The sequence below is a fragment of the Podarcis bocagei genome, assembly GCF_964188305.1.
Source record: "Podarcis bocagei genome assembly, chromosome: 10".
In the NCBI taxonomy this organism is placed as follows: domain Eukaryota; kingdom Metazoa; phylum Chordata; class Lepidosauria; order Squamata; family Lacertidae; genus Podarcis; species Podarcis bocagei.
This window is the reverse complement of record NC_138135.1, coordinates 23202813-23274901: the sequence shown is the minus strand read 5'-3', so window position 1 is coordinate 23274901 and position 72089 is coordinate 23202813. Positions and strand designations below refer to the sequence as shown.

The following is a 72089-nucleotide window of genomic DNA, read 5'->3' as shown; positions in this document are numbered from 1 at the left end:
TGGCATATTTTGTAATATTTTCTGACAAAAGCATGTTCTTTATTTCCTTCAAAAAGAGGGAGACATAAACACTGTTTTCATCCTTTGTGCTCTTTCCAAGTGGGTACTCTTCAGATGTGGCACACAGATAACATAATAAGATTCCCTCCTTTTTTACTCAAGGACAGAAGCATCTTTAAAGACAATACAATGCCTCAATCACCAGGATTGAAAAGAGCCTCCAGCCGATGTCAGAGAGTGATAGAGTGTGGGGGGGGGGACTTCAAAGGACGTTGCACATGACTAGAAGGTGGACAACAAAGGGTTTAAACCACTTGAGGCTGCAAAACTCCAGGTTCTGTTGCCAGGCTAGGTCACGAATCGGGTCTGACAATCTCCTGCTCTATGAGCCAGAGTCAAAAAATTACTGCCTCTTTCTGTGCTGGCTAGCTGCTCCCTGGAACAATGGCTTGCAGATGCAGGAAATATTATTCAAATCAAGGGTGCTGACAAAGAATCACTGCCCATCTACCACAGAATCCTTGCAAATTGCAGAAGTTCCTGGAAAATATTCAAGGGCAGGTATTCAATTCACATGGGGCACATGTGAATTGTCTGTGGGATCTCCATATTGTCCTCGGTAAATTTATTTAGAAGCATTTAGGAACCGCTTAGTATTTTTTAAGAAATACTGTGTGTGGTATATAAAAACAAACAAATTATTTAAACAAAAACACAACCTAAACCAAATAAAGCAGCATCATAAAAGTGTATACTGTAAAGTTAAATAAACCAGGGATTCAGTGGATTCAAACACATAAAACAGGGTCTGGTTATATGGGTCAGGGAAAACCTGGGCAAAAAGACAAGTCCTGTCTAGGGATGGACAAAGAGCATGATGGGGCAATTAGAGGACAGCTAGTCCAGCGCCAAGAACAGCTTCATGTGAGCATCTTGTTCCAACAAAGTCTTTAAGGGCTAGGTAGCCTCTCCCACCTTCTACCTCTTCAATTTGGAATGGAAGGTTTAAAGGGCCATACTTTTTGGATTGGAGCCTAATGTTCCTCCTCTGTTCTGAGAGTTCCAAGCATTTTGCTTACACTGATAGGTAGACATAGGTTCCTGGCATCAAGTTGGACATTTCTTTGTGGAAGCAGATTTTCTGGGTATAGACTCCTGAGATCCTGACTCAGGGGTCTTATGCTCGAGAGGTCTTGATCAGCAGGACTCACGCCTGACTGTGATGGCCGGGGACTGGGTTGTTCTCTGGTCAAAATTGGAAGCCAGGCTGCAAAGGTCCTGATATCTCCCTCCAGCGCACTCATCTGATGGAGCTGGCAGGCTTCTCTATGCCAGAACTGAGGTTACTGCTCCAGGGAAGTTTTCTGACATCCTGGAGCAGGTATACTCTACATGATATCCTCCATATAGAACTCCCATCAGCAGGCAGCCTGGCCAATGGTCAGTGATGCTTGGAGTTCCAAAATATCTGGAGGGCACCACATTGGCTAGTCTACACTACAGATCGCATCCGGTATTCCTCTGCAGCTTTACAAGTGGGTCAAGGGGTTTTCCAGGAAACATTGTCCACCAGTACTGATCACCTATGTAGAAACATAGAAAGCTGCCTTATATCTGAGCAATTTCTCCATCTAGCCTATTACTGTCTGCACTGATTGGCAGCTGCTCTCCAGGATCTCAGAAAAAGGTCTTTTGTATGTGGCGCTGCCTGGTCCTTTTAACTGGAGATGCTGAGAACTGAACCCGGGACCTTTTGCATGCAAAACATGGGCCCTACCAGCTACAATCCCTCCTCAATACTATTAATTTCTATAGCACCATCAATGTGCAGAATGTTTTCTCACCACTAATGCTGCATGCCACAATTCTGCCAATATTTATACAAGATTGCCCAAGAGATGTATAGCAACAAGTCTACTGTTGCTAGACAGCCTTCAGTAATTAGTTACCCAAAATACATTACCGAACTAAAGGGACTTAGCATAATATTGTTTTCTATTTACACCAAGTAGAGATTTAGTCATTCGCAGTAGCATGTACCGTATATTTACTGTGAAAAGCATCTGAGGGGCATATAAGCCAATGTTTTTTTGTGAATGGCAGTTTGTTCCAGAGCACCCCCTACTAGCTTCTTTATGTAAAGCAATGTGTACCAATACACATAGACCACGATCCAAACACATTTCCTTCAGATCACTGGGTTAAGAGTTAGGCAAATGCAGCACCACCCTTAGTATTTTTACTCTGAAGCAATTCCCTCTAATGTCAGCAGTTTTTTTCTTCTCAGTAACATTGCTCTGTATCATATTTTAGTAGTGTTTAACTTTGGCCGAATTGTGCATTTGAAATATATATGAAATATATATATATATATGAGAATTTGTATAATTGCAAAAGCCTATAAGCAGTTGACAAAAAATATAAAATATACAGTGATACCTCGGGTTACAAATGCTTTGGGTTACAAACACTTCAGGTTACAAACTCCGCTAAACCAGAAGTAGTACCTCAGGTTGAGAACTTTGCCCCAGCATAAGAACAGAAATCGCACGGCGGCGGCAGCGGCAGCAGGAGCACCCATTAGCTAAATTGGTACCTCAGGTTAAGAACGGTTTCAGGTTAATAACGGACCTCCAGAATGAATTAAGTTCGTAACCTGAGGTACATTTAACAGAACTTGTATGCTGTTTAACTGCAAAAGCTTCTGAGCAGTTAACATGAAACATAATACACACACACACACACCCAAAAAAACACACACGCACAAACACACACACCCCTACATAAAATTAAGGTTGAAAGCAAGTTGTTAAAAACAGCAGTTAGAAAGAGCATAGCGTATCAAAATTGGCATTTGAATTCAGCAGCCATGGGAGAGGGCTACCTCTGAGCATCAACAGGCATCTGGGGAGTGGCTGATGAAACCCAGCCAGATGGGCGGGGTATAAATAATTTCTTATCATCATCATCATCAACTCTGGTTGTCCAATGTGAGAAAGAGGATGCCTGACCGGACAGGTCTTTGGTCTCACCTAGCAAGGCTCTTCTTTCATTCTCATGAGAATAAGAATCTTCCCCAAGTTCATCACTGTCTTGAGATTATTTTGCTCTTCATATTCTGCTATTTTACAGTCTGCTGCCTTGATCAGATAATGTTAATGTAAAAAGCAACCATATACAACATGCATGTTGTAGAAAGACTCATTTTCTGAGAATGGTGGTTGGGGCGGAGGAGAGATCTTCACTTGACAAACTTTGTGGTAACAACTTTGAAATGCTGACAATAAGAACAACTTGCATTAAACTTACTGGCCATGATCTGCCACTGAGCGAAGTTACAAATAAACAACTTAAACTTGTGGTTCAAAAACACAAACGTATTAAAGCTCGTGTCCAATAATTACCTGAGTGTTTAGAAAGAGCAGCTCCTCCATTATCTTTCCCATCCCAAAAAGTCCACTTCAAAGGTCCGTAATGAATTGGAAGGGGGGTGATTGCAGTTAATCATAGCATTATCACAATCTGGGTCCAAAGAAAGCAATTATTTCCTGTGTGTGATTTTGAAGGACGCATCAAAGCATTCAGGTTTTAATGAAAAGTGAAATTAGACAATGATGGCTCATTCAGTGTCATGCCAGGTTCCATCTCTTCCTTTGCAGACTGCTGTGGCTGGAGAATGAGAGACTTTGACAAAAACATGCTATATTGGGAAGTGTTGGATTCTGAGCCAGGCTAGCCAGGCAAGATTAGTAAATGCATTTTCCTTTAAACCTGAGGATCTAAAAATATCTTTTCAAGAGGAGCTATCCATGTGGTTCATAGCATCTGAATTGATTCCATAATAAAATTTATTGGTCTTTCAGATGCAACAAGACTCCATTTTCATGCAACTAGACTAACATGACACTTTAAAAAAAAAGTATTTATTTAGTAAATTTATTTACCACCCTTCTTCATAAGATCTCAGGGCAGTTCACAGAATAAATAATAATAACTGTGGGGTGTGGGGAGTATTGTTTTTCTTTGTTAGTATGCTATGCATTTATGCGTTTTTATATTGTAAACTACCCTGTTATCCTTGGAGGAAGGGCAACATAGAAATTTAATAATAATGATGAAGACAAATGCCCTTCCGGAAATTAAGAATGGACAAATATATCCATTTCAGTTTCGCTTATTTTTCACAACATTTTCACATCACAGTTTGCAATATTTCTTAAAACGTTCTCATGAATAATAATTGTTGTTGTTGTTGTTGTTGTTTCTTACTGACCCTTCACCATCAGGTCTCAGAGCAGTTTACTGCAAGTTTAAAATACAATATTACAAACAGTTTAAAATGAATTGCAATAGGGTACAATCATATATAGTGTCAAAGGTGAAAAGGTATGTCTCCCTTGAGTGGGGCCAGATTTTGGTAATATGACACCCTGAGTAAGGAAAAAGGTTGGTGTGCCCCCCCCCGAAAAATATTTATTATTCCACAATAATTCATTTTAGTACAGTTTACCTAAATATAGGTGGTGGTGGTGGTGGTGGTGGTTGCTGCTGCTTGCACTCCTGGCCAATATCATCAACCAGGGCAGTTTCAGATAGCTATTTATAAATGAGCCACGGCTGTTATTGTTTTAAGGAAATAAATATGTGGCACGAATATATTATACAGCATTATTTATTATGCTCATAGAGAGAAAAGCAGGCTGACTTCATTAAAATGTTAAAAATTTTATCAGCCTTAAATAGTTAATCCATGAAAGGTACAAACAGCTCTGTTAAAGACTTTCAATAGGTTACTTCCTGTTGTGAAATATCTTCAGAATCTTTTTTTGCATAGATGGAGTCAATAATAATTATTATTATTTTTAAAAAAACCAGAAGGGAACTAAGAAGACTGGGTAACACTGTGATGTAATGGAGGGCAGAAAAAGACATTAAACATGCACCCCTAATTTCAATACTTAGCTCTGGTAGTAATCAGCCTCTCAGGGGCAAAACTAGGCTTTATATCACTCGGGTCAAATACCCAGTTTGGCACCCCCCCACACGTGCATTTGTGTGTGTGTGTGTGTGTGTGTGTGTGTGTGCGCGCGCACACACACACACACACACACACACACACTCACAGCTTCTGGAGGCTTCACCCAGGGCAAAACAAGCTGACTAGATTCCCCGTCGCTGACAGCACTTTGTTAGCTGATAGGCTACTGAAATCTCCTTAAAGTTTGCATTGGTTCTGAATATGAAGAGGCGGGGAGAACATGTGGAGGCAAGAAAAAGGATAAAGGGTTCTATTCACCAAAGGTATTGCACAACTTTGGGGGGACAACTTTGACTCACACAACGAAAATGCCTTATAACTTTCCAACCTCACACACCCTCTGTGCCCTCCCAAATCTCTTCTGGGGGTTCCTTAACTTTCCAGAGCAGATTTGGGGGGGGGGGTGTGGGGAAAGACAGCATGTTTTGTTGCATGAGTGGGAGCTGCTTTGCTCCCACAAAGATTTTGTTGGATACGACCCAAAATACAGAACAGAAACTTTATGTTACAGACCACCTGCCTGGTGGGCCCCTGTGTCCTTTAATGTGAACCTGGACACAAGGAGACAGCTTTACACTTTGTACGAGTTGTTGTTTTGTCTTAAAGAGTGTCAACACACCTGTGCGTTAAACTGGTTTACAAGGAGATTCTATACAGTACAATACTATACAATACACTTGGCTTCTTTTATCATATAATTCTGGTCTACCATTTGTACTGAGTGCCCTCTGCTGAAATATAAGATGAAGTTTTTAATTATTTAGTGCCCAAAAGTGCAATCCTTACAAAACATATTAAAGTTGATGCTTAAAGGCTGGTTGTTATTTAAAAGATGAAAGTAGTGATCCGGTGACATTTGCAGTTGTTGAAGCAAATTATTATTTTCAAATAACATCTACGTTTTATAAGAATTGTTTCAGTGTCCCCCGTCCTTATTAATCCATTTATACAAATGTAACCTGTGTAACATTTCTATAACTGTAACATCCTTCTTCTAATACACTGGGGGTTCTCTTCCTACATTACTGGGGCTATGTACCAGCTTGTAAACAGGGCAATTACACAGGTCATTGTGGGCCTGGGGTTGCTCTTTTTCCCCAGATAGATTACAGTGAGGTGGCAAAGAACCATGCGGAGAGTCTGTGGTGTTCTATGAAGAGAGCTTTAATGTAGGCACATAGCAATTGAAAGATTGCCATGGTCATACAATCTCCTGGAATATTGATTAGTATAGGTTCTAGGTTCTAGGTACTGTAAGATAGAAAGACGGCATACAAATTTAAAATGATGATGATGATGATGATGATGATGATGATGATGATAGGTTCTAGGATGAAAAGCACCTTTGGCACACACACATACAACTTTGCAGTGTTGCCAAGTTGTGTGGCTTGTGCAGAATTGCAGTGTAATGGGCTCTGATGCTTCCACAAAATATCCAAAGTACCAAAATGAGCAATGTCTTTCCAAACTTCTGGGTAGCTCTGTGAATTGACACCCTTCATGTTACACTTGTCAGTGGTGAGCATAGCTTTCCAAAGCTGAAGCTCATCAAAATGTCCTTGCTGTGAGATAAATTAGCCTCATTTAACTAACATGCTCAATTCTAATTAATGCACAAAGGGGTTAAGACCACAGAGTTAGCTATCCTCCCAGGCTTAGGGAGATCACTCCCCCTCACTTTGGGAGGAAGGGTTACCAAACCCTTTGTTCTTTCTAATTTACCATGTGAGCTCTATCAGTTATACTGCCTGTCTTTTCTTGCTGCTGTATGGGAAAGCACATGAATCGGGCATTTGAAAAGTTCGTAAGTAAACCATTTTTAACTTACCAAAGGTGTGGTCTCTTTCTATGCTAAGAGAAGCGGGCAACTTTCAAAGCAACTCAGAGGATATTTTAAAGCTCTAGCAGCCTTTAAAATTCCATGCTTCGCTTTGTTTCATGTTTTGTGATGTTAAATCTCTGCTGAGGTCCTTTCACCAAAGAGTACTTGCCCCAAACCTGGATCTAGGCATCTAGGGAATTCTCCTTTTATTATACCCAGTATTTTACTTTTACAGAAATTAAACCAACACTTGCGACCTGCCGTGGCAGATAAGAGGCTGCCAACACTTGCCATTCTATCATCAAGAGCAACATCACTTGATACCTCAAGCTCTCAGCCACTGAGCTACAGTTTACACAAGCACAGTTTCACAAAGCCACACTTGGAACACGCTGTTCAATTGCGCATCTCTGCAGCTAATAGCATGCATGTGTTTTACTTTTCAGAATCATCCACCACCCACTATTTAATCCTCACTGCCAGCTACTGATGTAAGCCAGAAGCAGGCATTGGTCAACTCACCGGAGAATTCTTCTCTCAATACAGTCAGGTTCCGACTTTTCATAAAGCAATGCATGATCAGGACAACATGGGGCATTTTTGCTGGTCCCAGGCACCCAGTCCTTCATATCTAAATTGGTGCCTGAAAGTATAAGGGAAAGTATGTAGTAATAAAGCAAAATGTGTAACCTCACACAACATCACTGCTAATCATGAAGCAAGTCCATTGTGGCATCAGCCTTATCTTCTGATTTTCTGGCTTTGCCGAGCATGGGCCAGCATGAGGTAGCCATTACTCTGATCTTAAACTAGCAGGTATAATAATAATAATAATAATAATAATAATAATAATAATAATAATAGAATGTAAACTCAATCCATCTATGTAACATAAAACAAACAGGCTGCCCTTTCTGTTTATTGCAATTATTACCCAGACAATTAGCATGCTCTACAATGCAACATATAAAGTCCAGATGTGAACAGCTGCTTAAATAATTATGCTTGTATTCATCCATAGCTCCAAGCTAATAACAGTAACCCATAAAGCTTCCCATTTGCCCTACAATGAGAAATGCCATGCCTATAAAATCCAGGCTTTGTGTCAGATCTCCTGTGACCACATAATGTTGTGCTGGGAAAGGCACAGTGCAACACAGTGTGCGTCAGAATGGCAATTCAAGCTCCTACTTCCCTCTTGTCAGGAAGGAATGACCTGTGATGCTCAACATGCAGAAAATGAGAGTCCTGTGTCAAGGTGTTCCCTCTCGTCCTGTAATGCTGAAGTGCCATTTCTCCATGTTTCCTGCAAACCAGTGGCAGCCAATATGATATGGAGCAGAAGCAAGTCAGCATAGCATGTGACATATTATCTGTTTTAACTATTTATATCCCCTTCTCCATCCCAGAAGGGCCCAAAGCTGCTTAGAAGAATCAGACCAAACATTGACCCCAAAGAACCTGCACAATCATAAAATCTGTGCAGTCAAAATGACACAGAATATCAAAGACCACCAGAGAGCTTTGTGGTACCTTTAACAAGTGCATTAAAGCATAAGCTTTCATGGAATTCAAACCCACTTCATCAGAAGCATGAAGTGAAACCTTAGTTGGCAGGTATTAAAAAAGAGAGAGACCATTTATTTTGCTGGGATTTGAGTATTATTATTGTTGCTATTGATCTCGTCTGATTTTTATCTGCTTCCTTTATTTGGGCTTGTGTGGACTGTTGTTCATGGTTTAATTTTTAATTTTATATCCTGCCTTGGTATCGTGTTATAATAATAATAATAATAATAATAATAATAATAATAATAATAATAATAATAATTTATTTGTACCCCGCCCATCTGGCTGGGTTTCCCCAGCCACTCTGGGCGGCTTCCATAGAAACCAAAAATACACTAAAATATCACACATTAAAAACTTCCCTGAACAGGGCTGCCTTAAGATGTCTTCTGAATGCCAGGTAGTTATTTATCGCTTTGACATCTGATGGGAGGGCGTTCCACAGGGCGGGCGCCACTACCGAGAAGGCCCTCTGCCTGATTCCCTGTAGCTTTGCTTCTCGCAATGAGGGAACCGCCAGAAGGCCCTCGGCGCTGGACCTCAGCGTCCGGGCAGAACGATGGGGGTGGAGACGCTCCTTCAGGTACACTTGGCCGAGACCGTTTAGGGCTTTAAAAGTCAACACCAGCACTTTGAATTGTGCTCGGAAACGTACTGGGAGCCAATGTAGGTCTTTCAAGACCGGTGTTATGTGGTCTCGGCGGCCGCCCCCAGTCACCAGTCTAGCTGCCGCATTCTGAATTAGTTGTAGTTTCCGAGCCACCTTCAAAGGTAGCCCCACATAGAGCGCATTGCAGTAGTCCAAGCGGGATGTTGAAGGGTGGGTTAAAATATTGTGAATAAGTGAAATAAATAGTGATTAGACTCAAGTTCTTCCATAAGACTCCTAGTCTTCTAAGTATAAGATTTTTTCCTGGAGTTCAATGAAAGCCCATTAATCATTCTACATCAATTATTTATTTCCCTCATTCATAAAAGCATGCATTCCCCAGAGAATGCTTGGTGAACATAAGGAATGTAACATGTAATAAATTAGATTTATCCATTTTAAAGTTCTTATTGATTAAAATGGCTTACCTGATGAACCAGACAGCAGATTTCTGATGATGATGATGATGATTTTAAAAATAATAATAATAATAATAAATTTTATTTATATCCCGCCCTCCCCAGCTAAGCCGGGCTCAGGGCGGCTAACAACAGTCTCTTAATGGGAAGTCCCACCTTCAAATAGGCCTTCCTCACTTTCTCCCATAAAGGAAGAAAGACTGTATTTTTTTCCCGATATCCATGCATGCATGCATAAGCCAAAACCAAAGCACACCTCTTACTTTAGAAAAGTTGTTCTTATTTATATGATTATACATGCCATAGATTAATCAACTAAAACTTAATCAACTTAGAATTTTTTACTTGGGTAGCAATGCTAGCAAAAATAGGTACAAACATGTCCTGAAAGCACAGATCCAACTCTGGTTCCTTATACAGAGCACACTGCAATTTTCCTGAAGGACAAGAAATTATTTATATTTATATCAATATATGGCTGGAGATTTGTTTGCTTTGAATGGCATCCTTCAGTCATAGTCCTGCGGAATCTGCTCTACTGGACCAACCAAGTGAATCCCATTTACTGCACAATCATAGGAACATAGGAAGTTGCCTTATATTGAGTCAGCACTGACTGGCAGGGACTCAATCCCCGGCCTGTCCAGGGAAGACTAGGAAAGGCCATGTACCCCGGACAGTCCCTGCCAGTCAGCGTTGGCAATGCTGAACTAGATGGAAGTTGCACAGTCATAGGAGCTTCCTGAGCTCCTATGACTGTGCAATAAATGGGAAATGAAAAATCCACCTAGCCTGAAATAGGCAGACCTAACTCCCATCGAAAATACAAAAGGGTTGCTCGATGGGAGCAAGCTATATCTACCTGCTACCTTATGCAGGGTGCCTGACTTGGTGCTAGGAGAGATAATTACAAAATAATGTCAATGGACTAGAACAATGTAGCTGTATAATGGTCTCCTGCTGCTCCATAAATGTTGAAGTGCAGTTCATTTATCAAGAGTAAATGTCAAGGCAAAAAAGAAATGATTTTTAAATATATATGCAGTTTTAATCCTTCTGCTTCCAATTTGTCTCTATATCTCTCATACAGAAACCAAAAGGCTTGATTGGGTAATGTAATGGTTTTATCCAACTGATGCAGCAGAAATACTGTTTCCTGCAGCTTATTCATTTACCTCGTTGTGTACTTGTGGTCTAAACCACTGAGCCCCTTAGGCTTGCTGATCAGAAGGTTCAAATCCCCACGACGGGGTGAGCTCCCATTGCTCTGTCCCAGCTCCTGCCAACCTAGCAGCTCGAAAGCACGCCGGTGCAAGTAGATAAATAGGTACCACTGCAGCGGGGAGGTAAACGGCATTTCCGTGCGCTCTGGTTTCCGTCACAGTGTTCCATTGCGCCAGAAGCAGTTTAGTCATGCTGGCCACATGGCCCGGAGAGCTGTCTGTGGACAAACGCCGGCTCCCTCAGCCAGTAAAACAATATGAGTGCCGCAACCCCATAGTCGCTTTTGACTGGACTTAACCATCAAGGGGTTCTTTACATTTACCTTACCCTCCCTTACTTCGAGAGCTCAAGGTAGGTTACAGTGCTGCACAAATATAAAAGAATGCACAAACGTTCCAGTTCTGCGACTGAAAGATTCACAACCAAAATTAGAGTAAACGCTAGGGATTTATTTTTTATGTTTTGTTTTAAGCAGAGCACACATGAGGAAGGGCCATGGTTAATCATTAAGGACATAAGAAGAGCCAGTTGGATCAGGCCAGTGGTCCATTTGATCCAGCCTCCTGTCCTCACAGATGCCCATGTTAAGCCTGAAAGATCTTTCTTTAATAGCTTACCAGTGATCTGTAGGTTTCAGTTTTTTATGTGCTTCTGTTGTATATGTAACTGTTGTCAGCAGCTCTGGTATTTTAATGAAATAGTGGAAGGTAAGCCATCCTGCAAATAAATAAACAATCATTTATAAAGGACAAAATGATGGATACTGCACCTACACTTCCCACACTTAAGCAGTTCATGATTTATTTTTAATCTGTGAATCAACAATTTGGTAGTCAACTGCAGTGATTAATTCAGGCAGCCTAGCCAACCAAATTAACTTGATGCGAGGAAATTAAAATTAACCCATGGAAAACTTTTTACAGGAGGGCAGGGGTGAAAAAGCCAATCAGTTAGAACCCCAAAATTTATACTTACCTCACCCTCCAAAGGAAACCAGCTAACCACACACTCTTATAAAGCAGCTGAAGAGGGTGAGGCATTGTCTCTGTTGAAGGATGCCATGATGGGAAGAGGTACAGCCAAGTTAAAAGAAGCACGTCCACTCCCATTCCTCACTGGATGGCTGTGTGGAGCCTTGCAGCATCACAATATCCCACCCTTGTGCTATGCTATGCTTTTTATTTTATTTTATTTTATTTTATTTTATTTTATTTTATTTTATTTTATTTTATTATTTTATTTTATTTTATTTTATTATTTTATTTTATTTAAAGGGGGCAGACACAAATTTGTCCCAACCTGCATGCACAACAATACATTAAACGCTGTCAAGTAAAATGTATGTATTCATGTGTAAGTCAACTTTCAGTTCAGTATAGCCTCTTGGGCTTGCCGATAGGAAGGTCGGCGGTTTGAATCCCCACGACCGAGTGAGCTCCTGTTGTCCTGTCCCAGCTTCTGCCAACCATAGCAGTTCAAAACATGCCAGTGCAAGTAGATAAATAGGTACCGCTGCGGTGGGAAGGTAAACGGCGTTTCCATGCGCTCCGGCTTTCATCATGGTGTCCCGTTGAGCCAGAAGTGGTTTAGTCATGCTGGCTACATGACCCGGAAAGCTGTCTGTGGACAAATGTCGGCTCCCTCAGCCAGTAAAACGATATGAGCACCACACCCCATAGTCGCCTTTGACTGGACTTAACCATCCAGGGGTCCTTTACCTTTTTTTACAATAAAATGCATTGCAACAATGCAACAAAGCATCGTATAGAATCAAAGCAAACCACCAGCGCATCAGCCAAGAACCAGTAAAATCCATGAATCCACAAAACCCAGCAAGTCATTACAAAGACAACTGCCCAGTTATAAAAGATGCTGGAATCCTTGACCATTTATTTTTAAGTCTTCACTAGGTACCATCAAAAAGACATAATGGTTGGCAGTGGTGGCTTGTGCCTATTGGGACTGGCAGTTGACCCTGCCAATGACAGGCAGAGCCAACTAATGCTAGCTTTGTACCCCTCCTCCTCCATGCCAAGGTCTACAAGGGGAACAATGAGACCAAGGAGGAGGAAGTTGAGTGTCAGAGCCACCTCCAAGGCAAGTAGGAAGGTGGGCAGGTGGGGAGGATGGGTGAGGGCAGATTGAGGTTGATGGGCAGAGCTCCTTCGCTCTTAAGGACCAACTTCCACTGAAGGCTGGTACCAAACAAACTTCTCTGTGAAGGGGGTTCCACAACCAAGGATGTTTCGCTCTCTTTCATTCCCACCTTCCTTTTCGTTGAATTTTTGAAGCCCAGGCTTTCTTCCTCACATTCTAGGGAAGGATTGCACCAACAAGGTATTTTTCTTTGTTTGTTTATAATGTGAAAGCATGTCGAATCACAAGTGTTTCCACTATGAAACAATATATTTCAGAGCACCTCTCGTAATACAAATCTCCCTTCACTCTTCACCTGAGACTTTCCTCCAGGAGCCCCATCTGAGGCAGGTTCAGAGGACTGCAACTTTTCAGTTGTGACTTTCTGTTTGTCGAATGCTGTTCCCCAGTGAGGTCCACCTGGTGCCATCAGTAACATCCTTTTGGTGCCAGGTAACAACTGATGCCTTCTCCCAGGCATTTGACGCATTAGGATGATTTTGCTCTCTGTTGATAGCACGTTTCTGCTGCCAGAGTCTTTGCCGCTGCTTTATTGGGTCTGTTTTACGTATGGCTTTTATAGTACAGCCTTTATCGTAATGTATTCTTTTCTGACTGTTTGCCTTGCTCTGCGCTTTTAAGATTGTATATGTCTCTGGGACACTCCTTATGTGTCGAGTGACTAATAAAATGAAATTATAATGATAATAAATGAAGCAACAGAGGGAGGGGGCAGGGAAGGCAAAGTGAAGAAGAAGGAAAGAGGCAACGTGCATAGCGTGTTGCATTCTATGTGAAGGAACACCTAAAAACGACTTGTGCTGGATGTGCCTGAAGCAATTTACACCATCCTCTCCACCTCCCTTCACTCCTGCTACTCAAGGCAAGAAAACCTCTCAGGAGTGCAAGATAAGGAGTCCAAATGCTAACTAGCTGACTGAACCTCTCACTGCTCAGCAAAGGGGCCCTGGGCTGGGGGGGGGGAGGTGGAGGGAGAATCAATTTAAATTTCAAACCTAAATTATTTTGGCACTGTTACTATCCTGCCATTGCAAACAAAAATGAAAATGGTTGTTCTTGTTGTTGTGTTTAATTCCTTTTTGCCTTCTAGATTTTTTTTTAAACCTGCAGGTAGCCCTGATTCTGGGGATCAGCTCTAATTCACTTCCAACCCCTACAGTTCATATGTGCAAAATAGTTCAGACGGCATGGAGCCACACAGCTAACAGAAACACAGGCGCCGGGTTCCACCCAACATGGAGGGGGGGGGGTATGTGTGTGTGACGTCATGCAGGAGGAGGAGGTCCAACAGGGCTGTCACAGCTGTGGGAAGGCCTGACGGGGCCTGCTGTGGCTGCAGGTAGGCCCTGCAAGCGTTGCTGCGGCCACAGGCCACAAAATGCTGAGGGGGCCCAGCCCTCTCGTTGAAAATTAGGGGCCTTCAACCACTCGGCCACCCCTGGAAAGCACCCCTGCAAGACAATGATGATGGTGATGATTTGCTAAGGTTGCAAGACGTGTTACAACAATTAAAACACAATGTTAGAAGCGGTGCAAAGCAAATTACAATCACAGAAATAAGATTAGACTCGTGAGTTGTTGTTGCTGCCGCTGCCATTAATTGCTATTTAGTGGTTTGTTGTAAGTTATTGCAGTGTTGTTTATAAGGATTGTGTTATTTTATATACTCCTTTTCTCTTATTTGATTTCTGTTGTGCAAAGGGCAGCACCCAAGCCCATCTAAATAAATGAATAAAGCCAACACATTCTCTCCTCCCAAGTCTCTGTCCCCATTTAGCAGCAGAATCAGATCCTGGCAGGTAAATGTATAGGTCAGGTACCTAGTAGGTACAGAGAGAGAATTCCGCTCCATGGGATCTGAACTGTGAGTGAGGTGGTATGAGAGCAAGAATGAAAGGATTGTGGGCTGCATTGCAGGATTATTGTAAGTCACTATTGTTCAGTCTTTCTATGCTGTCTGCAATATAGGGTAACACCCAATACAGTGGTACCTCAGGTTACATACGCTTCAGGTTACAGACTCCGCTAACCCAGAAATAGTGCCTCAGGTTAAGAACTTTGCTTCAGGATGAGAACAGAAATCGTGCTCCAGCAGCACAGCAGCAGCAGGAGGCCCCATTAGCTAAAGTGGTGCTTCAGGTTAAGAACAGTTTCAGGTTAAGTATGGACCTCCGGAACGAATTAAGTACTTAACCCGAGGTACCACTGTACTTGGATTTTCATATACACTGGTTTGTAATTCCCCATGCATGATCAACTGGGGTAGGTTGGCTATATCTGCGGGAAGGCAAAAAAAATTAAACGAATGCTTGTTTAGCAATCTTTTTCAATGGGCTCCTTAATTCCTGAGGCAAGGCTAGGTGTATGAGTGTTTATATATGGCCAGACTTGGAAATATTCACGATCTGCATTTGTGAAGGTCACATTTACATGATGAAAGCCCTACCCTTGGGGGTTTATGTGAGTTTTTAGAACTTGGAAATTCCCAGGCAAGTTAATTACTTGAGTCAGACACTGTGAATTCTATGCCCATATAAAAAAAGGGGGGGGGAGTTTGTCAATTTCAGTAATCTACAATCTCTGCCAACTGTTCATCATCATAGCAACTTTCTTTTTGAATGCCTACTCTGAGGAACACAAGCAAAATAACCTGCTAGCATTTCTGAGTGCAAATTACAAATTGAAAACCATTTTCAGGGGTAAGAGAGCTTGCCTCTGAATACATTCACATATTGCAAACTAGATAAATTTGCATTGGAAGCCTGATTAGAAAGAAAAAAAGAAGGAATTGGAAGCCTTGCTCATTCCAATACAAGCCACGCAGTAGGTCACACATCAATATTCCAGGAGAGAAAGCTAACAAATGACTTTCCATGTGATACACACCCCCAGTCCCTAGCTGGGCATAATGTCAGAGACCAGGCATCAGATTTCTCTTCAACAGGTAAAGGAGGCAAGAGGCCAAAGGGCAAGCCCCAGAAACACTGCTAACCAATGAACCTGTGGGATCAGTGCCCCGCCCCATTCAAGGATGTGGCAGTAACATCTTCAGACTCAGAGGATTCCCCTGGAAAGAGAACAGTCCAGGAGCACCTGAGGCTCCCCTGCTCCATTGCAGCAGGAGATTAACGAAGAAAGTTGGACCCTCTTCATCAAGCAGAAGCTTGCAGCATGGGTGGTGCAAACAGACAGGTTCCACCTGCAGCTGCTGCTACATAAGGGCTCAGTTTCACCTTGGTCCTTGCTGGAGCAACTTCAGAGCTTTTTTCATGAGATCCTCATCTTGCCTCCCCCCCCCCCAGCTGTGCCTCTTCTTGGTGCAGAGCAGGACGCCTTTGTGGGAAGGCTGAAAACTTTGGCATCGATATTTGGGCTGAGCCAAAGCGGTGCTCCCTTCACCGCCCCATTTATAGCATGCAAATGGGTGGGAATAATAATAATGATAGTCATTTTATCATTTGCATGCCGCCCATCAAACTTCAAATGTTTAGTGATTTGGGGGATGAAGTGGAGGGCTTACCATCAGAAATGGTAAAAGAGCTCTCGTTGGTGGCCACCAACCATTAGCTGCCATTGATGATGAGCCAACCAAGAGCATGGCTGCTGGACCAGAAGCCTGTGGAAACTGAGCTAGGAAGCTTATGGACAACTTCCCCCCAAGCCTGTGCCACCTGGTAAATCAAGTACTTTCTGCTTCACCGTGCCTACCCAATGTCATAGGGACCATGTCAGGTCAACAGAACAGAAGACAAGATTTGCCTTTGAGAGGCAAAGCCTGGTCCTTGAAGGATTCACACTTTTCAAGCAAAGGGATTGGAGTTTTAGTAGGATTACCAGGCATGGCCAAACTTGGCCCTCTAGCTGTTTTGGGACTACAATTCCTATCATCCCTGACCACTGGTCCTGTTAGCTAGGGATGATGGGAGTTGTAGTCCCAAAACAGTTGGAGGGCCAAGTTTGGCCATGCCTGGATTAGACGGACTAAAGGGACACATCAGGCTTCAGTTTTCCACTTGCAGCTGTCCATGGCCCTGTCTTGCCTCATGGTGGACTGGAACACAGGCTGGCAGCTACTGTTTTTGCCCCGGAAGCTATCTGGTGATGATGCTGCAATATTCCCAGAAGGCTTTGTGAGACGAGGAAGAGGAGAGCAGCTAGCCAGAAAGGCAGTCCTTGCTGCCCCTTAACCGCACCCCATTCTAAGCATTAATCTAGATTAACATTTGCTCTTATTTTTTTGGTCTTGATTTACTTCCTGGCAAATAGCGGAGACTTCACATTACCTTCTGATCACATCACAGTAGCAACATGTGCTTCCACACACACACACACACAAAAACACCTTTAATTTTGTCTAATTTGGTCATTTTGCCCATATGTCATTTGTAAAATTAGAGGTGATTTCTGGATTTTAATTTGGGGCCATGTGAGCCTGCTGCTTGGTTACTAACTTCATTGAGGATAGGTGGATGAGATCTTATTTTAGGTATGCTACTCCTATTATCCTCAATAATGCTGTGCTGCTAAAATTGCTAGACAAGTACAACAATTAGATATCATTCTCCGGCTTCCAGTTTAAAGCTAGAAACAGGAGACATTGTAGAGGAGAGACAAGGAAGAAAACAAAGGAAGATGCCTTGTGCACTGTCAAATATTGGTTCAATATTGTCCACAATGAGTGACAGTGGCTTACTAGAGTATCAGGTGGGACAATCCCAGCCCTATCTGCAACCACTAAGATGCTCAGCCACTGAGAACGTAAGGACATACACTACTGCCACGTGCAGTAATTCTCTGAATGTCAGTTCTAATGGGGACAGTGCTGTTGTGCTGTCCAAAAGGATAGTACAGACCTAGAAAAGATGCAGAAAGGGGGTGACCAAATGACCAGGGGTACCTTCTAATGAAAGACGAAAGATTGGGGCTTCTTGTGTGCCTTCTAACCTATGTTTTATGCAGAGTAGACACATTAATTTTCATGAATCTACTCTGTGTAAAACTTAGTTGATTACCACCTATTATTTTTAATTGTTGTGATTGGTCAAATTCATCTTATTAATTTTCTCAACTGTATTTTAGTTTAATTATTTTCCTTGGGGATTGTTGTTATTACAAGCAGGGGTGTAAATCCAATTATAAATATTGTGCTATAAATATCACTTATGGTCTAGGCACAATTAATCTGTATGCCAGGGATGGTGAAACAGTGGCTTTCTGGATATTATTGGACCACAACTTCCATTATCCTTGACACTCACCATACTGTCTGGGGCTGATGAGAAGTCTAACAAGGCCTGGGGGTGGGCCACTGACTCCCCATCCCTGCCCTATCCAGTCTTGCTTAAGAAAAGAAGAGATGCTTCACTAGAACAGACCAATGCCCATCTTGTTCAATACTCTTTACAATAATTTAAGCATCCAAAAGATGTGAGGTGATTCTCCAGTGACCTACTGATGTCCCATTTCCCCACCTACAGAACTGTCAGGATTCATCACCACCAGCTGTGAAGTGATTGTGTGGTCTAGAATCCACCTATTACCACCCATCTGTGACCACACATTGCAAGGAAAGGTTAGTAGGGGTAGGGAAACTTTCTTTCCAGGAATTCTGTCCTCCATTGGCTGACCTACCCATTGAGGGGCCCCTGAGTTCCCCAAAAGTCTAGTGCAGGCTTCCTCAACCTCGGCCCTCCAGATGTTTTGAGACTACAATTCCCATCATCCTTGACCACTGGTCCTACTAGCTAGGGATCATGGGAGTTGTCAGCCAAAAACATTTGGAGGGCCGAGGTTGAGGAAGCCTGGTCTAGCGTAGCAATTAGAGTGTTGGGCTAGGATTCAAATCCACCCTCGGTTATGAAGTTCACTGTCTGAGCTTGAACAAACCACATTTCATCCTAACCTATGTCACAGGGTTGTTGTGAGGATAAAATGGGGAGGGAAGTGTCAGTCTACACCACCTGGTGCTGCTTGGAGGAAAGGTGGAATCTGGATGCAACATAATTAACAAAATCCAATGAAGCAGTGTACAGTATAACGATGGAATTGGTGCACTTTTACATTTAGCTGAAAGTTAAACCACACACTTCTTTGACTCGACTCGGGAAAAGCCAATGTGATACCCTCCAATGTGATACCCATCAACTATCACTGATTGAGACTGATGGGAGCTATAGTCTAAAGCATATGGAGGGCACCACGTCGCCTATGCCTGACATAACTTATTCTACGAGGGGTCTACCACTTAGCAAATGGTTCCAATAGCTTGCAGAAGCAGAGCATTCTGAAGAAGTTGGTGATGGTGGAGAATAGAATATGGATGTCATTTTCTAGGAAATGGAAAATGTAGCATTTCACGAAACAATGGGATTGCAGAGGAGCTGAGGAATCCCTTGGGGAAAGGCCATATCTCTGAGACAGAGCACTTACTTGGCATGCTGTACGTCTTCAGGCAAGGTTAAGAAAGACACCTCCCTAAAACCCAGGAGAGATGCTGCTAATCAAAGCAACTACTGAGCTAGATGGACCAATGATCTGACTCAGTATAAAACAGCTTCCCTTCCGAATCTAATCCAAGCCATCACCTAAAACATCTAATTCACACGCAAAAAATAATAATAATTAAGTCCAGGTTTACTCCCTGACATCTCCAGTTAAGTGATCTCAGACAGCAGGACACACATGGGAAAAGAGAGGGAGACCATTGCATATTTATTTATTAAGATATTTATATACCACCTGTTATGCTAACATTTCAAGCCAATGTACAGCAGTATCATACATAACATACAGTACAAAAATATACAACTACAATTCAGAATCAAGTCCAATCAAGGAATCAGTGAGAATTCTTAAAAGTCTTCAAAAGCGTATCATCCACAGCCAGCAAAGGGCATGGTGAGAAGGAATGTTTGCAGCATGCACCAACCCAGTGCTTGCTTGCTTGCTTGCTTTCCAGAGCATGGTTACCACCACAGGCCCTCTTTCTTGCTGTTTCCAGAAAGACATCTGCTGGCTGTAGGGCAATCAGCAGATCTCAGTGATCTGGCAGGTGTGTCTGGGAGAAGGATCTCTCTCAGGTAACTTGGTCCCTAAGGTGTCTTGTGCCTGGAAAGCAGGCAATCCGATGAACTGATTCACCATAAGGCTCCTTATGTGCAACCTCTCTGCTCTATTTTTAGTAGCATGCGATCCAAAGCTTCAAGAAGACTTTCAGGTTTCTCAGCAATTTTAGGACACTTCCACCCCAACACTTAAACCATCCTCTCTTCAGCATGGATGCAAAATTACTAGTCAGTAAAAGAAATTGACAGTTGATCTCAGTGGTGTGCCATTATGTGTAAGAATCCCCTAGGGCTGTTTCATGATTCACTCGGTGAATTGTTCTACACTGCTCTGTGTCATTTTAAACACAGGGATGGTCTGTGGAATTAACAGCAGTGGACACAGTTCAGGTTCATTCAAAACGATTAGGAGTCTTGACATTTCATTCAGTGTGGGATGAAATAGTAGCCAACTCTGCATTAGACTGAAGGACCATTACAACACAATTAGCTAAACCTTTAATTCCACATATGAAGCAAAAGTTGTTCTTGGAGAGAGAGAGAGAGAATACTTGCACCAAATTTTAACCTACCTTGTTGTTTTTTAAAGATCCTATGATACATCAGTGGTGGAGAAAAATAGATTCAGAACATGTTGCAAATAGTTTAGGTGGATGAGCTCTGACATTCAGAATAGGTGAAGGGATGGCACCTGACTAGTTATGTCTCAAAAGATGTACTTTTCACTTTAGATTGCTGCCTGCCCTCAACCTTCAAGATTGGAATAGTTTATGAACAGTAAAATAGCTGCCCAAAGAAAACGAGAAGAAAAATGATTTCCCATTAAAGTATAAAATTCCACATCAGATTTAAGAAGAGTTTTATTAAGCTGTGCCTTAGATGGAGAGAGGGAACAAAAGGGATTTGGATTTTTAACAAAATCCTCTCTCATAATTTCAAAACTTGGGGTCAATCAATGAAACTGATGAGTAAGAGATTCAAGACAAAAAGAAGAAAATACAACTATATGTAACGCTGAAGTTTCTGCACCAAGAGATAGTGATGGACACTAGCCAATGGTTTGTCCACACTTCCACTTGCCCCATGCCTAGAAAGCATGGGTCCAAGGTGTTTCTCCTTTACCCTGCCACTTCCCCCCAGAAAACCCACTCTTTAGCACTAAATCAGAACACTAAAGAGTGTTCTTTAGTGCACTAAAGAGCACTAAAGAGTAGGTTTCCCCAGCAGAAAGTGGCAGGGCAAAGAGAGGTGTGGTTTAGTTCTTAGATGTCCTTAAAAGGGAATTTGCAGAGGCTAAAAGGGATTTACAGAGACTATGTCTATCCTATATATGAACAGCACACTTAGTCTCTGAGAGTGGATCCTTATGTAGCAAAAAAAAGGCTTGAAGGAACCCCACCTTCTGTAGAAGTTACAAAAAAAATCCCTTAAAAAATAATCCTAATGGAGGAAAACCAGAAGGTGGGATGGAGTTTCCAGGAAAAGGCTTGGATGGAACTCTGACTTAGAGAACTCCATGACATTTTGTTGCAGCCCCCACTAGCTGTGGCTTTTAGGCATGGTGGTGACACGAAAAGTCCATGTTCAATATGCCTCTGAATGTCAGATACCAAGAGGAAAGAACTTCAAAGTCATGTCCTCTGTCCTTTCCACTGTCTTTTCATGTGAAGAGCTTGCCTGTGGTCAAAAGACACTTAAGACTTCATATAGCCCAGGGTGGAACCCTAGTATTCAAAAGCTTGGGGGTTGCTCTATGAAAGTGCTGCTTGACTAGCAAAAACACAAGAATTGCCATGCTGGACTACCCAAGATCCCCCTAGTCCATCGTTTATTTCCCAATGGCCTCCAAATAGATGCCTGTGATTCTAAGGTGTATGTAAAAATGGATTGTTAACAGATGAAAATTTAAAGTTATAATTTATTAAGTTAAAGGATTAAGATAAAAACAAAGAGGGAAAGGAATTGCTGAATTAATTAATAGAACTGGAATACAAAAAAGGGAGGTGTGAGGAGGTCAGGGAAGTAAGGAAATGAAATGTAAGGTACGGAAAGATTGATGTGTTGTTGTTTTTTAAATGTTTATTATCTTTTTTCTGTATTTTGTATTTTTATTTTTTTCTTCTTCTTTCTTTTCTCTTTTTCTCTTTTTACTTATGTAATCTTTTCTTTGAAACTTTAATAAATATCATATATATTTTTAAAAAAATAGATGCCTGTGATTAGTCACATGCCAGACATGCAGATCATGACCTTGCATTATGATTTATCCCCAGTATCCAAGACTCAGATCCACACTGCCACTGAGATTCTATGCAGCCCTCATGGCTGAGGGACCCATCCTCTGTGATGTTGTCCAATTGTTTTTTTTTTGTTTTGTTATGTTATACTCAATAGCCTGAGTTAATGTCATACGGTCTGAAGAAGTCCTTTCTACTAGATGCATGCTAAGGAGTCTGCCTGAGCATGCAAACTCTGTACCTGATGCACTCAGTCCCTGCCTTCTGTGTTGAGCAAGTAATGGTTGTAGCGATGAATATTCAAATGCATGTAAGTAGAAGCTTCCTGCAACACAGGGAAGGTCAAAGACTTCAGGGGAGGGGAGGTGTCAATGCATATCAGGATCTTGGGGTGGGGTGTGATGGCCTGGGAAACCGATTCAGAGGCTGAACCGGAGGAATCCCAGCCTGCACAGGAGTCCCCGCCTCCAGGGCCGGCTGAACTGGGGCAGGGCCTTGATTCTGAAGCGCCTGCACCTGTGTCGGATCCTCAGGAGCAGGCACCAGGTGAATCCACTCTGGCTCCGGAGGTGGTTGAGGACTCAGTGCCTACAGGTGAGTCTCCCCCTGGGTCCAGTAACCCTTCAGCCTCTCCTGAACTGCAGAGGCTCAGGGCAGAGAGGCGGAGGGAACTGGTTTCTCCCAGGAGGAGTGCTCGCCTTAAGGCCAGGAGAGGTGGGTCTCCTGGGGGCCGGGACCGCCCCTGGCCTCAGAGAAGATAAAGGCCAGTCAGCCCGGTCCCAGGTTGCGGGAGATGAGCTGTTTCGGCCAGCATCCAGTCCTGTTTCCCCCAGTGTTCCTGTCCCTGCCCGGCTTCCTGCTTCGGACCTCACCTCGCTCCTTGTGAACTGTTTCCAGCCCAGTGACCCAGGACCGGACTTTGACTACGCCAACGGTAACCTTCCCTCCAGGACCAGCACATAGGGTTTGTGTGAGTGTCCCTGCCCTCATCCACACTGTGAGAATTCACATGTTCAGGCAAACCCAAATAATGGAACAGCTTCAATGGGTTTCCTTTGAGTTCCAGTGATATGTTAGAGGATTGGAAAAATTTCAAGCTGCATCCTATGTCAGTGCTCCCAACATGGTTTGATTGGTCTGGTGACTTCCACATGATGTTGGACTACAACTCCCATCATCCCTGAACGTTGGCTGAAACTGATGGAAGGTGTAGGCAAAAACCTCCAGAAGGGCACCAAACTGGGGACAACTGTCCTACATGGAAACTTTTCAAGCTCTTCTGACAACATGCCTATAAAATTCAAGCACACACAAGCATAGCTGTCAACCTGTCCCTTTACTTGCGAGGAATCCTATTCGGAATAAGGGAATTTCCTTTTTAAAAAGGGAAACGTTGACAGCTATGCACACAAGCGAATGTTCTAACTGTGATTCAGCTACATAACTTATATGTTTGAATAAAAAAATTCCTTCCAGTAGCACCTTAAAGACCAACTAAGTTAGTTCTTGGTATGAGCTTTCGTGTGCATGCACATTTCTTCAGATACACTGAAACAGAAGTTGCCAGATCCTTCTTTATAGTGAGAAGGTGGGGAGGGGTATTACTCAGAAGGGTGGTGGGAAACTCTCTACATTGTTTTGTTTTACTATCATTATTTTCTTATATTACAAAACAACAAGGACAACATGAAAGCAATAATGCACCTGCCACCCTTTCTGAAGATGTGAGGTCAGATTACATTGGGGTTTACATCCCTTAAATTGTTGTATTCCGGTTGGGGGAAGGAAGGAAGGAAGGAAGGAAGGAAGGAAGGAAGGAAGGAAGGGGATACAGCAGGAAAAAGAAGGGGGAAAGGTAAGGGATAACAGCACCTGTTGGATTTCCACCTAGTGCAGAGTTCTTAAATACACAGGCACCATCTCACTCTTAGTCTCTTCACATGCGCGCAATCCCCAGATGGAGCTGGGCCTCAGTTGCGAAGTTGCGAAGCGAGGCTCCCGAGAGCCTGTGCTACCTAGAGGGTGGGCAGACTCCCCTGCTCCTCTTTGCATGGAACATCAAGGGACTTGCCTGCACACAAGGGCCCGGCCCTCTGCGGCTCCTCCCTCTCTCTCCCCATCCCCGAAACACAAGCGAGAGAGCGCAGAAGCCTCCTCGCGGCGCCTGCCCGCCCGGACCCCACCGTCCAGTCCCAGAGCTCGGCGACCCTCGCCTGCACCTCCTCTCCCATTCACCCGCGCTGCGCTGCCATTGGTCCAAATTCCTACCGATCCTCACAAGGCACAAAAAGGCGTTGCTCAGTGTGCTTCTTCTGTTGCTTTATATATATATAACAAACCTCCCCCCTCCCCTCCACCACCCCAATTATCCATCCTTGTTCTCCTGATGGTGACTCTTCGCTCACTTGCAACGTGTCCTTTAGACTGTTCTCTCCTCTCCAGCGTACACGCGTCTCTCCCGCGATCCCTCCTCCCTTCTCTTTGCGCTGATGCCTTGAGAGCTGGTACCTTCTTTCCCTCTTCCTTCTCTCTCTCTCTCTCTCCTCTTTTTGGATGCCTCGCAACAATAATACCGCTGATGACCATCCAAGAGGAAGCAGGTGGAGAATGAAGCATCCTTTGCCCAGGAAAGCCATGGCTTAGCTCAAGAAGGAAAAGGCAAGAGAGGCGCATCGGAAAAGAAAAATAATAAACACCAGCGCGCGAAAGAGAGAGAAAGAAAAGGGAGTCAACATGAGTTTCCACAAGGAAGACGGGATGGGCAGCTTGTGCCACAAGGCTCTGCAGATCATCTCCGAGTTGTGCCTGGGAGGGCAAGTGGAGTTGGAGAAATGTTCGGGCATCTTCCCGCTGGAGACCACCAACCAAGGTATAAGCAGCGCAGGTAGAGTCAAGCCTATCGCTCTCCTTGCGCATCCCTCGGCGCGCTCAGCTTGCCGCGTCCTCGGCCGCCGCTTCTCCCCGCCTCGGTCTTCCCCATCCCTTGTGTTTTCCTCCCCTGACTCGGTCTCTCCTGTTGATCCTCTGCATCGCATCTCAAGGAAGCAGCGAGAGGACTGGAACCGAGAGGCGTGGGGTGCTGATGGTGGTGCTGATGGTTGGGGGGGCGGACATACGCTTCCTTCCACTAATGGCAGCCGCGGCAGTGGGTTTGAGTGGGCGTCTGGAAAGTTGAACTTTCTCTTTTTTTTACCCTTCTACTTTCTTCCTTCCGCTTCCTTCCTCCTTCCCCTGGCTGGGGAGAGCGAGAGAGAAAGGAAAGGGAGTCCTTTCCAAATTTCGGCAGGACATTTCCGTGTCCTCAAGGGGCTGGTGCGAGACCAAACAGAAACGTGTGTTTTGTTGTGGCTGGCTAGCTAGCTAGATGCACGTCGGAAAGTGCCCCCCGGGGTGGGGGTTGTGCAGCCTCGCTGCGGTTCAGGCTCCAGCCGTTCTAGCACCCCGATTCCCCGGGAGCGCAAACGGCGTGGAAGTGCTTCTCAAGAGCCGAGTTGCAGCTGACTCGGTAAAAGTAAAGGAAGGAATAAGGAAAACCATTCAGAAGCCACAGGTACTTCATATGTATGCTTCATTCTCCCTCCGGGAAGGAAAAGGGAAATCTCATGCTAGCGTATGGGGAGGACCTTCTATGTCTCTTATTTTTAATGGGACCCCCCCCCCTTGCCCTTTGGAAAGGTAAAGTAAAGAAAGATCCGGTTCTCCTAGTGAAGCACATTAAAACACAGGAGCTGATATCCGGTGAATCAGTGATTAATTTCCTTAAAGAGAGGGTCCCTGAGCAAAAACCTGCCTGAAAGACTTGTTCCGCTATGAGAGTGGAAAGTTAGCATCTTTTCCTCCACGGGGATCTTGTTTGTGCTTGCAACAGCTGCACGACAGGCGGAAATGCAACTGGTGCAGCTTTCCCCCAGGGCATAGAAATGCAGAAAGTTGTGCGTGTTGACTTTCAGTTTGGCACACAGCTCCTTAAGGGTGCAGAGCCTCCAGAAAGGGAAGAAGAGGAGATGGTGACCCCATAAGAGGGAATGTGAGGGAAGGAATGTCCTGGAAGCAGGGCAGTCCTCCTACTTGCTTCACTTGTTGAATGGCTGGACCTTGGGACTCTGATCCAGGACTTAGGCCTCCTGCCTTGCTCTGCTTTGGTTCAGAATTGTTCCATCTTCAAAACAAATGTCATATATCTTGGCCGAGGTAGCAGAAATGCAAGGAGGAGCTGAAGGCATTTCTTATCTACCCAAAATGTTCTCTCCTGTTTCCTTCCATCCATCCCTTGCTAATGAACTCTAATGAGATTCACCAGAGATTTTAAAAGATAATGCCACCTTCGTCTGTTTCAACATTTTCCTTTCTATTTAAAAAAAATCTGATAATAATTGAAGGGCAGGAGAGAGATAGTTATTCTCTAGTTGTTGGGGATGGGGCGGATGAGCTTAACTTTTGGTTAAAAAACTCTGCTGGAGGATGTATAGATATATCTCAAGCATGTGCACGCAAATATATGAATGATTATGTGATTGATCTCCCTGCCCTGTGGCCCTCTTGACATTCTTATCATTGCTCAAATTGGCACACAGTTTCTGTCAAGCTGGAGAGCAGGGCAACAGGTGGCAGGAAGGAGAAGAGCTTGAAAGTACCTGTTGCTGCAGGAAGAGAGAGATTTTCATGAGAGACAGAGACAGGGAGGAGGGACAGGGAATGACTTCTGTTCCTGTGGATTTCCTAAAGAAAATTTCAGTCGGTTTCAAAAAATAATAATCATGCAAACATAAAGCTTATGTGTGGATTAGCCATCTAGTCCAGAATTTTGTTTTCCCAGCGCTGATCAGCCAAGATACCACCCTAGTTCACAAGCAAAGGGATCATAGCTCAGTGGTAGAGGCACATGCCTTGTGTGCGAAAAGTCCCAGGTTCGGTACCCAGCATATCCAGATTATTGCTTTGCTTTTTTAAAAAGGATCAGGCAGCAGATCATGTGAGAGACCTCTGCCTGACACCCCGGAGAGCTGTTGTGAAGTCAGAGCAGTAGAATATAGATGCACAAATAGTCTGACTTTGTATAAGGCTGCTTCCTATGTCCCTTTGCAGGTGATGGGCTTTGTATTGGCATTGTATGTACCCAGAACCTGTTGTATAAGAAGTGTATTGTTGCATGTCATGAATCTACGAAGGAAAATGCAGGGCAGTGCCACTTGAGGAACAGCAGTGAAGGATCTATATCCTAATAAGCACATAAAGAATATTCTGGCTATACCATAAAAATTACCACCAGCAAGCATCATTTTGTTGGGGATTTGTGTGCCTGTATTTCAGCTCTGTATTGATGAGACAGTGCCTCTTATGCAACCATGTAAAATAGTGATGCAACATTTTGTGGCCATCATGGTTAGGGCAGATGGTGCAGTGGTTAGAATATTGAGTTTGGCTGCAGAAGATCCTTCTGTAGTGGCACTCTCCACTTCAGCCTTCCACTTGTGAAGATCAGTGGGGGGGGGGATACTTGCTAAGCATGATAGAATGATAGATACCACTAGGTGGGAAAGTAAACAAGCTCTTCTTTTGTGCTAGGTTGTTGCCTGTCTGTATACCTGTAGATTAGTCATCTGGATTTGTATTGGGGCTAGGTAAGGGCAATGAAGACTTGCTTGTAACTCTTTAAACAACCCTATATAAGGGTATATTTTATTCTCATACAACGTTGCTGGGGATCCTTTGTTAGGGATCCTGGGGCAGCTGTTATTGCTTCTTTCCTGGATGAACCACAACACCCAGATTCTCAGCTTTCTTTTTTTAAAAAGAGAGTGAATTTCCAGTATTTGTAGAACCCAAGGTATGAGACAAGATGTACAAGTGCTGTTCTTCTCTCCTCTCCTGTTTGTGAGAAATAAGGCGGCTGCCCTCCTTTCAGTGTGTTACTTTGCCCCCCACCCCTGAAGATGCCCATGAGTGAGAAAACACTTAAATGAAGGGCCCACAGGAAAAGTCAATTGGGGGCCACAGCCAAGGGTGGATGGAGCCAGAACTGATGGCAGGCGGGGCTAGATCCAATGTGGGAGGAGGCAGAGACAAAAGAGGGCGGAGTTCACAGCACTGCAGGATGAATGAATGAATGAATGAATGTCCAGAAATACAGGCATATACAGCGATAGAGAACATGTAAACTATACATAGGTTAAAATTAAACTCTGTAAGCTAGAGCACGGTAAATAATACAGATATAAAACAGTTAAAATATGGAGGTTAAGGATTGCATAGCTCTTTCTTTCTGTACTACCCCATACTTTTAGAGTTGTCTGGCAGTGTCCACAAAGCCCAATGACATTGAGGGCTGTATGAAATGGGAAGCCCCACACCAGGTGACAGCCATAAAGGTACATGATGCAGTCATCACCACAAGTTCTATTCCATGCTAGGCCTACTCAGAGTAGATCCAATGAAGCTAACAGACATGATTTGTATTTATTAATGTTCTGGGATCCCAACTGAAGGAATGTCAGGGCTTGGCTTTGCACAGTGGCCTGGGGGAAAAAACTGGAAATTGGGAACTGGTATCTAGGACCAAAGAGCAATCAGGTTCAGAAACATCAGGAATCCAAGCAGAAGCCAGGACCAGAGTGAAGGCCACCAACTTGGATACTTGGATGGAGGAAGCCTGGATAGATCTGGAAGGATTTTCAATGGGAGGTTGCAATTATGGAGTTTCTGGGTGCTTAGCTTATATTGGCACAAATAATAAGAATAGTCTGAAGGCACACAAGGCTACCACCTTGCTATGTTTAGGAGGTCTGGGTCTGGTCAGTGCCTTCATGGATATGGAGTGGTTCCTTGGAACCACTTATACACCACCTTGGGTTCCATTATGGAAGAAAGGTGGATTATAAATGCAATGCAATAAAATAAATAATTGAATTCTTTTTAGCATGACCCTTCCCTGGTTTTTATAGACATGCATTCTTCTCTTCTGTATACCAGCATCTGTTATACTATTATACCTGTTTAGGTATAAGTCCAGTCGCTACACATTGCCAATCAATTTTATCCGGTGGGAATATTTTTTTAAACCCACAGCATGAGTGCGTATTTCAGCGACAAATTGACTTCTAATTATCCTCAAGGAAGAATTTGTATGTATTTACATACACACATTTCCCCCCACTTCAATACAGAGCTTATCAGATGACAGTTGTCAATGGTGTTTACACTGAATGGCATTAAAAGTCAAATCCGGTTAATTAAAAGCTGCCTCTCCAAGTTGACACAAGATAAGGAATACCATTTCTAAAACCTTGAATAGGCATCAGCATCTAAAAGTTCTTAAAAATCCAAAACAGTGAGACAACCATAGATGTCCTCACAGCCTCTGAGTACCATAATTGGTGCTGAACGGCAGTAATTACAGTGCTTAGTCAGGAGTTACCCTTAACACCAAAGTACATTTCTTGTCCTAGAAGCCAGAGTACATTTGCACTTTTCTTGTCTTGATGATTACATAGTTCCTTTACAATGTGGAGAGCTCACTTACCTGTCAGGAAAACTGAGCACCAATAAATTCCAGTAAATCCAACAGGAACTCTAAATATACTAGAAAGCTACACTCACCCAATGCCAGGAGAGACCCCCAACTGAAATCCTGGGCAGCCACTGCTAGAGATTACAGACAGTACTGAACTATGTGGATCAATGGTCTGGCTCAGTGCACAGCAGTCTTTACATGATCTTCTGAGCACTGGCAGGGAGGTGGGTTCACCTGGAGAGAGAGAGAGTGGATTTTGCCCAAAAGAACCCCTGAACATGGGGTTGATTTTATCTTGGTATGATGCCTTGCAAGTACGATCTGCTTGATAGTAGCACAACCAACAGTTTTTCATGAAGATGGTTCAAAATGGTAATGCAGATAAGTTATGGGGAGGTATGATTCAAAATAAAGGTAAAGGTAAAGGTAAAGGGACCCCTGACCATTAGATCCAGTTGTGGCCGACTCTGGGATTGCGGCGCTCATCTCGCTTTATTGGCCGAGGGAGCCGGCGTACAGCTTCCAGGTCATGTGGCCAGCATGACTAAGCCGCTTCTGGCGAACCAGAGGAGCGCACGGAAACGCCGTTTACCTTCCCGCTGGAGCAGTACCTATTTATCTACTTGCACTTTGACGTGCTTTTGAACTGCTAGGTTGGCAGGAGCAGGGTCTGAGCAATGAGAGCTTACCCCATCGCGGGGATTCGAACCGCCGTCCTAGGCTCTGTGGTTTAACCCACAGCGCCATCTGTGTTGCCTCTGAAGTGCACAGTGTCCAGAATGTTTTTAAAGGAACTGAAGTCCTCATTTGACATAAGCAAAAGTGGCTGCCCTTGAAAAAGATAATGGTTGTGTGGGATGTTTTTTCCAAGCACTGTGCCATTGTACAGAAGTTGAAAAGGGAACTGTTGGCTACCCTATTTAGCTGAGAGCAACTGTTGGGATATTCCGAAATTGGCCTGCATCTTTTTCTCAACAAAAACAAAAACAACATGCCATCCATGCACAGCTTGAGTCCATGTTACAAAACCATGGCACAGTAGCCCACCAGTTCCTTACAACAGAATAATGAATTGCAAGCGGTGCTTTTCAAATGCGTTTTGTGGTGCATTGGGAGCGGTGGAACAGGAAAGGTCAACTTGACCCAGTTTGACAATTATTGTTTTTCTGATTCAAAACATAACAAACAAATTTTGTCGGACAGGAAAACAGTGACAATCTTGCGTCTGAAGTGGCATGAAGAGAGATGAAAGCTCTTTCTGAGGTTCCCCATACAGAAAGGCAGGTCATCATCGTGATATTGCATCCATCATATGATGAGCACGCATGGATGATATGGTCTCCATAAATGTGAGGAAGCATGGTACAGTCTCTGGTTAACAACCAGTTATATTCCATATAGGAATATGATGGTCAATGATGATCAACACAGACCATCTTCCAGCCCACTTAGCTCTGTATCAGTATGATGTGGTTTCTCTTCTTCTCTCTAGCTTTACCTAAGAGCAAAAGAACATAAATAGAGCCCTGCTGGATCTTGCCAATGGCCCACCTAAGTCCAGCATCCTTTTCTCACATTGGCCAACCAGATCTACCTAGATAATTTAATATTTGTTTATTCTTATTCTTTTCTTCTTCATCATCCACCTATAACAACGTACAAAACAAAACATGGCCTAATTCACAAGCTTACAGGCTTCACCAACCATTTGTTTTGGGCTACAACTCCCATCCATCCCAGCCAGCAATTCCAATGGTTAAAGATGATGAGTGTTGTAGTCCAACAGCTTCTGGAAGGCATTAAGTGGGGTTAGACTGAACCAAGATGAGACATGACACAGAAAAAAGAAACAAGAAGAAATGAAGCAAAAGAGAGGGTGAAGAATCTAAAGGAATTCCTGAGGAAGCCTTGGCTGACTACTCAGGTCTGAACTGAGTAGCCCATTCAAAGCAAGTTTCAAATACATTATTTGTTTGTTTTTATATTAACCTATTACCTCTGTTATATGGGCAGTTGTAATATATTGTAAGGGCTTATCCTCCAACTCAGGCATTGTACCTTCTTAATATCTGAGGTCATCATCTGAGAACTTTCCATGAATGTCCTCATGCAAAGTGGGTGGCAATGAAGGAAAGTGCCTTCTCAACAGTGCCCTCACCCCGGGTGGAATGCCCTCTGCAGAGGCGCCCACCTGGTGCCTACCTCAAATTATGCATGGCATTGAGGTCACATCAGTGAGGCCGAGAGGGGGGTCTTGTTGTCTAGGGAGCCCAGGACCTCCATACACACTGCCTGGGCTTGTGCTCCAGGGAGGTCATTTCAGTGCTGCTAACACAGTGGTTTGACTTCATCCTCAAAGGTGTACTCCATTGTCTCTTGAGACAGATGGATGACGACAACAATCAAGAAAGTGGCCTCTGTCATAACGCTAGAACCAGGGGTCATCCACTGAAGTTAAATGTAGGGAGATTCAGGGCAGACAAAAAGAAATACTGCTCCATACAGTGCATAGTTAAACTATGAAATTCACTCACAAAAGAGGCAGTGATGTCCACCACCTTGGATGGCTTTGAAAGAGGAGTGGATAAATTAAGGAAGAGTAAGGCTATCCTAGGGACGTGGGTGGCGCTGTGGGTTAAACCACATAGCCTAGGGCTTGCTGATCAGAAGGTTGGCGGTTTGAATCTCCGCAACGGGGTGAGGTCCCATTGCTCAGTCCCAGCTCTGCCAACCTAGCAGTTCGAAAGCATGTCAAAGTGCAAGTAGATAAATAGGTACCACTCCGGCGGGAAGGTAAACGGCGTTTCTGTGTGCTGCTCTGGTAAGCCAGAAGCAGCTTAGTCATGCTGGCCACATGACCTGGAAGCTGTACGCCGGCTCCCTCGGCCAGTAAAGCGAGATGAGCGCCACAACCCCAGAGTTGGTCACGACTGGACCTAATGGCCAGGGGCCCCTTTACCTTTACCTTTAAGGCTATCCTTGGTGGATCTGCTGTCCCTACAGAGTTGAAAAAAGTAATACCAGTTGCTGGAAACCACAGGGCAGGAGAGTGCTGTTGTGCCCAGGGCCTGCTTGTGGGTGGTCACTGTGAGAGCAAGATACTGCACTAGGTGAACCACTGGCCGGATCCTGCAGGCTCTTCTTGTGTTCTTAATGCTCTTTTGCTGCCAGGAAAACACCTTTTCATTTTCCCTTCCAAGTTATGTTGTGATTCAAACATACATTTAGCGCAATAGCTTTTTCACCTCTGCTTGCTGATTCAAATTGTTTCAGGGCTGTTTTTGTTCTCTAGGCATTTTTGGTATTTTAAAAAAGTAATGCATTTTGATCTGTTGCCATTTTTGTTTTGGTTACCTTGTATTATACTTCCTTGTTGTGCTTGTTAGAATTTGCTGTTTGTGTTGTAAGCCACCCAGAGAACCTTTGTGGTTTGGCATCATCATCATCATCATCATCATCATCTTCATCATCATTATTACCTAAACAAACAAACAAATAAAGGTCCTGGTCCTGATGCTTCAACTGGAAATTTAATTCCTCTACAACCTCAGAAGGGGGAGAAGCAGTGGGAACGCCTGTGTAACGTACTGATGTAAATCAGGGATGAAGAACCTCAGGCCTAGGATCCAAATTTGGCCCTTGGAGACTCTCTTATCTGGCCCTTGGAATCCTCTCTTGGCCACACCTTCACTTGCCTTGCTTTACACCCTATGTTTTTCCCCCATGGTTAGAACCTGATAGTTAGAACCTGCACTCAATAGTTCCTCTTGCTTGCCTGGATCAAGGATGGGGGGGAGGGGAGAAACTAGCCTACCTTACAAAGGTGAAATTTACATTTGTGGGCTCTGCCCAATTTTGCCTCTGGCCCTGCCTATCACTGGCATGTGGCACTCAAAATCTTACCCAGAAGACCCTCCAGCTGAGATAGGTTCCCACACTTCTGGTGTAAATAATGCTTGCCTGTGTGCATCGGTGTAAGCAACAGAAGTCCATTTGGGATGCAAGAATCCCCTCCGAGAGAAGTTTGTGCATCATGTTTTCTCTTTAACTTTCTGCTTCTGCTTCCATTTGTTTTCTCTAGCCCTTGTCTTGCTCTTAATGTGCTCTCTACTGATTATGAAATATGATCAACTCTTTTGTTAGAAACACTGTTTGTGCCATTAATTGTGTCATTATTCATCCCGCATTACATAGAGGCATGAACTGTTGTGTCCTGGTGTGTGCCAGATGCTGATGCTCCAAGCTGGGTGGTGTAACTGTGGGATAGATCCATTTGGATGACGTAGCTATGAGATAAATCAGCCTCATATAACCAACATGCTTAACTCTATTTAATGCATGAAAGGATTAAGACCATAAAGTAAGTTGTCCTGCCAGGCTTAGCTAAGTCACACATCCTCAACTTGCATGGATGTCCACACCCACTTTTGGCTCCACCCACCATGGGGTGGTAGCTGGTGAGAACAAGGAGCATCAAGAGAAGGAATAACTGCCCCCCCCCCACCTTCTGTTGCTGCTGACCCTGGGGGAGGGATCAAGTGGGAGCTCATGGGGGTGATATTGACAGACCTCCATCCTAAAAGCTAGAGCCTTCACTGTCAGAAGGTCACAATCCATGCAAGTTTATGTCGGACTTACTTCTGAGTAAATTAGCAGAAGGTTTGGACTGCAAAATTAGTCTACCAATTATATCCATTACATCTTTGATGATTCTTGTAAGCAAACAAATTAAAGCTATCTGGATGATATCACCTTGTCTTCTTGTTCTTTGCAGACATCTCTGTCAGCTTGCTTGCAGTCGTCGTCAGCTTCTGTGGGCTTGCCTTGCTGCTAGTCTCACTTTTTGTCTTCTGGAAGTTGTGCTGGCCATGCTGGAGGAGCAAGCCGATGACAGCGAACGCGACAAGCATCCCTCAGAGCACCTCCAGCGCTCCCACTGAGTTTTTGGAAGCTAATGAGAAAAAAGAAATGATTAAAGAAAACGGGAAGCCCTCCACGAAAATCCTTGAGGCGGCAATGAAAATTAGCCACACTTCACCTGATATTCCAGCAGAGGTCCAGAATGCTCTGAAGGAACATCTAATCAGGCATGCACGCATGCAAAGGCAGATCACTGAGCCTGCATCCTCATCAAGGTAAGAGAAATAGAAGATAACACTTTAAAAATAAAAAGCACCTAAGAAAGACCATTTGGCTGAGAATTAAGGAATGGAAACAGATGAACATCACATTCTTAGCCTTGTGCCAAGGATATAATAGATGCAGGAACAATAACCCTAGTAATATACACACTGATTTCTCTGACAATTTCAATCAATTTTGTGTGTGTGCGTGTGTGATTGGCAGGTTTACATAGGTCATTTTTAAAGTCTGTATCTCCTGAGCACATATATCCTTATTAAGGAAAGAGACCGTAGCAGTAAATTGCACATTAGAGTTGGTGATATAATTGTACAGTGAGGGGCAAAGCTCTTTTACATCCTAATCCCAAGCATGTTTATTTGGTTACATGCCCAATTAAAACAGATGACTGTTTGCCAAAATAATAGGTTACCATGGTATGCAACCTGCAACCGTATGGCAGACCAGTTGACTGTATTGTCCTGCAAAAATAAATAAATTGAAGACTAAGATCTTGCCACGCCTCAACAGGAATCTGGGGGAAACAACAAGAGAGTAGTTAAATGTCCCTAACCACTTAGCAGGATGACACATGGTGTATAACTGCCATAACAAGTGTTTCCCCACCCACAACAAAGAATTTTTCCACTTGGAAAATGTTTGCCTGTGTTCATGCTCTGACATGGTGATATCAGTGACATTCCTTTCTAAATCAGTGTGACTCAGATTGCAGCATAGATATCAGATACTAGTTGTTCATAATGTTCATAAAACATTACAGGTTCCCAACTTATGCTCCAGTCCTAGGCATGTTGCTTGTATTGCTTGCTTGTTTTATTTGACACATTTATATTCTAACCCATGCAATTACAAACGTTTGTGACATCACTAGCAAATATTACATAACGTTTCCAGTCCTCCTTAATTCAAAGTACTTACTTTGAAATATCCCTGAAAGCTCTCATATTTCAAGGATGGGGAGAGTGCATGAAAATATGAACATCAATAAAAGGTGGTGTCGTGTTATTGTTGTGAGGGCCCCATAACAGCTGAGGCACAAAATATGTAAAATGAGACACAATACTGGAGCAATTTCAAACTTAACTGCTCTTAGTGATCAAGTCGTTTTTGAAAATAACAGCAACTCTTTTAACAGTTAACATTTCCATCTTTAACTGACATCAAGACATCTCTGAGAACAATATCATTGCACTTAGTACCACCTGTAGCCATCAATCAAGGAAAGATTTTATGAATAGAGTGACAGAGGCATCTAATTTTAATGCACAAGGAACATCAAGGCGTGAAATACACATGTCCTCCTCTGCAGATGAAAGAATTTAAGTAACGCTTTTTTCAGACACAGAAAGAGAAAATGACAGCTAGGAAGTGACAAGTGCCATGAGTGAAAAGTGCCATGAGAACAAACAGATAATCATAGATCCTGAATGTAAAAGTTCTGACTTTTTGCTTAGTGAATTATTTACAGTGGTACCTCAGGTTGCATACACTTCAGGTTACATACACTTCAGGTTACAGACTCCGCTAACCCAGAAATAGTACCTTAGGTTAAGAACTTCGCTTCAGGATGACAACAGAAATCGTGCTCCGGCAGCGCGGCGGCAGCAGGAGGCCTCATTAGCTAAAGTGGTGCTTCAGGTTAAGAACAGTTTCAGGTTAAGAACGGACCTCCGGAACGAATTAAGTACTTAACCAGAGGTACTACTGTACATTATTGCATTTATGTGCAATAAATGCCTCTTTTATATTTGCACCAGAATAAACCAGTACAAATGTATCCAACAAGTGGGAACCATAATTGTTGAGTTCACGTATGAGTATAGTGCGTATGAGTAAGTGACCAATGATCTCAATGATATAAGCTCATAGTATAAACGAAATGCATAGGACACAGCATAGGCACTAGGGGAAGTCATGTTTGCATGGATTTTGTTTTTCAGCTGTGCAGGCAGCATATTTGTACAAAAGGACCAAGTTCATTTTTTCCAATGGTACTTTACCATAAAAAACATGGAAATGCATAACATAGTAACAAACAAAAAGAAAAACTCCCCCTACAGAATTTATTTTTTATATGCACTGAACTATGTATTTCAATTATTTATATAAGTGTTCTAGTATATATAAGCATTCAAGTACATATTTCTTTCATTATCTGTCTGTCTGACTGTCTATTTGTAGGCCCCTTCCAACTCTACAAGTCTATAATTCCATGAAATCTGAGTTAATACAAGTCTGTTTCCACACACTGAGCACACAACTTTACAACAACCAGAACTTAAATATCATAGCCAACAATGGTCAATGGTTATGTTTTCCATTCATTGTACAGTGGTACCTCGGGTTAAGAACTTAATTCGTTCTGGAGGTCCGTTCTTGACCTGAAACTGTTCTTAACCTGAGGTACCACTTTAGCTAATGAGACCTCCTGTTGCCGCCGCGCCGCCGAAGCACAATTTCTGTTATCATCCTGAAGCAAAGTTCTTAACCCGAGGTACTATTTCTGGGTTAGCAGAGTCTGTAATCTGAAGCGTCTGTAACCCAAGGTACCACTGTACACATTAACCCACTGATGCATTTAAATGCAGTGGTACCTCGGGTTAAGAACTTTGCTTCAGGATGAGAACAGAAATCGTGCTCCAGCGGCGCAGCAGCAGCAGGAAACCCCATTCACTAAAGTGGTGCTTCAGGTTAAGAACAGTTTCAGGTTAAGAACGGACCTCTGGAACGAATTAAGTACTTAACCCAAGGTACCACTGTATATGATTTGGTTTGTATACAAAACATGCTGCGCTACATTTAGACCAATGGTTCATGCACCCTAAGGTGAAATATCATATACAGCTTACACTAGACAAATATCTTCCATTTGCTTGTATAAACTCTATACACATGGAATAATACGCATCAGTTGGTTAATATTTATTTTATAAAGCAATTGTTTTAAATTATACTCAGTGCGTGGAAATGGACATGTATTAAAAATTTATAGGCTACCATGACTCCTGAATTTACAAAAGCATTTACTTTTGCACTTGTTGACCAGGGAATATGCATTCTTGTTCTACCTTTGCCCATCTGAGTTCCATCAGACCCTATCGCTGAGGCAGTCCAACCCCATGCATCTCAGATCTCAAACAGACAGACATCTGTCAGGATGTCAGGAGCATTGTGGGGGGGCCCATAGCAAAGCAACCCTACATTTCCCAGTGCTGCTGGCATCAGCAGCAGCCGCCACCTCCAGGCACCAAATCTCCATCTATCCATCCATCCTTCCCTCCCTTCTGCAGCTGGTATCAGAGCTTCAGCAAGTTGAGTGGCTGGATGGATTAGACAGAGACAGAAGCTGGTTGAAGGTTCTTGGGTGGGTAGGCAGAGGGAGGGAGGAGGGATGGAGGAGTGGAACCTCTAATTAAAATCCAAACTGAAGAAGAAGCACTGTGTGTGTGTGTGTGTGTGTGTGTGTGTGTGTGTGTGTGAGAGAGAGAGAGAGAGAGAGAGAGGGGGGGGAGAGAGAGAGAGAGAGAGATGCTTGCCTCAAATTTACAGCTCATATTTGTGGCAAGCATTATGACTAACCAAGATTCCTATCCTGTGCCAAGGAAATCTGAAGCTCAGTGAAGTCTCTGTTGGTAGCTGGTTGGTTTCCCACCATAGCTGCCAGTGCTGTACCAGATCTTCTTCTGTTATGTATCCCTGCATGAGAATAATCTTTAGAAGCTGAGGTACTTGCCTGGAATCTAGTTTCAAGGTGTTGTCTGCAACGTGTTGCACCTTATGTGCTAGGATAACAAACAGTGGTGTGTGCCTAGGCCTATGTAACCCTTTCTTGGCAAATCTTCCAAATTCTCCCTCACATTTTTAATAATAACAATAATTAATTAATTATACCCTGCCCATCTGGCTGGGTTTCCCCAGCCACCCTGGGCGGCTTCCAACAAAATATTAAAAATACAATAAAACATCAGACATTGAAAACTTCCCTAAACAGGGCTGCCTTCAGATGTCTTCCACTGGAATCACTGTGTCACTAGCAAGGATGTCTTTGACTGACTCAATAATGAAACTGACTAATGAACCTAAGTAGTTTCCACCGAAAAGCAGCTTAGATAACCTCACATCATGATTTTTCTAGACACAGTCATCTAATATGGAATTTCACTGGTATAGCTGAGGGGAGGAGAGTTGAATGTGAGAAATCTTAATTGGAACACTTTACATCCTCTTTATGTTTTATGGTATTAAGGAAGGGGCCTGCTTATGAAAAGAAATCATTTTTCAAGTCTCTGGATCCCCAACAAGCAATAAATGACACCAGAATAAGTATTTCCACTTTGCTGTTGTTTATCTCCAGAGTGCAATTTAGCTTCACTTGAGAGTCCATGGCAGGCTGAAGAATATCCTTGTTGATATGGTGGGGGGAGGAGGACACAGAAAAGCAGACATTAATGGCAGGAAAGTGCTTTGGGGGCAATGTATCTTAATCCACTGCACCAAGGCGAGATCAACAGTGTTTTCTCCAAAAATAAAGTGAATTTAGGAGTGGAGTGTTTGAACATGAGGGGCAAAAGACTCTCAACCCTCGGCGTGGCCAGCCCAATACATTTTGAGGCCTGAGGCAGAGCATCAAATGATGCCCCTCCCCAAGTCAAGGGGCATAACCTAAGGGAAGCCAAAGGTGACAGACTCCCTCACTGAAAATGGAAGCTCAGTAAAGAGACCATTTTTCTGGGTGTTTAAAAGTATCCCTGTGAACAATAGTAGAGGCCTGCTCTAACTGTTTGTGGTAGTATTTCTTTATTAAATTGCAGCCAGTGAAGAATGTCTTGTGTTCACTTATTATCCCCCACTCAGAGGTTCACAGTGATGTGGAAGCACTTCTGATGTAAAGCTAGTTCTCTTATTTATTTGCACTCAAGGAAAGTTCTAAGCTTGGTGGTTTTTCATGTGAGGCGCAATGCTTCGTATCAGGCAAACACTCTTCACCAAAAAGTTTAAAATCTTAATCGGCACCCTTGTTTAACACTAGTCTCAGGATAGACTATTTCCACCTAGAATGGCTGCTAGTATTCCTATACCAAAACACTCTCACAGCCCCTTCTAAGATTTTGACTTTCCTCTCAGGGAATCAAACTGGGTTGCCCTGCCTAGCTGACCCCTTATCCCTATCAGAACAGGTCCCCCTCTCCTGCATGCCCCTATCTCTTTAACTGTCAAGTGCTGAATTTTTGACTCACCAGTCCTTCATGATTAACTGACATTCTGACTAGCTCTGATTGGTTGCTGGGTCGCCAGCAGGCTGACTCAGGGCCTGTCCATCACACCAAGGTATTTTGAAAGCCAAGGTAAAAAAATAATAATGCCCTGGGTTCTGGAGAGCGCCTCTCTAAAGTTTCATAGCTTATTGTAAAACATTAAAGCAGAAGGAACTAACCTATGGGCCTTCAGATGTTGTTGGACTCCCAGCTTCCAGTACCTCTGATCATTGACCATGCTGATGAGAATTGAAGTCCAGCAACATCTGGAGAGCCACCTCTGCTTTAGCCACTGCAATAGCAGTGGTGGTGCAAGAGCTTTCCGAAACCAACCTGCCGACAATGCTTTGCTCTATAGAAGGACCTTGTGTACCTCAGAACAAGACATGAGCAAGAATGTCCCTGAGGTGAGCAGTGGAAGGAGGAGGTGCCACTGCTGGAACACACATAGGCTGACTTCACATCAGGTGCTGAAATGTCTTGCATTAACCCTCCCAATCTTTCAATAATATGTGGTAGTACATGGGCTTTTTGTTCATTTCTTCTTTTGTTCATCATTTTTAGCCACTGTAGCAAACCACAGCAGCGACTCACGCAGCCTCACAGCCATTATGCCCAGAATGCCTTGCTCTGAGTAAATACCCCCTTGACCTTTCTAAGGGAGGAGGTGGCAGGCCAAGCCAGTGGACCAGGGAAATGCCAGTTTGCCAGGAGGGAGGCACAACCACCTCCTGAGGCAATTGCCTCCATTTCCCTAATAATACAACTGCCCCTGGGTCTTATGATGTCTAGCCTTAATGTAATTAGGTTTTCAGAGAGCCAGTGTGGTGTAGTGGTTAAGAGTGGTGGACTCGTAATCTGGTGAACCGGGTTCGCGTCTCCGCTCCTCCACATGCAGCTGCTGGATGACCTTGGGCTAGTCACACTTCTTTGAAGTCTCTCAGCCCCTCTCACCTCACAGAGTGTTTGATGTGGGGGAGGAAGGGAAAGGAGAATGTTAGCCGCTTTGAGACTCCTTCAAGTAGTGATAAAGCGGGATATCAAATCCAAACTACTACTACTACTACTACTACTACTACTACTACTACTACTACTACTCTTCTTCTTCTTCTTCTTCTTCTCCTCCTCCTCCTCCTCCTCCTCCTCACAATCTGTGTTTTCCTATTGTACAGACTAAACCATGGAATTTGGAGTGGATCCTAACTCTAGTCTTCCTTGCGCAATCCTGAAATGTGGGTTAGAAATATGGGGTCCAAGTGTAGGCATGCGCTGAAACTGCTCAACTGAATAATACAATATGTTTTTTGGATGCAAGACTTTCTTAGTACTCTGACCCCAGAGACCCTTCCATGTCAGAATTCCGGTTCAGCCACTTGCAACCCCAGCCTGACCCAGACGGAAGGAAAATCTCCAGATACAATTACTAGCAGAGGCATTTTTTAAAAAAGAATGGTGGGGAGGTTAAAATGAGTTTTCGGGCTTTGTGAAGAGGTGGAAAAGCAATAACATGCAAAATATTGCAGCCATAATTAATGGCAAATTGTCTGAACTTCTTTGTCCTTGCTCTTAATAGAACAGCCAGGAAGGATTAAATGAAAATCAAAATGGATGGCAACTATTAGAAAACCAAGATTAAAAACAAATGATACAAAATAATACATATTCTCAAGGGGTGCTGAAGGTTTGCCCAAGGGCTCAGCAAGGCAAATTGAATATGTTCTACTTGTTGGACTCGATTGTTTTAACCAATCAAGGAGATTCCTTCCGGAGTTCCTGAGTGAGAATCTTACCATTTCTGTAAGTACAAGAAAGCAGGTTTTGAATTAGGGAAAGAGATGCAGAGGCAACACAGAGACATTCCAGGTCAACGTGTCAGTTAAGTCATCTCTCATTCAAGCATTTCTACACATGTTGAAGCTGAATGGAAATCAATGTAATGCAGAGGTAACCAATGTGCTCTCCAGCTGTTGCTGGACTCAGCTCCCATCATTCCTAACTAATAGTCATGCTGGATGTGGCAGATGGGAGTTGTAGTCCAACAACATCCGAAGGACACCATGTTGGCTATCTTTGATCAAATGGAGGCATAGGCAAACTCGGCCCTCCAGATGTTTTTGGCCTACAACTCCCATGTTCCCTAGCTAGCAGGACCAGTGGTCATGGATGATGGGAATTATAGTCCCAAAACATCTGGAGGGCAGAGTTTGCCTATGCCTGACCTAATGCCTGGTTCACACATGCCTGTTCAACTACTGGTGTCTCATCACTTGGCTAATAGCATCTGGTGACTCATGGACAGACAGAAGTCATATTTGATGCAGCGGTTAAATAAATAAGCAGCTGTTATCTGCTTTAACTGCTATTTTAAATCTGGGGGGGGTTATGCTGTAATTTATTGATTTGCTTTAACCTGCCTTTGGAGGGTACCTACAAAAGTAAGCTGGAAATCCATGAAAAGGATCCATCAGCAATATACATGCACATGTGAATCAGCCCTGGCACGGGAACAGAGAACTCTATGGGAATATATATCAAATTGTGAATGGCACAGCATTCTATATAAGTGAGTGTTTTGAGTTCCCATGCTGGTTCGGAGCATCCAAAACTGAGTCCGTGTGTCTACCTTGCACAACCAACAAATCAGATGAAGCTGAAGGAAAATGCTGTGGGTCGCCTTTGATTCCAAGAAAATGTGTGGTCAAGAAGCATTCCCACCAGGTCCATCCTAAGCAAGCAAACTGAAAACCCATCTACCACAGACATGATTGTCTCTCTGAGACCCTCCGAGTCTCCTAGATCAGATTTGTCAAGTAAGTTTTTGGGCAATGGAACTTGCAAGAGCAGGGAGGGGAAATGGGAGCAGGGACAGTTGTGGAACAGTGGAGAGCTGGGCAGAGATTGGAAGTCCCTAGACAAGGGTGGGGGCAGTTTGACTATATTTAGTCTTCTGTGCGCCTCCAAATGTATGTAGAGGGTGAATAGGGATGCACAGAACCTGCTGGAGGAATCCAGCCGGCTGTTTTCTCTTCTGCTGCTTCTCTGCAGCCAATTTCCATTTTAAAAAATCCACTGTCTGAATTGAGACTTCGCTGCCATTCTATGAGCTCCCAACCTTAACCAGGTTGCCAGGTGTCTGAAGGCTTTTGTAGTCCAGGATCTAAGTGCTGGCAAAGGTTGCATTTTTTAATTCACCCGGGGAGCTGGAGAGATGAAACAGTGCCCCGAGCAATACAACAAATCAGAGTGCAGTACACCAGCCCGGGAAAACAGGGCAGCAGGTGTGAGCCATTAACGTTGCGGCATCCCAGCTACCTAATTGGCCGCTCTTCTGATACTTCGGCGCAGCAGTCACATGAAGGCCCATTGTTCCTGCAGACTCGGAAAAGCATTCCCATGTTGCCATGGGAACGACGACGCATTTAAATAATTAACGCATCAATTAGCCCTATCACTGAAATGTTGTGACTCGGAACCCGTGCAAACTGCCGTGGCATCGGGACATTGGCTTACTAGAGTGAAAGTGCCACTTTACATTACACGCGCCTGGGAATAACTGTTAGTGGCATATATAACATTGCAGCACTTCAGAAGATGGGAGGGTATGGCAGAGGGAGATTGCAATTTAGCGATTACATCATTCTGTATTTTGAAATGGGCGTTTTGAATTTTAACGGAGCATTTGGCAACTTGGAAAAGACATCTCACATTCCTTTGAAAGGAAAAAGCAGGGGGTGAGCAGATGTACGGTTACTCTTTCAGAAACAGGGCAGCTGAAAATGACTGTGGCAATATAAAATCATAGAATTGAAGGGTTGCAAAATGTACCTCAAAGGCCATCTAATCCAACTTCCTGCAATGCAGCCACCCACAGCTAAAGACTCCCTGACAGATGGCCGTCTGTTCAGAAACCTCCAGTGAAGGAGTCCGTTCTGAGGGAGTCCATTCCACTGTCAAACAGCTCTGACCGTTGGAAAGTTCTTTCGCCTTTCTTGTAATTTGAATCCATTGGTTCGGGTCCTGCCCTCCGAAACAGCTGAAAACAAACTTGCTCCATCTGACAACTCTTCAGATATTTGAAAATGGCAGTTGAATCACGTCCCAAATCATCATCAAAGAAAGACAATCGTAAGACCTTTGCTATTTTAATCTATAGTCTGTCCCATTCCAATGGCTCAGACTGAGAGACTGTCTTCTTCTTCTTCTTCTTCTTCTTCTTCTTCTTCTTCTTCTTCTTCTTCTTCTTCTGCTGCTGCTGCTGCTGCTGCTGCTGCTGCTATTATTATTATTGCAAAATATTCATTATTCCAATGTCCAGACATGAATGCTGTCGCTTCTCAAGGGCGCCAACTTGGTCCCCAGATTATGGGTGCCCAATGGCGCCTACAAAGTACAGTGGTACCTCGGGTTAAGAACTTAATTCGTTCCGGAGGTCCGTTCTTAACCTGAAACCTGAGGTACCACTTTAGCTATTGGGGCCTCCCACTGCCGCCGCGCGATTTCTGATCTCATCCTGAAGCAAAGTTCTTAACCCAAGGTACTATTTCTGGGTTAGCGGAGTCTGTAACCTGAAGCGTCTGTAACCTGAGGTACCACTGTAATCTGACGTCATGACATCATGATGTCACATTATGTCAGAGAGCAGCAGCAGTGCTTCCGAGGCTTCGCGGGGCCTCAGAGCTCATGTCAGAGGTCTCACACATGACTTCATGAATACTGGATGTCACATGGGAAGCCTGACACAGCCTCAGACATTGATTCCAAGGCCCCGCGGTGTGGGGACCCAGGCACCCAGGGCCCCGTAGAGTTGGCACCAGTGTTCCCTATGTCATGAAAATAGCACCGTCCATGCACAAAAGGTAAGTATCCACAGGCTTTGGGAAACAGTAAGTTTGCAGAAGTCCAAAAATTAGAGCCAATGAGGGGAGGGTCTGCTCAGCTGACTGTAAAGGGGGAGGAATGGAAAATCAGGTGGGAGAGGGAATGGGATTGAGTATAACAGAGAGACTGAAACAGTGAACACGAACACAACACAGTGCAGCATGTTAGTGCTGGTCTCATTTGTAAAGAATCCTAATCAGTAAAAGCTAAAAGTGGACAGGCTAAAACAAAGATAACTTAAAACAGCAGAGCATTAAGTTTTCCACTTGGCTGAAAATGGGAAGAGAATGAGCCTGTTACATCTCTCAAGATCATGGGTACGAGCCCCACATTGGGCGAAAAGATTCCTGCATTGCAGGGGCTTGGAAGAAATTACCCTTGTGGTCTCTTCCACCTTCTGTGATTCTATCTCCCCAGGGACTGCATTCCATCATTTGAGTGCCAGCACCCAAAAGCCCCTTGTACTTGCCCATCATATTTTCAGCAGAGATGGGACAAAGGGCAGGCCCTCTCGTTCCGCTCTCAGGGCGTGGTCACCGTCATATGGCAAACAATGGTCCTGGGGCCCTCGTCTGTCATGGACTTTTCAAAGGAGCCCTTCAGTTTGAGCCTTCAAATTAGTTACTTGGTTACAGACAGCAAACATAGCTGGCATAGGTTCAACATTCTACGGCCCAGTTCGTGAGCGACATTTTGGACAAACTGCAGCTTCTGCAGCCACACAAAACACAGAACAAAAGAGCATGAGAAGAGCCGGCTGGATCAGGCCAATGGCCTATTTATTCCAGCATCCTGTTCTCACAATGGCCACCCAGATACCTGTGGGAAATCTTCAAGCAGGACCTGACCACAAGAACATTCTGCCCTCCTGCAGCTTCCCGCAAGTGGTATTGCAGTAGTTCAGTATGGATGTAACTAGGGCATGAATGGCAAAGGTCAGGTCCAGCTATTCTAAGTAACGCCACAGCTAGCCAAAGATGGATAAGGCCCTCCTAGCTACCTCCACAAGCATGACTATACAAACAGACATAACTAAACTAATATTATTACATATTTGATTCCAGGATGCTAAATGCGCTCCTTCTCAACCTAAGCTACTTCACAGGGTTGTTGTCGGGGAGAAGAAATGGGATATTCACTGCCTTAATATCCTTGGGGTAGGATACGAATGTAAAAAATACATGAAATGGGTGCATAAGCCCAGAGTGCATTTACATATTGATAAACCACAGCTGATTGTTGCATCTGAATGCAGTCAGAGTGCTCAGATGAAATGTGATGAAGAGACAGTGGGAGTAAACAGGCTTACATCTGTGTGGCTTCCACTTAGTTCAGTCTGACATTCCTGTTCAACAAAAGATGGCTACAGTACTTGAGGGTTTTCCATTTAGCAGACACTCTGGGTGTAAATGGAAAGAGTGCTTTTTCATGAAGTACAACACAATAGTTTCCTCATGGACATTTTGTACTCCCAGTATGAAAGAGTGAGTGTCACAGCTGGGTCTCTTCTTTATTTCAGTGCACTCTAAAAATGGAGACCCTGAAGAGTGCTAAACAGGTACAGCTACCTTCCCCATGCATGGATAACAGGGGACATGCAGACAAACTACCTAATGACATTACATTTTGTGTACGAAAGCAATTAGCAGACTGGCAAATTCAGCTTTGATAGGGGTGAAAGAATCTTGACTAAATTCAGTAGGGCTGGGGAGAATGAGGTGTTAAGAACGTTTAGGAAAAATCTGTATGTCCTTGGAAAAATAAAAAAAGTACAGGGTTTTGTTCATGCAAAAAAAAGAAAAGTGATTTTTTTAAAAAAAACAACAACAATGTTTTAATTAAGCAATGTAATCTCCAGGGCAAAGTACTCAACAGAACACTTGAACATTGTTCCCCCCACCTTATTGAATTCAGATCCGACTAAACATCAGTGGAATATTTACCTTTGTAACCTGCCCTCTACTGATCTTCGGCTTCCATTCTCATCCTTTTCTGCATATTGAAAAAGAAACGCTTCCTCTCTTTTTTAGGTTGTTAACCATCAAGCAACCAGCGGAGCTTTGTGGGGTTTGTGGCACAATCAAGTTTCTGGAAATGCTTCAAATTAATATGGATAGCCATCTTATTAATGAATTGGACCCAGAATTCTTAAATGTCACTGAACTGCAACTCTCATCATCATCTAGGAACCAGCTCCTAGAGGTCAAGGTCTCTTCACACACACACCCCAATAAAATACTTGAGGGGGCTGCCCCCCCCCAAGTCGATAGGCATTGCCATTCAAATGGTGTATGCGTGCCCTGTCATGTGATTGATTATGCAGGGCAGGACTTATCCCCCCCCACACACACACAATAAAAAATCAGGTTTGCACCCTTGTCCCTGGAGATCTTGTTTGGTTAATTCACTTGTAATGGTTATCATTTGTAGCAGCCAACAATTGCCTGTGAGGTGGGAACAGACTATGTCCAACACATTCTCTCACACGTAGGTAGGCAAACTAAGACCCGGGGGCTGGATCCGGCCCAATCGCCTTCTAAATCCGGCCCGCGGATGGTCTGGGAATCAGCATGTTTTTACATGAGTAGAATGTGTCCTTTTATTTAAAATGCATCTCTGGGTTATTTGTGGGGCCTGCCTGGTGTTTTTACATGAGTAGAATGTGTCCTTTTTAAAAAAAAGGCATCTCTGGGTTATTCGTGGGGCATAGGAATTCATTCTTATTCTTCTTTCAAAATATAGTCCAGCCTCACACAAGGTCTGAGAGACAGTGGACCGGCCCCCTGCTGAAAAAGTTTGCTGATCCCTGCTCTCAGTGGTCTCTGCCATGGTGTAGGGTCTCAGCTTCTCTTGTGCAACTTGACACTCTCGTTTTTGCCTTTTGCTGCTCTAATACACACTGACCAGAAATAGGGTACCCATTTTCCATCAAGATTCTTTTTTCTAGGTTAAGCATGGCCATTCCCTTCAGTCTACCAAAGCGTGTTCTCCATAATAGAGAGCACGTGTTGCGGTGGGGGCCAAAAAGGCCACCCCACTGTTGTTGGGCAAATTGGCCACATGCTGTGATTGGGCAAGGAGTGTTGCTGGGGAGAATGTTATGCTGCTAAAGTGTGGGAGGGGTCAGAGGTCTTAAATGCAGGGCTCACAGCCTGAGGCCTTCTCTTGGGCTGCGTGCACCGGATCACCCGCCCACCCTCCCTGAAAAGGGGGGGGTTTCGTTGTCCTCTGACCTTGCTATGCCTGTCATGGGGTCATCTGCCTTGGGGCAGGGGCCTGGTAGGAATTTTGTCCATTTGGCTGACTGGCTGTTGCCATTTGGTTTTTGCCTACTGCATAGCAAATCGTCACAACTTGTAAGGTTGGCGGTTAGGCATTGGTTAAAATTGGTTGGTGGCGGGGTAAGTGCCTACCCCTCCAATGGTGGTGCAGAAAGGGAATTCTGTTAAAGGAATCCAGGGGCTTGCCATCCCTTTCGTCCTAGTCCCTGGCATCGGACTTGGGCCGTGCAAGCCCCCAGGGGGCATGTGGGTGAGAGATGGGGGCCTGATGCTCAGCTTCATTTCTCCCCATATGGTTCTCCCATACTGGCTTCCGCTGGAATCCGGAAGTCAGTTCTGTCCCTGGGGCAAGGGCTTCCGCTGGAATCTGGAAGTCAGTTCTGTCCCCTGGGCAAGGACAGATAGTCGTAACCAATGCCTAAGCAACCACTCACATGTGTGTATTTAAATAAAGTTGTGGCCAAATTCATGCCAAAAACCTTAAACAAAAATTGATGTGTGAAGTGTGAGTTATTGGGGTGGCCTGGGGGACCTCGACACGCAAATAGGATTTGCTTTCTAAACCCTTTGTAATTTTTGTAGCTCTCCTCTATATTTGCTGCTGCTGTTGTTTGTTGTTGTCTTCCAAATTGTCAACATTCTTCTTGAACTGAATCATTGAATTATCTTCCTGGATTACCTAGTGTTGTTAGTAATTGTTCTCTCTAGAGAGTTATAACAATAATGGAAACTTGTTAAATGTGAGTGGTTGATTTACTCCTCTCATTTTTAGCTATATGAAAGTTATTCTCTTTCCCTTTGAGATTATCAGTGTTAATTTCTTTGTCTTTGCGCATGCAGGCACAATTCCTTCAGGAGGCATCTGCCAAGGCAAATGCAGGTGTCCAGCATTGATTTTAACATGGGGACAGATCCTGTTTTACAAAGAGGGGAGACAACTACCAGCATTGGAAGGATAAAACCGGAACTTTATAAACAGAAGTCTGTGGATTCAGAAGGCCAGAAAGAGGATGTGAAAACTTGTGGGAAACTCAACTTTACCCTTAAGTATGATTATGAAAATGAGATGCTTTTGGTTACCATTGTCAAAGCCTTGGAACTACCAGCTAAAGACTTCACTGGTACATCAGATCCCTATGTGAAAATCTACCTTCTTCCAGACAGGAAAAAAAAGTTTCAGACACGGGTTCACAGAAAGACGTTAAACCCTGTCTTCAATGAAACCTTTCAGTTTCCTGTAGCCTATGATCAACTTTGCAACAGGAAACTACATTTCAGTGTATATGACTTTGACAGATTTTCTAGACATGATATGATTGGAGAAGTCATTCTGGATAACTTTTTTGAGGTCTCCGATCTCTCTAGAGAGGCCACAGTATGGAAAGACATCCATTGTGCCACTGCAGTAAGTAGCATATCTCAAAATGTGATACGTGATATAAAAATATCATGAATTATTATTCGACAGCATTGTACTTTGTAGGACAAAGATCATTTCACCAATATACTAAGATTCAGATGCATACTTTCCCCACATCAATAACTGCCAGATAGAAAGATGGTAAATATCCTGCACTTTACAGCTGGGAGGAGAGTGTTCAGTCCTGTCCTATCTCAGATAAGAACATACCGGTAAGTGTCCTGCTAGTTCAGATAGCATTCAGTTTTCACAACGGCCAACCAGATACCTTTGAGAAGCTCACAGGCTCCTGTCCTCTCGGCAGCTGGTGTTAAAAGGCATACTTTTTCTGATCCTCAAGGTAGCAGTACACAGTTATCATAACAGGCAGCCATTGATAGCCCTACCCTCATGATTTTGTCTAATCCCCCTTTAAAGCTGCCCAAGTTGGTGACCATCACTACAAATTCCACTGCTTTAACTAAACACTGTCTATTTTACAAGAGAGGGATTAGTTATACCTATCCACTTTTTCCACACCATGAAGAAGTATTGTGTGAAAAAGTACTTTGTTTTGTCTGTCCTGAATCTCCCAACTTTCCGACTCACTGGATGACACCCCCCCCCTCCAGGTTCTAGTATTATGACAGAGGGAGAAGTTAGGCCTACTAAATTTCTCCACAATATACATAATTTCATACAACCCTAAAATGGTTCCCTTTATTCACCTTTTCCCCAGCTAAGCTGTAAAAAAAACTCCAACTACTGTAAGCTTTTCTCATGGAATAATTGTCCATCTCCTTGATCATTTGTCTGCACCTTTTGTAGATCCCAGTACAGATCTTTATGGGATCCATTGTTTACCTCTTTCCCACTATAAAAAACGGTTCATCTATTCCTAATTTTTGTTTCATTACCTTTGAACCAGTCATCACCATTAAAAAAGTCCTGTCATCCTTTGGCTTCTCAGCTGCATGTTGTGAAGGAGAATGGACAATGTCCATCAGAATGTCAATGAGAATGGACAGGCATGGAGTCTGTCATGAAAGAAAATGTCCTTGAGGCAGTGAAGGAGTATGATGCTCTTCACACATTGGGAGCAGGATGTGTGCAAGATGGAGATAATCTCTTTCTGATCACATTAGAAATGTCTGCCCCTGAAATCATGATTTTTAATCAATCAATTTACTCTTAGATATCTAAAAAGAAAGCAATACATTAATGTCACCCTGATCTTCAAGGATGAAATAAATGGGCCACGGGTAACAACGTAATTTCAGGAAAAGCCATAGAATGAACCTTAGACAATTATATACAAAAAACAGGGTTATTTACAACTTGGTTTGACTCACAGCAGACTCACTGAAATTAATAGACCTAAGTTAGTCATGTCCATTCATTTCAATGTATGAAATTTCAACAAGCCTTTTAAACAAAGATCTGTCCCAGTCTGGAATTGTTTAAAATATGTTTTAATTCTTTTAGCCCTTGTATGTTTGCTGCCCTGAGTTCCATTAATAATACAATGACATACCCTCCAACATCCTGCTGATCAAAATCAGGATGCTCAAATTTTTTTGGTCCCAAGTTCTCATGGGAGTTAGCTGACATCCCTCTTGGCAATCACTAACTGATGGCCAACTCCCTCTCCCCTTCACCCTCAAATGCTGAAGGCAGTGTGTCATTTTGGGGGGAGAAAATGGTGTCCCTCACCACCACCACTTTTAAAAATGACACCACCACACACATATGCCCTGAAACAACGTTGTTCCTGGGGCATTCAAGGAGGCAGAGAATGACAAGTGCCAACCAGTAGCCACCAAGATCTGCTCCTCAGTTATTCTTAAAATAAAGTCCAGCGACATCTGGACATCTGCCACATTGATATGCCTGTTCTAGAACATACAAATAGGTGTCAGCCCAACCTAATGCTGTGAATTTAAGGGTCTACTCAGAAGTAAGTCTCATTTAATTCAGTGGAGCTTACTCATTTAGAGGCTAGGCTTGCAACTTTAATCCATGCCACACTGCAACTTTATCCATATCCTTTGATACGCCTGCGACTTAAGTAAATACTGCATCACATTAAATACTTCAGACTGCAAGGCTTTCAAATTACATCTGATGGTTCTTAAAAAATATCAAAATGGCCCACCAGCATGCAAAAAAGAGTGAGAGCATCATACCCTATACAGAGCCTCAAGGATCATCCAGTGCTTCATTTTGAGCAAGACTTTTGTCCTCTAAAATAGAACACTATCGTTAGAGACCTGCTAATACGCATGCAGCTGAACATTATTGCTGTTCTTGCCTTCTGACATTAGTACAAGTGCCTTCAGCTCTCCGAGACACACAAGGCCAATTATAGTGTGTGGCTTACTGTGGCTGTATCCTGATTTGCTGGTAATGAACTGCTTTTTAGAATTTTAAATAATAACCTTGCCGCTTCGCGGAAAAAGAAGAAGCACGGATTGAGAGCTCCAACCTTTCAGCTGGAAAAGAGTTGCTGTGTGCAGCAAGCAAAGCTTTCTCTGTAGCTTTAGTAACAAAGGTCAGAGTGGTTATCCAGCTAGATCAGCCTCCTCTGGATGGCACCTGGTCTCCAGGGTCTCGGGTGGAGACCTTTTATTGTTTTGCACCACTTCTATATGATCCACTTAACTGGAGATGCCAGGAACCAAACCTGGCCTTTCTACAGGCAAAGCAGGCCCCCAGCACTGATCTAAGGTTTGCAGCCTTCAAACTTGTGGGCTATAGCTTGGGGTTTTACTAAATCATCAATATCCAGCCCAAACCAGGTGCAGAGTAGTGGTGTAGGGGATGAGATGAGACGTACTCTTAGAATTAAGGAGCAGGGTACATCTGTTCATGTGGCCAGCACAGAAATTTTATATTATTTGCCAAAACTGAGCTCAGAGTCATTTCACCCAAATATTCATTTCTGGTTGCCCCCATGAAAACCTTTCTTTCAGCAGTCTACTTTAGCACCCGCAGGTTCTTTTTGCAGTTACTATTGTTAAACAACTGGAGGAAGCAGAAAGCCCTGGCATCCCCCTGGCTAATCTACTACAAATCACCCAAAATAGTTGACCTTCCCCTGTTCTCCGGTGCCTACCCAAGTTTCTTGTTTCATCATGAGCAGTTTCCTCCTTTCAATGGCAACTCCAAGATTTTGGAGGCATTCAGGCTTCTTGCCATCAGTGGAGTCCATGAACTCCTAGCTGTTCAACACAAGATCAAGAATCAGGGCATGCTGAGTAGCCTCAGCCTTGATGTTCACCACATCTGTTGCCCCTTGCTCCACCCACCACTGGCGTGGAGGTCCCCCCATCCAGAAGGTTGCCCATGAAGGAATGTGTCCCTCAAGCTGGAAAAGGTTGCCTATCCCTGTTATAACCTATGTTTTTGTTTGTGCTTGTTTTTTTCAGGAAAGCATAGATTTGGGGGAGATCATGTTTTCCCTTTGTTATTTGCCAACAGCAGGGAGGATGACCCTCACAGTCATCAAATGCAGAAATCTTAAAGCTATGGACATCACTGGCTCATCAGGTAAGTGCAATGTTCCTTTTCACTTAGCTTCACCTGTGGGTGGTGATGACTCTCCGGGGAAGGGCTCTTACCATCAGGATTTCAGGGCATTTGATCTTGAGTTCACAGACGAGGAGAATTAAACAATACGTGGATCTCTTATGTTTCTTTCCATCACTTTTGAAAACAAAAAGCAACACAATAGACAGTCTGAGTGGAAGCAACTGCTTAGCCCTCTCCTTTCCTGTCAGTTCCCAACACCCACAGCTCAAAATTGCCTCCCCCAAGCTGCTTTTTCTTGAGCAGGGGAAAAGATTCAAGGGAGAGAGAGGAATTCTGTATCTTCCCGTGCTTGCTTGATTGATTGATTGATTGATTGATTGATTGATTGATTGAGGAAGATTACTCTGAGCTGGAAAAGTACTTGGGACACCCTTCGTCTGCCCAGATGAAACCTTCCCTCTGTTTGCTTTGGGTTTAAACAATGTCTGAGACTCTGTGTCATTTTAGCTTCCGGATAACAAACAAAGGAATACCATCATGTGCTTTATTTCCTCATTCCAAGACCTTGACATATTCCTGATAAGTGTCACTTAGTGCACTACAAACGCCATTAGCAATGTTCTTTACTTGTTACGGCTTCTGTTCATTTTGCAGCTGCTTTAGGATGCAATTCTATACAGTACATACATACTTAGAAGTATGTTCTGTTTAGTTTGCTGAATTAGTTTGCTATCCACACTTCCATTTGTTCCGTGTTTTCTTCCGCTTGTCTTGGTGAAAGATAAGTACAAGTTTTGTCTGGGATTCTGAGTCCTCATGCCACACCTTACTCTGCAGTGGCATAGCGTGGGTTGCCGTCACCCAGGGTGGGGCAAATGTTGCATCCCCCTGGTGGACTGGGCAGAGGTGGGGAGCCTACAGAGCCCACAAAGGGTGAACAGAGCTCGGGAGGCACTTTCTCACCTTCTTCTTCCTCCCTTCTCAGAGGGTGGCAGTGGCAGCGCCTTCCCCCTTCCTCCCTCTCAGCCAGGCTGGTTGGTGCACAGATGGCAGTGGTGAGGCACAGGGGTGGGGCCACACTGGCAGCAACTCAGACTGGCAGAGCTTGGGGCTGCCCTCAGGCAATCTGCTGTTGCCCAGCAGCCGTGGCCCCCCTGCTGCTGTTGCCATGGTAGCTGCCTGCTGCTGCATCTAAGCCTTCTTCTCCTGGGGGTTGCGCTGCTAGTGCCTCCCACCGCTCCTCTGCATCTAGGCAGTCTATGACAGTAACAAGAATAATAATAATACTATAATAATAATTTATTATTTATACCCTGCCCATCTGGCTGGGTTTCCCCAGCCACTCTGGGTGGCTTCCAACAAAATATTAAAATACAATAGTCTGTTAAACATTAAAAGCTTCCCTAAACAGGGCTGCCTTCAGATGTCTTCTAAAAGTCTGGTAGCTGTTTTTCTCTTTGACATCTGGTGGGAGGGTGTTCCACAGGCCGGGTGCCACTTCCGAGAAGGCCCTCTGCTTGGTTCTCTGTAACCTCACTTCTTGCAGTGAGGGAACCGCCAGAAGGCCCTCAGCACTGGACCTCAGTGTTCGGGCTGAACGATAAGGGTGGAGACGCTCCTTCAGGTATACTGGACCGAGGCCGCTTAGGGCTTTCAAGGTCAGCACCAACACTTTGAATTGTGCTCAGAAACGTACTGGGAGCCAGTGTAGGTCTTTCAAGAATTCAGTTTGTTTTGGGGGAGGTTATATGAAGTTGCACCACACAGTCATTATCATAACCATTCCAGTGCATTTTCCCATCACTATTGGGGAAAAAGTCCGAATTTTCTTTTTCTTTTTTTTATAAAATTTTTATTGGTTTTACAAAATTTTTGAAAACAAACAAACACTTAAAAAGACAAACATACATGTATAATTTCATAACATATTTTCATAAACCTCTTTTTTAGGACTTCCCCATACCCCCCCTTTCTGCATCCCAATGTCCATAGTTTTATAGCAACTCTGGTTTCTCTTCAGATCGTATAAATCTTTCGCCTTTTACAAAAGTCCGAATTTTCAAGGAGGTGGTCTCACAAAAGCACCAAATCCACTTTTAATTAAGACACTAGAACTTGCAGGGATGTGACTGAATCCCAGCCAAAAAGAGTGGCAATCTGCTCCCCAAATGACATTGAACCTGGTTTGGCATGTTGGGCTTTTCATCACCCTGAATAAATAGGTGCCATTTCTGGATACAAGGACATAAGGCAAGCCTGCTGGATCAGCCAATGATCCTATTCTCACAGTGGCCAACCAGATACTTGTGGGAAGCCTGCAAACCAAGAGCACTCTGCCCACCTGTGATTCCCAGCAACTGGTATCCAGAGGCATAATGTATCAGACAAGGAAGGGAGAACATAGTTATCATGGCTAGCAGCCATTGAAAGGAGAACATGGCTAGCAGCCATTGTTGAGCATATCAGCTACTGTACATTGGCGATAGGAGACAGGCTTTGCGTGCAGAAGGTACCAGACTTAATTCATGGTGTCTCCTGCTCAGACTGGGAAGGATCCCTGCTTGAAACCCTGGAGAACCACTGCCAGTTGGTGTTGACAGAACTAGATAGACCCATGTCTTGACTTCATACAAGGCAGTTTCCTCTGCATTTGTGGTGGAACCAAACCTTCCTTCCCTTCTACGTGAGAACTGTTGGTGTCCTCCTACCGAGTTGTGTTGACCTCGGTTCCTGTTATCTCAGATCCATACGTCAAAGTGTCCCTGATGTGTGATGGTCGGCGCCTGAAAAAGAGAAAAACAACTACAAAGAAAAACACTCTCAATCCAGTATACAGTGAGGCCATCGTTTTTGACATCCCTCCAGAGAATGTGGACCAAGTCAGCCTCTCCATCGCAGTTATGGACTATGACCGGTATGCTACATTTTTCTCTTTTTTGATTTTTTTGCGGGGAGGGGGATTCAAGAAGAGCAGGTGCTATAATAATCTGTTGTTGTTGTTGTTGTTGTTGTAAGAATAATAATGACAGGTGTTATCTTTATACTGACCTAAAGCAGGGACTTGATGGGTATACTAGGTATAAGGCAGTCTGTCAAGTAAACTGCTCCTGAGCTGTAGACAGCTTTGCATGTACCAAAACCTTGTATTTTGCCCAATAGCAGATTGGTAGCCTAGACCAGTGTTTCCCAACCTTTTTTGGGCAAAGGCACACTTGTTTCATGAAAAAAATCTCGAGGCACACCACCATTACAGCCCCGTGACGTCAGCGCACAGCGTCACGCCGGGAGAGACATGAATTGCTAGCAAATTACATAATCACCTCCTTGAGGGCTGGCTCATCTTCTCCGAAGGCAGAACCCCATTAATTAACAGCACAGACTCACACCATAGCCAAGACGAGGGGGGAAAACCTCAGTCATGCACATGTGGGGGCTAAATGAGGACGAAGACCGGGCAGAGAGCAGGGTTCAAATCACCCCACCTGGCCAGGACAATCCCTGGGTGCTCCCTTGGGCCACTCGCCTGACCCACCTCGCAGGGCTGTTGTTGCGAGGATAACACGGGGAGAACCACGCGCGCCCCCGGGAGCTCCTTGGAGGAGAAAGCGGGCGATGAATGCAATGCACGAAATATATGAGAGGCGACCAGGTTTTGCAGGTGAGGGGCCCCCGCCAGCCTCCGCTTCCAACACCCGGCGCAACGACGCCGAAGTTTCCCCCCGGGCTCGGCTCGGGGAGCAGCACTGCTCCCCCCCGGCTCCCCTTCGCCCTCCTGGCTCTCTCTGCCGCCCACTGGGGACCCCCCTCACCTGCCAAGTCCGGAGCACCGGTGGAAGTTGCATGCATGCATGCAGGACGCCGCGTTGCCATTGCATTGCACTGCACTCCATGCAACGCCTGCACGCGTGCATTGCCTTGCACGCCCGCCAAGGGGTCTCCCCGCGGTCCGATGCATCCCCTCCGGCGCGGATGCAGCATTGCAAAAATACACACACACCCCGACGCAGCCCTACCTGGGGGGCAGCCGCCGCCTCCGCCGCTCCGCCTCCGCGGGGATCCCCGGGCTCCATCCTGCCGCCCGATCTCCGCGGGGGCGCAGGCAGGCTGCGCGGGGTCTGCGCTGAAGAGCCCCTGCCCGCCTGGCTGCCGCCGCTGCGCTCATTCCATGGCCGGGAGAAGAGCGCTTCAAACAAAACGCCCGGCCCGCCAGGCCACGCTGGGAAACGTAGTTTGCGCACCCCGCGCGGGCGCGGAGCCCAAGGGCGAGGGGACTATGGATCCCGGCAGCCCCCGCGCCGGGGACGGAGGGGGAGAGGCCGGGTGCAGGGATGGAGGGACGGGTGGGCGAGCGAGTGAGTGAGTGGCAGCCGCCAAGCCTTGGCCGAGAGCCAGGAAGGGCCTCCCCGGAGGAGGAGGAGGGAGGTGCAGAGCGGGAGGGAGGGAGGGAACCCCAGGGGTCATCTAGTGACGGCGCCCCAATCGAAAATTTGACTTTTTTTAAAAAAAACAATCTTTCGAATTTTTTAATTTTTCCCGCGGCACACCAGGCAACATCTCGCGGCACACTAGTGTGCCGCGGAACAGTGGTTGGGAAACACTGGCCTAGACAAGCCCAACAAGCAAGGTGTTATATGCTGGCAGTAGTTTACCCCCACAAGAAACCTAGTCACCATATTCTGCACCAATCCAGACCCTCCAAGTGTCCCTATTTTCCAGGGACGTCCCTGATTTAGAGAAGCTGTCTTGGTTTCTGATTTGATCCCGGAATGTCCCACTTTTCCTTAGGATGTCTCTATTTTCATTGGAGAAATGTTGGAGGGTATGGAGTTATCCGACCCCGAGCCATCTGAAGGCAATCCTGTATAGGGATTTTTTTAAAAAAATGCTTAATGTTCTGTTATGTTTCTATATATGTAAAAAGCTGCCCAGAGTGGCTGGGGCAACCCAGTAAGAGGTGTGGGGTATAAATAGTAAAATTATCATTATGGAATAGGACGTCCCTATTTTCATTGGAGAAATGTTGGAGGGTATGCCAGTCTTTGGACCAACCTCAAGGATAGCCCCACAGAGAGTGAATGGCAGCCTTATACATATGATAAGTAAAGAAATACAGTGGTACCTCGGGTTACATACGCTTCAGGTTACATACGCTTCAGGTTACACACTCTGCTAATCGAGAAATAGTGCTTCAGGATAAGAACTTTGCTTCAGGATAAGAACAGAAATCGGGCTCCAGCGGCGTGGCGGCAGCAAGAGGCCCCATTAGCTAAAGTGGTACCTCAGGTTAAGAACAGTTTCAGGTTAAGAACAGACCTCTGGAACGAATTAAGTACTTAACCCAAGGTACCACTGTAATGGCAAGTAGGTAGACACTTTCACAATAGGTTAAAAACTGAGAAATGAACAACTATCTGGCTTTTAGAAGACATCTGAAGGCAGCCCTCTTTAGGGAAGTTTTTAAGGTTTGATGTTTTATCGCATTTTAAATATTCTGTTGGGAGCCACCCAGAGTGGCTGGGGAGGCCCGGCCAGATGGGCGGGGTATAGATTTATTATTATTATTATTATTATTATTATTATTATTATTATTATTATTATTATTATTATTATACCACACTGGCTGAATAGGAAGCCAGCCCTGCTTCCCACCAAACTGCTGCTGCGCAGGCTTGCTTCAGAATCCTGAATATTAAAGATTAATATTAATTATTAACTTTTTTACCTTTCCTTACTAAATGTACAATAGATCTAGCTCTCGGGGCTAATGGTGCTTTTCACCAAAAATAATAAATGTTAAAGGGGCACATTTGAAAGTGTGCCGGGCAGTATAGCACAGAAAATCCACTGTTGTCAAGATACCTGCAAAACATAATAGATAGACAGAGATATGTTCATGCTGACACCTTGCCGAAGCAGAACAGGTGGCAATGATTGCATCATTACAGCGCAATTGGAATGATTGATTGTGTGGTTGGTTGATTAAAATTTAGTACTGTGTCTGCTTTTCACCACCATCAACACAGAGTGGGATATACACATATACTCAGAAGGGTGCCCCATAGAATTCAATGGGGCATACTGCAAGGTAAGTGTGTACTTACCTTGTACTTATATATATATAATGTTCCTAGTGCTTTGGGGTGTAAATATCCAGCTTGTTCTGTCACAGAATGTGGCTCCTCTACCTATCATTGGCATTATTTGTGGATAATCTTTAGACGTTCTGTTCTCCACCTTTAATCCTAGAGTGGGACACAATGAGGTGATTGGAGTATGTAGGGCTGGACTTGACGCTGAAGGCCTTGGAAGAGACCACTGGAATGAAATGCTGGCGTACCCCCGCAAGCCAATAACCCACTGGCATCCCTTGGTAGAGGTAAGAGGACTACAGCATCTCTTCAGCAGCCTATTCCTCATTATCGCTATGTTATGTAATACCTTCTTCACAAATTTGTTGTTGTTTAGTCATTTAGTCGTGTCCAACTCTTTGTTACCCCATGGACCAGAGCACGCCAGGCCCTCCTGTCTTCCACTGCTGGTAGCTTCGAGAACACTGTCCAACCATCTCGTCCTCTGTCGTCCCCTTCTCCTTGTGCCCTCCATCTTTCCCAACATCAGGGTCATTTCCAGGGAATCTTCTCTTCTCGTGAGGTGGCCAAAGTATTGGAGCCTCAGCTTCAGGATCTGTCCTTCCAGTGAGCACTCAGGGCTGATTTCCTTAAGAATGGAGAGGTTTGATCTTCTTGCAGTCCATGGGACTCTCAAGAGTCTCTTCCAGGACCATAATTCAAAAGCATCAATTCTTTGGCGATAAGCCTTCTTTATGGTCCAGCTCTCACTTCCACACATCACTACTGGGAAAACCATAGCTTTAACTATATGGACCTTTGTTGGCAAGGTGATGTCTCTGCTTTTTTCTTCACAAATAGGTCTTTCTATTTCATGAGGCAGCATTTTTGTCAAATAGAAATGTGAAGGGAGACAAAAAAAAGAGGTTAAGTGCAGAACAACGTACGAAAGAAGATGCTAAAAATCTTTTCCACCAAACAAAGCTGAGAAGCCCTGTTTTGTATTAGGCATTTCATTAAATTATTTGAAAAAGCCTGTAGAAGAGAATGCAAGTTCAATTTTTCAATGGCTTTCTTTTACATTCTATGCCACCTGTTAACAACATTCATACTGGTGTATTTCAAACAAAAACAAAACCAGAAAATCTGGGATTGAATTCTCTGCTGTTTCTTTTCCTTTCTTTTCTAAGAAATAATAATGCTGAATAGGATCAGAATTACAGGAAAGTTTTTGAAAACACTTTATCAATGCAAAAACCATTTCCCCCAAATTAAATGCCATTTGCTCTGTTAGGAGAGGCATATGGCATTAACCCCACTGTAGTATGGACTAAAATGAGGACAAAAAATATTACTGGATGCTTCTAAAATATGTGCAAGAGTGAAATCCAACTTTAATCCCAAAAGACAATGTAAACGTGTAAAGAGACTATAAATAAAATGGCCAAGATACAATAATATACAACCACATCTATCCAGGATAATGCCTGAATATCAAACTGATGTGACAAGCAATAAATTGATAATGTTTGAGGTCAGACACATTGCAACCCAATGAGTCTTCCTCATTGGTCGAGACATTTTTAACACGCAATTTGCCACACACACAAAAATAGCCACTTTGCTAATCTATATAGACGATGAGGTAAAGTAACCACACATAACTGCAAAATTGCTATGCACACCTGGGGCTCGTGAATATAGAAGATGGCGCTTTTGTAAAGATGCCCAGGGCATCCTCCAGATCTCCAGTTTTAGATGTCAGCTCCATCACCAATATTCTCTGACCCAAGGATAATGCACCATTAAATATTCAGATCCAGTAAATATATCTTCCTTTTGGACCAACATAAGCTTCTAGAAGACTCTCCAGTGCTCTCTCATGTTGAACAAATGGCAATAATTCAATCTTGATTAAATTTGGTGCCACAAGATGTGGTGATGGCCTCTATCTTAGATGGCTTTAGAGGGGAATTAGATCTCTTCATGGGGTAAGATGGGTCTGTCAATGGCTGTTGATCACAATGGCAAGGTGGAACTAGTAGTCCTTTGAATGCTAGTAGCTGGGGAGAAAAGTGCGGGGAGGGCTCTTGTGGACTTCTGTGAGGAAACTGGTTGGCCATTGTAAGAAACAGGATGTTGGACTTGATGGACCTGTGGATGCAACAGGACTCTTCTTAAAATATTTTATTTCTTCTAGTTGCCAGGCCGAGCAACCAGTTTTGACAGTCAAGGATCTTGCTCATCACCAAAACCACCACTTACACCCTAGCTTGAACAGTGGATTCTTGATGACCAGCTTCACAACAAGCTCACCATCTCTATACACTACAAAAGGTTTGGGTCTAGCTGATGACCTGCAATCAGATTTTTGCGTTTTGATCCATTGTATTTCTACTGCATAATAATACCATTAATTCTCATTCTTAACTTACTTTCACTTGAATACTTGTTAAAGATGTCATGAAAAGACGTCATTTCTTTCTTTGTTTGAACAAGGCATTCAGAAGGACACAAGTATAGGTGGGTTTAAGGTCTTGAAAGCAACATAATGCTCATGATAGCACAAATTGTGTCAACATAAAGCTTTCTGTTGTACTTTCCTTTCTTGTGAACTCGCCTCTGAGTGGTGACAATTTTATATATTATATAGAGGCAAAAACAGGTTTGCCACTGGGTAAATCTTGTATTGGGAACTGCAGTCTATCACAGCTCCCTAATGAGTGTGCCAAACAGTCATACAGTATTTTTACATGTACACTAGTATTTCTTAAAATCCGCCCCCTTTCTGAATGTACTGTACATTCTGTGGTCCCAATACAGAGTGGGATTCCAAGAGCCTCCTCGAGGAAGTTCACATGAGCATCAGCACTTCCAAGAATCACCAATCCGCCCCCACCCCCTGCAGTCTCCTTCCAATTGTGCTCAGGAAGCTGGGGTGCATACCAACACTGAATGGGGGTTGTATCCAATATAGTGCTAAAGTCACTTTGCGGTATATTTGTTCCACTGGTGAAATGTTTGGCAGGAAAGAAATGCAGTTGCACCAAAAAACTACATAAACAGGTTGCTGGTAACTTCTCTGTAAAATAGATTGTGCAATCTGTTGTGCAATGAGTTTCCTTGAGCTCAACAGATTCCTCTGTTGTGCAATGTGAAAACTCGCCCACCTGCTAGTGCATGAGCCCTTGCCCTAATACACAGAGAACATTGGCTGCAGCCCCTGTTCTCCATTGGGTTGTCCCTGTTTGCTGGGTTGAATCTGGGCCTGAGAGCCAGAAGAATGCCAGCCGTGCAACTGAGGTGCAGAGCTGCAAGGGAAGATTTAGTGTAGACAAGAGCTTTTTGCCTTCTCTCCCTTATGCAACCCAGCTGGGAAGGTTGGTCTGCCTCCCAGTTAGCCATTCAGCCAAGGAAAACAGGAGCTGCTTAGCCACGGATGGCCATCTGGCAGCGCCCATCTGCTCCTGTGATTTCTCACACCCTTTCCCCAAAGTTTAAGAAATGCTGGTGTACGTCAAGATGTCTTATGTGTAAATGTGAAACTGAAATGTGTAAAGTAACTTGTGTTTGGGCCCAATGTGTGCTGTGTTATTAAATGCACCTTTGCATTTAAAGTGTGTAGGCTTGGGGGGGGGGGCTTTTTAAAAAATGCAGCCCCAGAGGATGGATCTGATAAGTATTGGGATTGTAGCAACTGGGGAAGAGGAGTTCTATCTCTCTTCCCTACTGTGGTCCTGTCAAAGTTTATTTCTCTGGATCTGCTATTTGCATTAGGAAATTCCCAATAATTATCAGTCCAACAATCCCTGCTTGCTTTAACACACACACATACAAAGATGCATTAACCATCACACCAAGTTTGGCCTTTAATTTGGCACTTTAGCCTCTAGGGCTTTGATATAGCTTTGCTCTGCTATATCAAAGGGGCAACTCTTTGACACTTTATTGTATTTCAGCTTAACTCATTGATGTGATTGACCTGGAGGATTCATATTCAGATGTTTGGATGCAACAAGAGCTTAGCATAAGCATTTATGAAGCTGCAGTGTGAATTCAGATCATTAGAAGTTGGGGCACACTGATGTTCAGGCAACCAGAAATGTAAAGCCTTCAAAGAGTAGCACATTTGGGAGGGGGCGGGGAGAGAAAGAAAAGAAAAGAAAGTGGCCATCCATTCAGGAAGGCAAAAAGTCTTTCAAAATGATACCAGGATGCATCTTGTTCTGGGATGCAGATTCAGTGTTATAAGTTGGAGGGCTAAAATCTGTTTTGCTTCAATGTAGCAGGAAGTCAGCAAGCCAAGCTTTGTTGTCTCCTAAATTTGAAATTAAGAAGTTGAAACTTGTGGAGCTCTGTTCTCCCGTGTTAGTTTATGATGGCTTAAAACATTCTTATGTTGACTGCTGACAGCATTCCACACAAGCACACCACTCATTGCAATAGATGTTTGGAAAGGTCAGTGTATCCTTATATTCAGGAGAACCATTGAAAGAAACTCCAAAATTAAAACATTTGTGCAGCAGAAACTCACCAGAGCCTGCTGTTTGTGAAACCCTAAACTCTTGTGCCTCACTTCAGGTGTGATAGAGATTTATCTCCATGCAGGGAAAATGTCAGGCATGAAGCATCCCTCTTTCAGAGCTGGTCTTGCCATGAGATAGAAAGAAGTAGACAAGTGCAGAGCTTGATATAAAGGTGATCGATTGGTGTGAGGATATTTCTCTGCAGTTGTGACCCTAGATTATGCAGAACCTGAAACTGCCGGGATGATTTTAAGCATGTTTTCATCTCCTTTAGACCTTCATGCTTAATGCACAGAGGTTAGGAGTGATGGTGACATTGGGGGCAGGACCAACATGTGCAGTCTTGCTTCCCAAGCACCCACCCACACCCACACCCAATGTTCTTTGAACACAAAAAGTGACAATGCCTGAATGGGGCTTAAGTTAGTCATACTTCGGTCCCAACCACATGAAATCAAATGTGGAGCATTAGTCATGACTAATCAATAGGACTGAGATCAAGAGGACTCCAGATCCTACCCATAGTACGCACAGTTGCACCTTGGATATGTCTGTTATCACTTTAATAAACTAAACTGGGGGTTTTGTAAAGGACATTTGGGTGTTTAAAGTTATACTCTACTGGTGGATATGACTGATAACTAATGGTGGTGGTGGGCAATTCTGTAGAGCAGGAGTGAGGAATTTGTGGTGCACTTGTTGGACTCCCATAGATCCCTGGTGTATGGGGCCCTAGCCCATGATGGCTAGGGCTGATGGGAGTTCCCTATCCCTGCTGCAGTGGTAGCAAATGGTCAAGGTTCAAGTAAGCCTCCTTCCTTGTCTACCCCAACTGTTTCATAAAGTAGGCCGCAAGTAAACCTGCCCTCCTGCTCTGCTGTTGCTGCTTCCCTCTCTCCCTCTTTCTATCCCTCTTCCCCACTTTTAATTTTAGGACAGGAAGTAACACAACTTCGGTTGTTTTAGGCAGCATTCACAGGTCATGTGAAGGACAGGCTAAAATAAAGATGGAGGGAAACAAGGTGGTTTGGTATCATCTCCTTTTGCTGCCATCTCTCCTGTTTCTATCACATGGAGGGGGAAGAACAGGTGGATAACAGTTGCTTCAAAACTACCACACATAGACTTTCCAACCAGTAGCAGTAACCCAGATATTATCTAGGGTTTTCTTCAATATCCTGTTCCATTTTTAAAAAATGGGTACTTGTCACAAGTTAATGTTTATGGTACTGAACAATTGTAAGCTACTTGTGCGTCACCTTATGGAGACGTACCTCAAACTATCAACTTTATGGTCACAGAAATCTGTATGTGTAGATTGACGCTTGCAGAATTCTTGTGATGTACTCTTTGAATATGTCCTTTTTACTTGCCATCATCACAAATACTTTCCAAATGCTGTTTGTTTTCACAAGCATCTGCATACTATCTACATAGCTTTTTTCAGAGCTATTCTGATTTTTCTCTTCACATACTCTCAGTAACAAGAGGGCCTTTCTGCTCTTTCTGCTATGTTTTTGGTGATGAAATACTGTAAGATTGAATTTCAATATACTTTGCACTGTTTTACGCCTACTATCCAAAAACAAAAACCCTATCAAGTTCATGAACAAATGTAGCATTAGTGTTCTGTAAGGAACATATACTTTTTATTGTTTCGTCGGTTTCTACTGCTATGGCATAGCTTTTATTGTAACTTGGAATAGATTTCAAGGGCCATTATTTTATATAAATTATTACCATTATTATTAGGTTGCATCTGTCAAAGTCATCACTTTAGCAATAGGATTTCTGCCTGCACAACAATAATCCCTATCCCTGTGTGATTCCCATGCCCCCCCCCCCGAATCTGCTCTGGAGGGCTGGGGCTATACCCAGAACAGATCTAGGTGGGAGGAAGAAGGAGTTCCATTCAGGTGGAAGTCCTTGCATAAATGGGGCAACTTCATGGGATACAACCTATTGTTGCTGTTATTTTTATCCAACACCAAAGGAAAAATATTTAGTTGTGCCCTTCTCCTCAGTGTTGTCCATGTAGTGATGCAATCCTATGCACACTTAATTGGGTGTTAGTCTCATTGAACTCAGTGAGCCCCAGTTCAGATGTATGCCCACCCAACAGTCAGTTTGCATGTTGAGGGGGTGGGCAGCTGGACACCTATCCCATCCTCACTCTTGTAGAATGGCCCGAATTGCAATCTCTCTCTACCAAAATAAAATAAAATAAAATAAATAAAATGGTAGTGTTAGAATTGGTTCTATCAAATGGGCCATCCTGGATACGGAATGCCTGCACCTCATGTTATTTTTATATGTGGTGGATGGTTCACATCTGCTTCTCAGCCATGCAAATGGATCAGCGTGTAGGTAGGTGAATAGGAATCAGCTGCACAAAGTTCCATGGGCATGAGCCAAATAGGGGTCTTAGGCACATGACAAGAATGCAGCCTACATGTCTGATTCATTAGCTCAGGCTTGTGTGTGAGGATTCCAATGCTCATGCTTAGATGAGTGAACTGGAGATACACAGATGTTTCCACGGCACATTCGGGTCTGATAGCACTGAGCTTGGGGTGCTAATGAGAGCTGCACGAGCTTTGGATTAGGATGTATGGATACAACCCTGTGCATGACATAAACTCGTTGAATTAATGGGACTGAAGGCAAGATTGTATCCCAGGTTTTCTGCAGTGTGGAATCAAACACTGGGCTCATGCACCCTGACCAGTAATATATACAGACCTAGCAAAGAGGATCTATGTGTATAGGTCCCAGTATTCATTACAGGTTATACACACTGAGAGGGAGACTGGACAGTGCCAAGGCTGATTCCTGCACCAAACCATGCAGTTGGTCTATATGCCTAAGCTGACTGAGTCAGCATTTCCAGACACCTTAATTAATGTGCATAGGATTGCAACTTGTGCTACTAATAGTGGTTTGCATTCCTTTGTGACAGCTGTGACTTGCATGCTTCTCTAAAACAGTGACGCTGCTTTGTTGGTACTAACTCAAGGTGGAAACATCATTTTTTAGAAGGGATGTTCCTCTTGGTGTGCTCATTCCATCATGCATTGCCAACAAGTCTCGAAGAATTTTGTATTGTTTCAAAAGCCTGCACAAGCTGTTTGAGCAGAGGTAAAAATGGGACAAAATAAGTATTACCCCATTGGGAGTAACTCCTCTCCCAAAATAAATATGATCCAATTAAGAAGACTAGTTATCTGTCTTTAGCCATAAAGGCTTAAATCCTTTTCACCCAGTTTTGGGACTAAAATGTCAGCTGCCAGTCAACTGCTATTCATTTACCAGTGATGTTTTTCAGTAATGCAAGTATGGGTATTTTTTTTTATTTAAAAAACCAACAACAGTCTTTGGGCTCAGTCCTGCACAGAACTATCCATCTGTTTATCAACTGAGCTATCTACTGAAGTCAGTCAAAACTGCTCATCTGGTCATAGCATGTGCATAGAATCTTTGCAGGACACATAAATTCTTCCCAAACTGAAAACTATGGCTAAATTAACATTAATTTCTCATTTTTGAAATCATGAACATGCTGACTATAGAGAGGAGCAAACAAATCCAATAGAATTTCTGGTTTCTCTTTCTTTACATTTTGTTGGGTGACCCACATGTGAACCCCTTTTCAGCTATATGGCAAGCGGACAGGTGAATAATTGCAAATAAGTTTTTCATCAGATTATTTTAGGGAGCAGTTGCATATTTTGCAGTTGCAGATATTTTCAAGAACATACGTTTGTATTTGCACTGAAGAAGTAGAGTTCAGATATACTTTGCTGAATATCAAGGCATTATTACCAATATGGAAAGCAGGGATCTGTGAAGGTTGACCCAGGATTCAGCCAGAATGGGTGAGGCAGGCCTGGGTCAGATTGGGTCCACTGTCCTAGAGGGATCTGGGGCTTTCAAAATGGGGAGGGAGTCTGACAGTGAGAAGGGGGCGGGAGAGAAAATGTGTGTCTTCTACACACACAGAGAGAGAGAGAGTTTGATTAGAGTTCAGAAATGTGATTGGCACTGCTGAAGACTAGGCTGGGGGTATATAGCAGGAACGCCTAGACTGAGTTTTTATGTTTAGGCAGTGCCCACATGTTTCTCCTCCTGCTGAGACAAGACAATCATTCTTAGTGTGAAATGAGGCTTTTGCATATATACATTCTTATGTGAATCGTACAGCTGTGCATTTCCCCCCCCCCGACCTATTGGGAGGTCCAATCTGGTGTTTTGGGTTAGCTGACCTGACTGGGATACATGGGCTGAACTGATTGGGAGGGTCTTGCACACATCATGTAACCAGGGAGCAGGAGATAGAGGAGGAGATTTGTGCCTCATACTCCCTGCCTCCTGTATGCTTGATAAGGTCTGTTTGGGAGTGGGGGGGGACAGAAAGCTGGATTCCCCCCTCCATTATCTATATATTTTTCCACTTGGCTGAGAAAAGTTGTTGTAGAAGAATTCAGCTGATCAGATTCTGAGATAAGGGCAGGGAAATTCAAAAGCCTCTTCACTGATCAATAGCCAAACTGCACCTGATTTTTATTTAGTTTTTTTTTAAAAAAAAAGACAGAACGCAAATGCTGTAATATGGAATAATGATTTCAACATAGCACAAAATACTCCATTCCGTTTTGCTTTTGAAAAATACTACACTTTTGAATGATAGCATAGAGATTTTAATACTTTGCATGCCCTCAGGTCCTGGTTGTGGGCTTCTCAGAGGCATCTTGCTGTCCACTGGAAATGCAATGCTGGACTAGATAAGCCTTTGGCCTGATTCAGCAGAACTCGTCTTACGTTCTTAAGACCAACAGTATTTCCTATATGTAGAATCTATAATATTGCTTTTAAATCATGACTTTCAAAGTCTATTTGCTGCTGTGCTTTCTCTATTTGCAGTAACTGTTCTTGTGCTAAATTAAAACAACTTTTTTTTCTTAAAAAAAGGAAAAAAGTATATAGTAATAGATTACTTGACATTTCTTTCTATGTATGCAGCAAAAATGAATGTGTGCCGAGTGGCCAAATTATGGGCATTTATGGGGGGGAGTGTTCAGTGTAACAGTCTGTTGTGTTAATTAAGCTGTTCAAACAGCACTATGTGTTGGATCACTGCAAGAACTTGACAGTACGAGCCAAGGCAACATCACATTAAAATTTACTAGCATGAACTGGGAAGTGTCTCTTGTAAATGTATTTAATGTTGATATGTTCAGATTATAAGCACTGGTCCCTATGCAGCACTCATTTATCTAATGGAGCTTTGAGATATTCTGCTCTGTAAAGCACCATTGAAGTGAAAGGGGCTCGCTAAAAAAAAAATGCCGCCAATGCTTAATTTCATCTTGAATGCTAGACATCCCTTTGAATGGAGGGAGCTCATCTGTATGCTCATTAGAATGTTCATGTGAATCAGACACCTCCATGGAGATGAATGGGAAGAGAGCTCTGTGGCAGAACTACATTGAGGGCAGCAAAAAGAAAACATGGATCTGGGAGTTCTAAATGTTGCTTCTCCATTCCAAGGTGGTGAGATGAGGATGGGCAATGAAGTGGAGAAGCAAGAGGCTGGAGAGGATAGCTCCTGCTTCTCCTACCCAACCAATGCTTTTCTCCTTCTACCAGCTGCTTTTCCCAATTGAAACTTAGGAACACAGGGGGATAGGAAACTTCCATATACCAAGTGGCCCATTAGCTCAGTCTTCTCTTTACTTATTGTCAAGGCTCTTTTCCAGCTCTACCTAGAGATGCCTGGGAGTGAATCTGGGAACTATTGCATTAGAAGCATGAGCTATGGTCCCTCTGGAAACAACAGAGGGAGCTGACTTAGAGCACGTTACCCGACCAGCTCAATATTGCCACTCACTGTCTGACAGTGACTTTCCACAGTGTCCAGCAGAGGTCTTGCCTGTCATTGGTTAACTAGAGATGCCAGGGATTGGACCAGAGAAAATTTGCACGCAAAGCACTTGCTCTGCCAATTGCTGAGCTCACATGGCAGGCAGAGCCATAATTAAACACCCTCTTGAAATATATCCCCATTGTTTGGGGAGGCTGCAAACTCATCCATCCCAAAAGAAAAATGAACCATCAAAAGAGAGGATAAAATAAGGTTCAGATTTGCCTAAATTGTGTTAGGAATCGATTCGGATTTTGAGATAATCACTATAATTTAAATTAGAAGTTGGGTTGAAGAGAAAGCTGCTTTGGATGGGCTTGCCTGGAAAAGCCATTTTAAAGTAGAGTTAAATGAGAATTGAAAGAAAGGTATGCAATATGTTTCACCATAGTGGGGGGATAACAGATCAGGTGACTGTTCAGTCGGCTGTCCGGGTGTGAACTATTGAGGGGCTCTTCAAGGTTCACCCTTCTGATGGTTATATTCAACCCTTCAAACAGAGGACTGTCTTCTGACAGCCTTTCAAAGAGCAGGCTGTACTATGTAAAACACAGCCCATGGCCACCCTATTTGCAATGGAGAACTGGGGTTCCCCAGCCTACGTTTGCTGCTTTCAGTATAGTACCACCTTGCATGGGCACAGGCATTCACAAACCTGAAACAATTTTTCCAGATGAAATGTGTGCTTATAATCTTCACCAAGTTTGTATTTCTTCACATATCTCGTGTAACTCAAGCAAGCCATCAACAAGAAGGGTTTGCCTTGTTGCCCGAAATGGTGATCGAAATAACTAGATCATAGCTTTCCAAACCTTTCATGTTGGTGGCACACTTTTTAAACATGTGTCATTTCGCATCAAAGTAATTCAGGTTTTACTAGCGAAATAGAGTTGGGCCGATAACACAACCCTACACACCTACGCACTGCAGCCAACACACAGTTTGGAAAGCTCTGAACTCGATTGTCACAGCATAGCCAGAATTCAAATGTGATGTATTCTTTCGAAAAATTGTTTCCTTCTGTAATGGACCGTTGTTTGCATGAAAGGTTGTGAGAGCGTCTGTCTTTACCAGCTCCCTTGCACTTGAAATGTCTATATATTTATATGGGAAATGAAGAAACAAAGTTTACTTTTGATAACAAATACAGTAAGAATGAAATTATTTCTCAGTTTAAAATGTATACAAATTCTGCTATTTTCTTCTTCTAAAAATTTTTGCTGCACTTTGTCCACCTCACACTTCTGTGCCAGTAGGAATTGATGTAGGCTACAGGGCATAGCACTGAGAAACCCTCAGGGTTTCTTCCAACTCCACAATTCTGTGATTCCACATCAGCAAGGCTACCCACTCTCAGCTATCAAGCTATCCAACATACTCACAAAGGCTTTTCTTCCATTTATCACAGTGGAAGCACTGAGGTTCTCAATTCTCCAAAAACACAACCTTCAAGGGCTTTACCATCCCCAGAGCATTTCTTGCTTACACTACTGGGTTGGTCAGAAAATTTCTGGTCTGGGGAGAAGGATGAAATTTCCTGCAGACAATCTACACCATGGGTAGGCAAACTAAGGCTCGGAGCCCGGATCTGGCCCAATTGCCTTCTAAATCCGGCCCGCGGACGGTCCAGGAATGACGGTCCTTTTATTTAAAATGCATCTCTGGATTATTTGTGGGGCATAGGAATTCGTTCATTCCCCCCCAAAAAAAGTATAGTCCGGCCCTCCACAAGGTCTGAGGGACAGTGGACCAGCTCCCTGCTGAAAAAGTTTGCTGACTCCTGATCTACGCCTTGCCCTGCCCTTTCATTCTGTTGTATTGTTGTTGCTTTTTTGGAGGGGGGGTTAGGATCAGAACAAAAATGAGTACAGGCACCTCCCCATTTTTTGCAGTTGGCATATGTGTGATTGCTGACATGCACAGTTGTTCGGCACTGCAACGGACTGGGGCAGGGCAGACAGACTGATGGACATTCCGCTGGCATGCACGGTGCCTTGGAACAAACCCCATGTAGACAGGGAGTTGTCTGTATTTTAAATATACTGGCTGTCCATTAGGAATGAGGAATAGAGGCACTGATTGCCACATTCCAATTTATAATATACTTGCAAGGTGTTAATCATGTGACAGATAAGAGCCCTAGCTTATCTGAGGGTGCTTCCAGATTACCTGTTTATTGAGAATGTCCCTTGACTTGTTTTAAGGGAAATTAGATTACATGGGCTGTTCAATGAGCTTTCATTCTGATTTGTTTGCAATGGCATTGGATTAGAGCAAATGCTATCCCACAATTTCCAGGGTATTTCCCTGGCAATTTCCTTATCACAAGGAATCTGATCAACTAGAATTGTGCAACCTGGACATGTCAGCATGTGGTTGAATCCTACTAATAATAAT

At 43.7% G+C, this 72089-nt stretch overlaps 1 protein-coding gene and 1 long non-coding RNA gene across 3 annotated transcripts; one reads left to right on the top strand and one right to left on the bottom strand.

Annotated features, from left to right (window-relative positions):
* Nucleotides 1–21188: 21188 nt before the first annotated feature.
* Nucleotides 21189–23599, bottom strand: LOC308596819. The gene is made up of 3 exons (XR_014012717.1): nucleotides 23136–23599; nucleotides 22159–22567; nucleotides 21189–21802 (listed from the first exon to the last, which is right to left on the bottom strand). It is a non-coding gene; the product is annotated as an uncharacterized lncRNA (long non-coding RNA).
* A 287-nt stretch (nucleotides 23600–23886) lies between these two features.
* Nucleotides 23887–63920, top strand: SYT10 (synaptotagmin 10). Of its 2 annotated transcripts, none has more exons than XM_081212070.1 (7): nucleotides 23887–25066; nucleotides 34467–34827; nucleotides 49089–49653; nucleotides 53076–53196; nucleotides 55921–56092; nucleotides 59425–59554; nucleotides 61447–63920. In XM_081212070.1, the coding sequence occupies exons 1-7, from the start codon at nucleotides 24916–24918 to the stop codon at nucleotides 61516–61518; spliced, it is 1572 nt and encodes a 523-aa protein (XP_081068196.1). In that variant the 5' UTR covers nucleotides 23887–24915; the 3' UTR covers nucleotides 61519–63920. The 2 variants fall into 2 exon arrangements, with proteins under 2 accessions (XP_081068196.1, XP_081068197.1); XM_081212071.1 differs by having other exon boundaries at nucleotides 23888–25051; nucleotides 61447–63919.
* Nucleotides 63921–72089: the final 8169 nt, after the last annotated feature.

Bases quoted from the DNA above. Each gene is read 5' to 3' on its own strand.
- SYT10 (XM_081212070.1), top strand. From the start codon at position 24,916: ATGAGTTTCCACAAGGAAGACGGGATGGGCAGCTTGTGCCACAAGGCT. The intron at 25,067-34,466 runs GTAGAGTCAAGC...TGTTCTTTGCAG, and splicing joins CCAAGGTATAAGCAGCGCAG to ACATCTCTGTCAGCTTGCTT. The intron at 49,654-53,075 runs GTAAGTAGCATA...TGTTTTTTTCAG, and splicing joins ACATCCATTGTGCCACTGCA to GAAAGCATAGATTTGGGGGA.